Below are 69,365 nucleotides of genomic sequence, written 5' to 3' on the forward strand. Positions count from 1 at the left end.
GACACATGCCGCCATCCTAATGGAAGACGACATGATGGACGCATCCATCTTCCGCCGGGGCTCACTCTGCCGCCACCTACAGCCCAACATCGGCATGACAGCCATCGCAGATGCGCGCATGCTCCGCACATCCGCCAGGTACCTCCTCCGGCAGCACTTCTCCTCGCACCCCAGCTACGCGCAGCTCCTCCACCTGGTGAACGAAATGTCCTTCCACGTCGACATCGGCCAGATCACCGACGTCCACCTCGCCAACACCACCTTCCTGGGCTTCCGCCACTTCGACATGCAGACGTACAACTTCCTCATCCGCCACAAAACCGCCTGGTACAGCTTCTTCCTCCCCGTAGCTCTAGCCGCGCACTACCTCCACCTCCCCGCCACGGCTGATCTCTCACACATCGAGAACATCATGGTCGCCGTGGGTATGTACTTCCAGGCGCAGGACGATTACCTCGACCTCTTTGGTGATCCTGCCGTCACCGGGAAGTACGGAAATGATGTGCATGAGCGGAAGCTCGCCTGGCCGATTGTTGAGGCGTTGCAGAGATGCGGGGAGAGGGATAAGAGCTTGCTGGAAACGGGGTATAGTGATGGGAATGTGGAGCTTGTGAAGGGCGTGTTGGAGGACTTGGGGATGCAGCGGGTGTATGCTGAGTTTGCGGACCGCACGCATAGGGAGATATTGGGGTTAATTGGGGAGGTGGATGAGAAGGGGGGGCTGAAGAGGGAGTTGTTTGAGTTCTATTTAGCGAGGTTGTATAAACGGGATAAATAAGTAGGTTAGTAATGGTGCTGTGCTAGATAGAGCTGGGTTGGATTTGGGCGCCGGATAACATCTTTTCCCTTCGTTTAATCTATGTTGTTGTATGTCTGTTTTCTTTTCGTGGTAGCTGCGCTTGCTGCTTGGTAGTTGAACGTGTTCCGGTAGAGAAGCCATGAATGCTATTTGATTGTTCTGTCCAGCTGGGTATTGGTTGTTCTTGGTGACTATTCCTGGTGGTTGTGGTAAGGATGTTCAGCGCGGGGAGTTTATATTGTCCGCCATCGCATTGCCCCGGCAGAGCATTTCTCATCAGAGCGCTGTCTTGGGGATGGATTGGTTAGGTTTTCCATTGGATTAGAGTGGATATGGCTAACTGAAGGTAAAACAGACAAATTTTGTTGGCCAGGAAAGTAGACAAGTTGTGTTGATGGAGAGAGAGAGAGATAGAGAGACGGAAGAGGGAAGAAAGTGGAGCTCAGGGTCCGGGCGGTCGCCGCAAGGTCGAGACCGATGCATCCTCAGGCTCACGCTCCCACGAACTGCCCCTTTCCCCTCATCATTCTCTTCTTTCTCCCCCCCCCCTCCATACTCGCTCCTCCCCCCCCCCAACAATGCTCTCCGGCATCCTCATCTTCAACCAGAAGGGCGAGAACCTCATTTTCCGCGCCTTCCGCAGCGACTGCCGCCCGCGCCTGGCCGACATCTTCCGCATCCAGGTCATCTCCAACCCGCAGGTCCGCTCCCCGATCCTGACCCTGGGCTCCACCACCTTCAGCCATGTCAAGCACGAGAACATCTACCTGGTCGCCGTGACCAAGAGCAACGCCAATGCCGCGCTGGTCTTTGAGTTTCTGTACCGCCTGGTGGTGCTGGGGAAGAGCTACTTCGGGAAGCTGGATGAGGAGGCCGTGAAGAATAACTTTGTCCTGATTTATGAATTGCTTGATGGTATGTCCCCCTACGCATTCAACTCAGCCAAACCTCAATGCAATGAACGCGCAATCCTAACCTTCCTCTCCCCTTCTCCCAGAAATCCTCGACTACGGCTACCCGCAAAACACCGAAACCGACACACTGAAAATGTACATCACAACGGAAGGCGTGAAATCCGCGATCGCCAACTCAGCCACCGACTCCAGCCGAATCACCATGCAAGCGACAGGCGCGCTCTCCTGGCGGCGCGCCGACGTCAAATACCGCAAGAACGAAGCCTTTGTGGACGTGATCGAGGACGTGAACCTACTCATGTCCGCGACCGGAACGGTGCTGCGCGCCGACGTCAACGGCCAGATCATCATGCGGGCGTACCTGTCCGGCACCCCAGAGTGCAAATTCGGGCTGAACGACCGTCTGCTCCTCGACAGCGGGGACTCGAGCACCTCCTCCAGCACACCCGGAAACCGCGACGGCACGATGAAGGCAACGCGGGCGGCCGCGGGATCAGTCACACTGGAAGACTGCCAGTTCCACCAGTGCGTGAAATTGGGACGGTTCGACGCGGACCGCATCATCTCGTTCGTGCCCCCCGACGGCGAATTCGAACTCATGCGCTACCGCGCGACCGAGAACGTCAACCTCCCCTTCAAAGTCCACCCGATCGTGCGCGAAGTCGGCACCACGAAAGTCGAATACAGCGTCGCCATCAAGGCAAACTACAGCTCGAAACTCTTCGCGACCAACGTCGTCATCCGCATCCCCACCCCGCTTAATACCGCCAAGACGACCGAGCGCACCAGCCAGGGCCGCGCCAAGTACGAGCCCGAGCATAATAATATCGTGTGGAAGATCGCGCGGTTCTCGGGCGGCAGCGAGTTCGTGCTTACGGCAGAGGCGACGCTGACCAGCATGACGCACCAGAAGGCGTGGAGTCGGCCGCCGCTGAGTCTCTCGTTTAGTTTGCTCATGTTTACGAGCTCGGGGTTATTGGTTCGGTATCTCAAGGTCTTTGAGAAGAGTAATTATAGCAGTGTCAAGTGGGTGAGGTACATGACTCGCGCGGGGAGTTATGAGATTCGGTATGTTTCCCCCCCCTTTCTTCCTGCTTTCCTTTTCACCCTTATGCTGTTCGTTCTGCTTCTGCTTGGCTTGTGGGTGGTGTGAGCAAGAGTGAGGATATGCTAACTGTATACGAAACAGATTCTAGTATCTGTCCCTGCAGGCAGGACAGCGTTTCCAATACCATATCATATCCATCATCTATTCATCCTCATCCCCATCCACATCATCCACATCCTCATCCACATCCACACCCACACCCACATCCACATCCACATCCTCATCCTTCCGTCGAACGTACAATACGATTCGATTGTTCATTACCAGCATCAAGCTCGGGGTCTGGCGTTGATTGGTTCATTCATTCTTACATCCGTGCTTCTATGCCGTGGTTGTCTTCGAGTTGTATATGTACTAGTAGTTACTACATGGCATGCATGCATGCATGCATGGCATCGATTAGTTTTGATTTCGATCATGTGATAATTTTCTTGGTCATGGTTAATTAATTGATTGATTCATCGATCACACGATCGATCAATGATAAAAAAGTAAGCCAGTCAGTGAATATTCAGTAGCTAGCTATATACGCTTTTAGCTAGTCTAGATATTGATACCATCCAGCTATCAACTCCGTAACTAGATAGATAGCTGGAATTTATTCCGTCTCTACGGAGCTCTCTACATGCCTTCGTAAGATATAATATAACATGATATAACCTAAGGCACTAAGGCAGGCAGACAGACAGGCAGACAGGCAGACAGGCAGACAGGCAGACAGGTAGTATGTATCAATGAGAATAGAAAGAGTAAGGGACCTGTGGTACTAGCCAGAAGGTAAGTAATTGGGTCTCAAAGCGACCCAAGTTTCCAACAATCACCGCCCACGAGGTGAGGCAGGCACACATCCCACGTTCGCGGAAGAGGAAATCCGAACCAGTCGCGCCCCAGAAACGAAGGCACAAAGAGTACTTACACATGTAAACATCTGGTGGTACGGAGTACTTACCTTGGTTGGGTTTCTAGGTAGCATATGTAAATAGATAGATAGGTAGGTAGGTAGATGGATGGATGGATGGATGGATGGATGGATGGTAGATAGATAAATAACCAGCCAGCTAGATAAATATAATAATAATAATAATAATAATAATATACACCCCATTCCCGAATTTTTCCGTCTGACCCAAGGTAAAAAAGAAATTAGTCAATACACAAGCCGAAGATGGAAAAATGGAATAGGTATCCTGAACACCAAATAAGACTTAAACCCAAACATAACAATAACATGTCCATCCATATCCAAAACCCAGTCCCATGCCCATATCATACATAAATAAACCCATGGACAAAACCCAAAACTCAAAACCCAAAAAAACCCAAACAGAGCAAACAGATGAACAGATAAACAGATAAAAAGATAATAGATAATACAAACATAGCGGCTTCCATCAAGGAAGGATCGCTCGGGTCGGTACACATGACATGAGGGAACATAAATGGCGTTCGTGAAGGAGAGCGCGAAATGAATAGAGGAATGATGTGATGTGATGCCTGCTAAACAACGGAGACGGAGACGGAGACGGAGACGGAGACGGAGACAGGCCTGCTAAGACAGATACAGAGAGCAGAGAGTAGAGAGCAGATAGACACGAAGGCAGGAAAAGATAGAATTATCTCATCTCATCTCAAGCCTCCCTCCCTATCCGCCCCGTATCCGTCCGTAAGCCGACATTTCCCTCTCTCAGGAGCGTCTCCCACCTCCGTCCGACGGAAGCATGGTCATCCTGTCCTAATAACCGGGCGCAGTCCGCCCAGTCCTGTGACGAGAGTTGGATTTTCTGGAGGACGATGTTGATGAGACGGTTGTCTGTGGAGGGGGTCCAGGCGGATTGCTGTTGTTGATTATCGTCCTCTTGAGAGGGCTTAGAGTCCTCGATGGACGGGATCGCCGAGTCGGGGTTATACGATGTATGTACTTCCTCTTCCTCTGATGAGGACAGTCGTCGCGGCGACGGAGGAGACTGTGTGACTGGGGGCGAGCGAAGCGAGTGGAAGTCTGAGGATGAGAGGCCTAGCGGCAAGTCGCAGGGGAGTTGTCTTTGGCGTTTGGGTGTGGAGAAGCGGGGACGCGGTAGGTCTGCTTCAGAGTCCGAGTCGGATTCGTAGGCGTCGCGACGACGTTTGTTTGCGCCGCGCGGGGGCCGCGACGGAGAGAGACTGGTGGTTGTGGTGGTGGTTGTGGAGGACTCGTACTCGATCTCGTTCTTCCGCGACCGGGCGGAAGGTGGCGAGCGGAGCTGGAGGGGACTTTGCAGGCGCTTGGAGGATGCGCGGGGCGCGGGAGACACGCTGAGGAGGGATTGCAGGGCGCGACAGGTGCCGAGGAGGCCGTTGCCCGAAGGCGGGATGAAGTCGTCGTCTGAGGGAGGTGGTGTGGTGAAGAAGTGGCTGGCGGCGAGGCGCGGTTGTCGCATGGTGTCGTCGCGGGGAAGTGCGGACGGGAGAAGCATGTTGAGTGGGGTGTGTGAGATGAAGGCAGCTAGGTGCGCGGAGGGATTGAAGACGGTAGATGATGGAACGAGCGATTGATAGTTGGGATGGTGGTGGTGGTGGTCTGTGCCTGGCGTTTGTGCGCAGCGCGAAAGGGGTGTTTGTTTGCGCCGGAGGGAGTCTTGAGGAGAAACGGGCGAGATGGGACAGAAAAAAGATCGAGATGGGAATGGGGAGGACAAGCGCTTTCAGCTGCGGTAGTTCCGGGCGATGCGACGATGTCAGAAGAGCAAGAGGGGGATGGAGTTGAAAATGATGTTGGGATGATGTGACGCGCAGCGGCGAAAAGGAGCGAGTGCCTGGGGAGTGCCTGGGGCTGCCGGGTTTTCAGTGTTCGGCTCGAGTGCCGCAACCGTCATCCAATGACGAGGGGCCCGTCCCAATCCGGTCTGCAGAATGCTCTTGAAACGCACTAGCACAAGCCTGCGATGGGAATGTGATATCACAAAATGAATGAATGGATGGATGAATAATAGCAACAGCAAAAACAGCAGCAGCAGATGAATGATTGTGTGAAAGTGTGAAAGTATGAAAGAGTGAAAGAGTGACTTCAGCCCTGGTGCTTCATTCCTTCTCCTGCGCCCTCGATTTCTCTTCCTTTGCTCCTCTCTCGAGCCAGGGAAGGCCCTATTTTTAACGGTTGACTCCCTCTGCCTGCCTGCCTGCCTGCCCCTCCACTAAGTCCGCCGACTGAGACAAGGAGTCGAGGAGTCAAGGAGTCGAGGAGCCGGAGCGATGCGGGCTGCAAGGCATTGAGACCTGTCCGACAGCCCGACTCCACCGGACGTCAGCTGGCGCATCACCAGCTGGGCCGTGCCGTAGTGGGACGCTGCATTGCAGTTGCAGCCGCGCTGATGAGGTTGTCATGTGTACGGAGTTGTTATTCTACTGCCTGTTGGTCGACTGCCTACTGAAGACGCGCTGCGCTGCTCTGCTCTGCTCTGCTTTGTCTCAACGGCAGATACAGCCGCCCTCTTTGAATCCTTCTTTGAATCCTTGGAGACGCCCCAGGGTGGTCTGTCTTGAACTATATCTCGACAGGTGGTTGGGATGATAACCTGGATTCCCTATCCCATCTCCCTCCAGACCCTGGAACTGAACCAGTCCCTCTTTTGGACCGATCATAAAAGCGACGACTTCCCCGTAGAACTCGAATGAACCCGACCATCTGCCTGCCTCGTCCTTCAAGAAGGACGACGACGATGCCGTGGCCAGTCGTGTAATTTTCGCCAGACGCAATACGGCGCCTTCCCGAAACGGCAAAAATGGGTATTGAACGCGCTCGCGTCCGTGTCGCGTTCGCGCGCGTGTGCCTGGTGCGCGCCCGCCAATCAGGGCCGGGCCCGTGCCCGGTGGGTGCCTCAGGTGACACGACGAGGACGTCGTTGCTTCAGTCAATGATATCAATGATCCTTCAATGATTCATTCGCGTCCATAACCAGCCACCCCTTGGCGGGACTCGGCAAAGCACAGAAATCCCCGAGGAGGTGACAAGAAATCCAGGAGGTTAGATGCTTTTCCTCCTATCGCTGCATCTTATCGCCCTCTCCCCGCCTCCTTGCTTGCCCCTCGGACAGACACTTCACGTTCAAGCGTCAAAGACTGATATCCACATTCTTCCTCAGGGCAGGGCAAGGAGCCGCCCCGTGGTGGCTACCATTGCGCCCTGTGGCTGGACGCGGTTCCTCCCTCGTGTCTCTGGATCGTGGAACCTACTGACTGATGACTGCGCTGCGCGTTAGACCGTCCTCGTTCCTTTCTTTTGTCCGACTCCTGTCGTCGTCCTTACTTCGCTGCGCTGCACTCCGTACGTACCCTGGGCTGCGTCGGAAAAATCACACGGGCTGCTGCATCGCATTATCTCGCAGCGTTGCGCGCAAGCACGGACGGGTATATTCTACGGGACTGCAGCAGCAGCAGCAGCACACAGACCGACAGACAGATCGACAGAGGGACATGAGTATTGCAATGCGAGGAGCATAGACAACACCAGCACGCCCACCACCGCAGACAAAGAACACCACAACACAACACAACATCTCACCCGCAAGCCGGAATCAGCATCCAGACCCAACCCAAACAAGGAGAAACAACCACAACCACCACCCCTGTACCACCATTGCCATACCCTCCCTCCCTACCACCAGAACCTCAACTGACAATCCAAACCATGAGCCAAAACCGACCCAATCCCAAGCACACTTCCTACGTGTCTACGACTCAGCCCCTCTCCCAGCCTCCGCGCAAAATCTCCCGTGCATGCAAGGGATATCGGACAATTCGCGCCAGGACCACCGCCACCCCCGGGTATGCGAATCACGGCACCTGCAGCTAGCTGCAGGGCGAGACATTGACACATGCGGCGCGTTCGTGCTGCTGCCCTAGCTGGCTGTGCTTCTGGGTCTTGCTTTCGGGTGCCCTGAGTGGTGTAACTGTAACTGTAACTGTAACTGTAACTGTAAATGTAACCTCACGCTTAGATTGGTAGTTAGTTGGCTCGAGACGCATAAGCGTGTCTTGGATGGATGATCGGTCGCTCTTCCTGTCTGGCTGTACGTACGTCTACGTGTACGTGTACTTGGACTTGGACTTTTGTGAGTTGATCAGAGTATCCCTAGCGTAGAGCCAGCCCCTCGTAAACTAAAATAGCATACTACGTCTACCCATAATATGTACTACTACTACTACTTCTACTGCTGGATGATGTGATAGCCTTACTTCATCCTTTGTCCTATCCAAACTTCTCCATACCTAGTGGAGTATCCGTACCATCCATCGGAAATTATCCACCATTGTACAGTAATCCAATCCATTCCAATCAATCCAGCCATATCCTCCACACATACTATAGTTAATCCACCCACGCCCTTAGGGTCTTAAGTAGGTACCCAAAAACACCCCACAGAAACCCCCTGTACTGCTTACTACTCTCAAACCCCCTACCCCTACAGTCAATCCACCCACATGACCCAACCCAAACCATAGAAAGACACAGTGCCAAGCACCAGCAGACCACAGCAAACCAGACAAGAGTAGACTAGACCAGACCATACTAAAGAAAACTAAAGAAAACTAAAGCAAACTAAAGCAAACTAAAGCAGAACATAATCCTACCTAGAGTCCCCTACCGCCCAACAGACCGTCGCCCCTCTCAGGCATCATCTGAAAACTTCAAAATCGCGTATATTTATAAAATTATGATTTTATTATATTTTTTTGTTATTTTTTAATAAAATAATAAAAAATTCAGTTGGATTAATCTGTTTAATAATTATATATAATTAATAAAATAAAATAAATATAAATATTCTAATAATACTGCAAGTCAGGATTCTTAATAGTATTTTATAAGAGATTATTAATTCGCGGTAATTCTGAAGATAGAAATATAGCTTTATATTATTTAATTAAATTATTAAACTATAAAGCACTTGCTATAAAGATTAAAGACTTATAAATATTCTGACTTAATAATAAAAAGAGACTATATAATCTCTTAACAGTCTTATTCTTTTATTATATTATATTAGCTATAGCTTATTAAAACAGCCGCTGCGCAGGCATTGCAGGCGGTTAAAACAGTATTATTATTATAAATATTATAGATATTACAAATATTACAGATATTGCAGATATTATAGATATTACAGGCATTGCAGGTATTACTGTGATAGAATAACCCAGCTATCGGGATAAAGGTCATCGGGATGATGTATTATAGTGATTGTGAGAGTTATGTTATCAGGATGATGTGTTATAGTGATTATAAGAGTTATAAGATTATTAATAATGATTCTATATCTCTCTAATATCTATAAGATATTAATCTCTCTATAAGAAGCTATTAATTCTTCAAGAATTAGTCTATCTTATAAATATAGACTATCTTTGTTATTATTAAATAAATATACAGTATTTTATAATTAATTTCTTATTTAGTTAACAGGCTTTTTATTCTAATAAGTAGATTTTATTATATTCTAATTCTTCTTTTTTTAACTATCTAAGAAAGATACTATTTATTAAAGATAATAAAGAAATAAAAATACTTAGTAATTAAATTAATTTAGAACTTTTACTAAATATTATTTTTATTATTAAAGAGATTTAACAGCTAGAAGATTATATTTATTAATTAGAATAAGCTATTAACTTATAGTAAAGAATAGCTTATTTCTAAAAAAATAGCTCTTTGAGTAAAATCTTTTTAAAATATTATTAATTCTTCTCTGAATTAAAAAAGAATAAGAGAGAGATTAAATTTAAAGATATTTCTTACTTTACTCTGAACTTTAATTTTTAAAAATATTAAAAATAAATTATTAATTTAAAATATATATTCAGAGATATATCTAAGAAATATTTATTAAAAAAATATAAGATTCTTATTATTATTAACTATATAAATCCAGTATATAGACAGAGATAATATTATTTTATAAATAATAAAAGTCTGAAAGAGAGATAATTTCTTGAGAAATTATAATCTTAATTTAAAGATTAGACTTTTATACTAATTTAGAATATTATTACTTTTTAATTAAATACTATAGTCTAATTTAAACAGACTTATCAGTAATATAGCCAGAATCCGCGAGAGTTTTATACTTATCTTAATATCTTAGAGCAATACTTTTCTTATTAAGCAGAAAAGAAAAAAATCTTATTCTACTTTACTAAGCTACTATCAGATCTAAATTATTATATTTAAGAAGGAAAATGCAAGCGAAATAATAATTAATTCAGTGATTATAAGCCACGCAAGCGCTTTCAAGAAATTACTAGTAAAATTATTAAGAAAGATATTCTGAATTATAGAGAAAACTCTATCAGAAAGAATAGTAATTAATTATAATATTTTATATATAAAAATATTTAATATCTTGTAAATTAATATTCTATTAAAAATAAAAAAATTTAATCTATTAGAATTTATCAATTCTTATTAGATTTAGAGAGAAAAGTAAAGAAATTAAGATAGATTTTATAATTTTAATTTCTTTATCTATAATAAAGATTATATATTATTTTTATATTTCTATTTATATCTAAAATAGTTTTAAAATCTTTGCAGATCTGAATAGCTGCGCCGAAATAGATATTATTAATTATTAGTTTATTAAAGTTTATAATCTTTAATATACTCTGATTACTGTGTTAAAGATTAAAGCTATTAATCAAATTATTATTTCTATTTATAATATATAGAAAGTCTCTATTATTGCTATTAATTTACAAGAAGATATCTATATTTTTAAATAATATTATATAGAAATTAATTAAGATTTTTAACTAAAAGATAGTTTTATATTATTTTTAATAACTATACTTTATAATCTATATATTATCTTATTAATATAAAACTATTAATAATAATTTAGTATACTATTTATTTTACTGCTTTCTATTATTTAATTTACTAAAATAATTTAAAACTTAGCAAGAGTATATATTATTATTAAGCTCTTCGAAGATATCTGGTTATTAGAAGAAGAATTTTATAATTTATTATTAAACTCTAAGATAATTTTTGTTAAACTTAAGCAGTTTTAAGATATATTTTTTATAAATTTTTTTTAATAGCTATCTTCTTATAGTCCTGCGGATTATATTATTAATATTAAATTTAATAAAATATTCTCTTATAATTTAATATATCTCTTATCTGAAGCTGAACTTAAGATTTTATAAGAATATATTAAAAAGAATCTAAAACTAGACTAAATTTAATCTTTAAAAAGCCCTGCTGAAGTCTCTATTCTTTTTATATTTAAAAAAAATAATAGCTTATATCTTTATATAGATTATAAAGATTTTAATAAGATTTTTATTGTGATAGAATAACCCAGCTATCGGGATAAAGATTATCAGGATAATATACTAGTGGTTGTGAGAGTTATAAGATTATCAATAATGATTCTATATCTCTCTGATATCTATAAGATATTAATCTCTTTATAAGAAGCTACTAATTCTTCAAGAATTAGTCTATCTTATAAATATAGACTATCTTTGTTATTATTAAATAAATATATAGTATTTTATAATTAATTTCTTATCTAGTTAACAGGCTTTCTATTCTGACAAGTAGATTCTATTATATTCTGATTCTTCTCTTTTCGACTATCTAAGAAAGATATTACTTATTAAAGATAGTAAAGAAATAGAAGTACTTAGTAATTAAATTAATCCAGAACTCTTACTGAATACTGTTTTTATTATTAAAGAGATTTAATAATTAAAAGATTATATTTATTAATTAGAACAAGCTATTAACTTATAATAAAAAATAGCTTATCTTTAAAGAAATAGCTCCCCGAGCGAAATCTTCTTAAGATACTATTAATTCTCTTCCGAGTTAGAAAAGAATAAGAGAGAGATTAAGTTTAAAAATATTTCTTGCTTTGCTCTGAACTTTAATCTCTAAAAATATTAAAAATAGATTACTGATTTAAAATATATATTCAGAGATATATTTAAGAAATATTTATTAGAGAAATATAAGATTCTTACTGCTATTAGCTATATAGATTTAGTATATAGATAGAGATAATATTATTTTATAAATAATAAGAGTCCGAAAGAGAGATGATTTCTTAAGAAATTATAGTCTTAATTTAAAGATTAAACTCTTATACTGATTCGGAACACTGCTATTCTTTAATTAGATATTATAGTCTAATTTAAACAGACTTATTAATAATACAGCCAGGATCCGCAAGAGTTTTATACTTATCTTAATATTTTAAAATAATACTTTCCTTATCAAGCAGAAAAAAAAAGAGTCTTATTCTATTTTATTAAGTTATTATCAGATTTAAACTATTATATTTAAGAGTATATTTCTTATTTATTAGAGAAGCAGGACGAAATGATGGCTATTACTATTTATTATTATAAACTATAGGAAAATAAAGAAAAACGCAAGTAAAATAATAACTAATTTAGTAATTATAAGCCATGCAAGTGCTTTTAAGAAATTACTAGTAAAATTATTAAGAAAGATATCTTAAATCACAGGAAAAATCTTATTAGAAAGAATAGTAATTAATTATAATATTTTATATATAAAAGTATCTAATATCTTGCGAATTAATATTTTATTAAAGACAAAAGAGTTTAATCTACTAGAATTTATTAATTCTTATTGAATTTAGAGAAAAAAGTAGAGAAGTTAAGATAGGCTTTATAATTTTAATTTTTTTATCTATAGTAAAGACTATATATTATTTTTATATTTTTATTTATATCTAAAACAGTCTCAAAATCTTTGCAGATCTGGATAGCTGTGCCAAAGTAAATATTATTAGTTATTAGTTTATTAAAGTCTATAATTTTTAATATATCTGGATTACTGCGCCAAAGATTAAAGCTATTAATCAAATTATTATTTTTATTTATAATATATAGAAAGTCTTTATTATTACTATTAATTCGCGAGGAGGCATCTGTACTTTTGAATAGTATTATATAGAGATTAATCAGGATTTCTGACTAGAAGACAGTCTTATACTACTTTTAATAACTATACTTTATAATCTATATATTATTTTATTAGTATGGAATTGCTAGTAGTGATTTAATATATTATCTATTTTACTGCTTTCTGTTATTTAATTTATTAAAGTAACTTAAAACTTAGTAAGAGTATATACTATTATTAAGCTTCCCGAAGATATCTGACTATCAGAAAAAAAATCTTGTAATTTATTATTAAATCCTAAGATAATTTTTGTTAAACTCAAGCAGTTCTAAGATATATTTTTTATAGATTTCTTCTAACAGCTATCTTCTTATGGCTCTGCAGATTATATTATTAATATTAAATCTAATAAAATATTTTTTTATAGTTTAATATATTTTTTATTTAAAGCTGAACTTAAGATTCTATAAGAATATATTAAAAAGAATCTGAAACTAGATTAAATTTAATCTTTAAAGAGCTCTGCTGGAGCCTCTATTCTCTTTATATTTAAGAAAGATAATAGCTTATGTCTTTGTGTAGACTACAGAGATCTTAATAAGATTTCTATTAAGAATTACTATTTCTTATCTCTTATTTCAAAGATTCTTGACAGGGTTTCGGGAAGTATCTACTTTTCAAAGATTGATATTAAGAATATATACTATTAAATCTATATTAAAAAAGATAATAAATAGAAGACAGTGTTTTGTACTTAATATAGTCACTTTAAATATATAATTATATTATTTAAATTGACTAATATTTCAGCAACTTTTCAAAATTATATATATACTACACTTTAAGGATTTCTTAATAATTTTTATATAGTATATCTGGATAATATTCTTATCTTTTTATTAGATAAGAAATCTTATACAAAATATATTTATTAAGTTTTAAAGAGATTTCAAGAAGCTCAGCTCTATGCAAAATTATTAAAATATTTATTCTATTAATCTTAAGTTAAATTTTTAAAGTATATTATTGACTCTGACAGAGTATCTATAGATTCTTGATAGATAAATAATATTATTTTATGACTGATTTCTAAAAGTTATTATAATATCCAGATCTTTCTTAGATTCTATAATTTTTATTAATAATTTATTTAAGACTACTCTTATATTATCTTATCTCTTATTTCTTTACTTTATAAAATAATCAACAGGCGGAAGCCAGAAAAAATTTATTTAATTTTAATTAAACAGACTGCTTTCCGCTGTCTTATTACTGTCTTTTAATAAATATTTTTACTAATATATTTTAATTCTACAAAACCCCGCTGTTTAGAAACTAATATATTAAAAAAAAAGATAAGTAATATTTTATTCTAATCTAATACTAAGAATATATTTTATCTAGTTGTATTCTGGTCCTGTAAGTTCTTTAATATTAAGTTAAATTATAATATTTCAGATCAAGAATTATTCGCTATTATTTACTTTTTTAAATAATAATAATAATATTTAGAAGATGCTTTCTAAATAATCAAGATCCTATCAGACTATTTAAACTTATAATCTTTTATATATTAAATCTAAATTAATAGAAGACAAGCTCGATGGCTTATAAGTCTAATTTCTTATAATTTTATTATTAAATATAGAACAAAGAAATCAAATTTAGCAGATAAATTCTTCAGAATATCTTCTAAATCTTAAGTAAAATCTGTTTTTTAAAAGAAACTATTAATCCTAATTTAAGCACGATTTATAAATATATTATCTCTGATAATAAGAGATCTTATTAAAAAAAAAACTCAGTTTAAATCTTAAGATATACAGAATTATCCTGGGTTTAATATTTGTATTATATTAAGTTTAAAGAATCTTAATAATTAAACTGATATAGAGACAGCTGACTGAACTGCTTAAAAAAACTTATCTTAAGAGAGATTTATTTCTTAATTTATAGTATCACAAGTGTATACCGCGGAAGTTTTATACTTGAATATATATAATTCTAAACTTCAAGAAATAATCTTATATTTATAGAATAATAATCCAGAGATATAATAATAAAAAACTGCTGTTTAATAAAAGTAATCAGACTAAAAATATTAGATTATTAAAATAATTAATTATATCTATTTTAAAGATTAATATTATATTCTCTTTTCTGAGATACTATATCAGATACTTATTAAGCTATATTATAATAATCTATTAGTAGAATACTTCGAAAAGATCTGAATAGAAGCACTGCTACGCAGAAAGTTTTACTGAAATAGATTATAATATAATATAGTCAAATATATCCGAACTTATTTAATATATCAAGAAATCACTGCTTTAAAGTATTAATTATATAATAGTCTTGAATTATTATTAATTCTATTATATTTCTTTACTAAATTAATAATAAATTTTATTACAGGGCTGCCTTCTATTATCTAATATAAAAAGACTGTTGATATTATTCTAGTTATTATTAATTAATTCTTAAAATACTGTCTTTTCTTTGCTATTTTATCTATAATAACTGTCCTAGATCTTGCTGAATTATTTTATAAATAAATTAAATTAATCTTCAGATCTCTAAATAGAATTATATCTAATTAAGAATTAATTTTTATTAGTAAATTCTAATTAAATTTAGTCTATAATAGCTATATAATCTTAAAGCTTTCAACTATATTTTATTCTTAAATTAATAATTAAATAAAACAGATAAATTAAATACTTGAATACTATCTTCGATACTACTCCAGTCAGTATAATATTAACTAATTATTAATTCTTTCAAGTACTTAATTTATCTGTAATAATACAGATAATATAATTATAGGCTAATTATCTTATAATATTCTTTATAGCTTTTCGCTGGACTTTTATATTAGAATTAAGATTAATTCTCAGCAGTAAGAAGTCCCAGCAATATAAAATAGAATTAAGAAACTTAAAGAAATAAGAGAATAGCTATAAAAAATATAATAAATAATTATAAAAAAGCAAAAGAAATATTATAATAAATATAGAAAGCTATTCTATTTCAAAGAAAAAGATCTAGTTAAGCTATTAACTCAGAACTTATAATTTAAAGAATTAAGAAAGCTGGCTCCGAAGTTTATAGAATTTTTTTGAATTCTTAAATATATTAGATCTTAGGCGTATCAGTTATATTTATCTGAGAAATATAGATAAATCTATAATATATTTTATATCTTCTTGTTAAAATCGTGGAACACTGGAAGAGATTATAAAAAACTGCTCCTGATATCTGAGCTAGATAATAAAAAAGAGAATGACAGTAATATAGTATAGATAAAAATAACAAAGATCACACGAAATAATAAAGAAATATAAAGAAAATAATTATAAATTACTAAAAAAATAATGATCACAAAGTAGAAGAGAAGAAGAAAAAGAAGTAATATAAGAGATTCTTTTGTTTATATTTCTTTGCAGGGGATCTATCTATATAAATATAATATAAGAGATTCTTTTATTTATACTTCTTCGCAGGGGATTTATCTATATAAATATAACTAAATATTTATAAAGCTATATAGAAACAGCATGTGATCCTGTTTATATTATATATCTCGCGAGTTTTCTATCTTTCGCTATTGGATTCTTACTATTCTGAATTGAGAATATATAAGACTATTCTTAACACCCGAGCCAGGTGGCTTGTCCCAGTGGAGAAAAATACTATTTATAATAGAATAATCCAGCTATCGGGATAAAGATTATCGGGATGATATACTAGTGGTTGTGAGAGTTATAAGATTATTGATAATGATTCTATATCTTTCCGGTATCTATAAGATATTAATCTCTTTATAAGAAGCTACTGATTCTTCAAGAATCAGTCTATCTTATAAATATAGACTATCTTTGTTATTATTAAACAAATATATGGTGTTTTATGGTTGATTCCTTACCTAGTCGACAGGCTTTCTATCCTGACAAGTAGATCCTATCACATTTATTAAGAATTACTATCTCTTATTTTTTATTTTAAAGATTCTTAACAGGATTTCGGGAAATATCTACTTTTCAAAGATTAATATTAAGAATATATACTATTAAATTTATATTAAAAAAAATAATAAATAAAAAATAATATTTTATATCTGATATAGCTATTTTAAATATATAATTATATTATTTAAATTAACTAATACTTCAGCAACTTTTTAAAACTATATATATATTATATTTTAAAAATTCTTTAATAATTTTTATATAATATATCTGGATAATATTCTTATTTTTTTATTAGATAAGAAATCTTATATAAAATATATTTATTAAGTTTTAGAAAGACTTCAAGAAGCTTAGCTTTATATAAAATTATTAAAATATTTATTTTATTAATTCTAAGTTAAATTTCTAAAATATATTATTGACTCTGATAAAGTATCTATAAATTTTTAATAAATAAATAATATTATTTTATAATTAATTCCCGAAAATTATTATAATATCCAGATCTTTTTTAGATTTTATAACTTTTACTAATAATTTATTTAAAACTATTCTTATATTATCTTATTTTTTATTTTTTTACTTTATAAAATAATTAACAGGCGGAAGTCAGAGAAAATCTATCTAATTTTAATTAAATAAACTACTTTTTATTATCTTATTACTGTTTTTTAATAAATATTTTTATTAATATATTTTAATTCTACAAAATCCTGCTGTTTAGAAACTAATATATTAAAAAAAAAGATAAGTAATATTTTATTCTAATCTAATATTAAGAATATATTTTATTTAATTATATTCTGATTCTATAAATTCTCTAATATTAAGTTAAATTATAATACTTTAGATTAAGAGCTATTTATTATTATTTATTTTTTTAAATAATAGTAATAATATTTAGAAGATACTTTTTAAATAATTAAGATTTTATCAGATTATTTAAACTTATAATTTTTTATATATTAAATCTGAATTAATAAAAAATAAGCTTAATAGCTTATAAGTCTAATCTTCTATAATTTTATTATTAAATATAGAACAAAAAAATCAAATTTAGTAAATAAATTCTTTAGAATATCTTCTAAATCTTAAGTAAAATCTATTTTTTAAAAAAAACTGTTAATTCTAATTCAAGCGCGATTTATAAATATATTATCTCTGATAATAAGAGATCTTGTTAAAGAAAAAATTTAGTTTAAATCTTAAGATATATAGAATTATTCTGAATTTGATATTTATATTATATTAAACTTAAAAAATCTTAATAATTAAGCTAATATAGAGACAGCTGACTGGACTGCTTAAAAAAATTTATTTTAAAAAAGATTTATTTTTTAATTTATAGTATTATAAGTATATACCGCAGAAGTTTTATACTCAGATATATATAATTCTAAATCTTAAGAAATAATCTTATATTTACAGAATAATAATCCAGAGATATAATAATAAAAAATTACTATTTAATAAAAATAATTAGACTAAAAATATTAAATTATTAAAATAATTAATTATATTTATTTTAAAGACTAATATTATATCTTCTCTTCTAAAATATTATATCAGATATTTATTAAGCTATATTATAATAATCTATTAGCAGAATACTTTAAAAAAATCTGAATAGAAGTACTGCTATATAGAAAATTTTACTAAAACAGATTATAATATAATATAGCTAAATATATTTAAATTTATTTAATATATTAAGAAACTACTGCTTTAAAGTATTAATTATATAGTAATCTTAAATTATTATTAATTCTATTATATCTTTTTATTAAATTAATAATAGATTTTATTACAGAACTGCTCTCTATTATTTAATATAAAAAGATTATTAATACTATTTTAATTATTATTAATTAATTCTTAAAATATTATTTTTTTTTTACTATTCTATTTATAATAACTATCTCAGATCTTGCTGAATTATTCTATAAATAGATTAAATTAATCTTTGAATTCTCAGATAAAATTATATTTAATTAAGAATTAATCTTTATTAGTAAATTCTAATTAAATTTAGTTTATAATAGCTATATAATCTTGAAGCTTTTGACTGTATTTTATTCTTAAATTAATAACTAAATAAAATAGATAAATTAAATATTTAAATATTATTTTTAATATTATTCTAGTTAGTATAATATTAACTGGCTATTAATTCTTTTAAATACTTAATTTATCTATAATAATACAGATAATATAATCACAGACTAATTATCTTATAATATTTTTTATAGCTTTTTACTAAACTTTTATATTAGAATTAAGACTAATTCTCAGCAGTGAGAAGTTTTAGTAATATAAAATAAAATTAAGAAACTTAGAGAAATAAAAGAATAGCTATAAAAGATATAATAAATAGCTATAAAAAAATAAAAAAAATATTATAATAAATATAGAAAGCTATTTTATTTTAAAAAAAAAGATCTAGTTAAGTTATTAACTCAGAACTTATAACTTAAAGAATTAAGAAAGCTGGCTCCGAAGTTTATAAAACTTTTTTAAATTCTTAAATATATTAAATCTTAGATATATTAATTATATTTATCTGAGAAATATAAACAAATCTATAATATATTTTATATCTTTTTATTAAAATTATAGAATACTGAAAAAGATTATAAAAAATTACTTTTAATATCTAAGCTAGATAATAAAGATAAATAAAAAGTTAAAAAAGTCAAAGATTATTAATATTATAACAGTCAGGATTACTATCTAATTAAGTAAAAAGAATAATTAAATAAGTATAATTAATAAATTTCTAATAAAAATATAGAGAATATATTCGAAGCTATAAAATAATACTAGAAATATTATAAGAAATATTATATATTAAAAAGACAGAAGATAATTACTAGTAAATTACTCTATATTTTTAAAAAATAAGTTATAGAAATATTAATCTCTTAATATTTTTTATTAATTATATTATCGCGGATTAAATATATTAATAAATATAAAATTATTCTGCTATAAGATAGCAGAAAATACTTAAATATATTTAGTTATATTTACTATCTATTTATAAAATAAATAATAATAATAATCAGATTTTTTTATTATAGCTTAGAAATATTTATAAAAAAAATAAACTTCAGAAAAAAAATATAGAGATCTATAATTAATTTAATAATATTATTTTTATTATTTAAAGTTAATTTATTATTATTAATATCTGGATATTAAATATATATTATAGCTTTTATTAAATTAAGAAAATTTTACAGAGCAGAAATCTAGTCTATATATCTTAAATTACTAGATAATAAATATAATAATATTTTTATTTTATAAATATAATAATTCTTTAGTAAGATACAAAGATTAGAATAGAGAACTGACTATACTAAAAAAATATAATAGATCTTAATAAACTTAATATACTCGATAATAAATTTCTAACAAAATATTAATAATAAAATCATAAAGATCTTATTTCTTTATTATAATAAGAACTTATATACTTAACAGTCTTGATATTTTTTAATAAGAATTTATAAATATAAGCACTCTTTATACTATCAAATATTTTTATAAGAATATAAATTTCTTTACGGATAGTTTGCTTAATATTATTATTTTAATATTTTTTCTTTAGAATCAGAGTAGCTTATTTAATAATCTTTATAAAATTATAAATATTTTCTAGCAGATTAATTACAGACTTGAGAGATATTAATAAATTATATATATATAATATAGAGTATATAAAATTTATAGAATTATAAATATTTTTTCTCGCAGAATAAAAATAATATAGAATAGATATTTTTATATTTAATAAATAATTAATATTATACAGAGCACTCTTCTTAGAATTAAAATTATTATTTATATATCTTAGACAGTATATACAGAAGTTATAGCAGATTTTGATAGAAATATTTTATTTAAAATATACTATTCTCTTTGCTATTATAAAGTAATTAAAAATAAGATTAATATCTAACAAAAAAGAGAATAACAGTAATATAATATAGATAAAAATAACAAAGATTATATAAAATAACAAAGAAATATAAAGAAAATAATTATAAATTACTAAAAAAATAATAATCACAAAGTAGAAGAGAAGAAAAAAGAGAAATAATATAAAAGATTCTTTTATTTATATTTCTTCGCAGGAGATTTATCTATATAAATATAATATAAAAGATTCTTTTATTTATACTTCTTCGCAGGAGATTTATCTATATAAATATAATTAAATATTTATAAAGCTATATAGAAATAGTATATAATTCTATTTATACTATATATTCTGCAAGTTTTTTATCTTTTATTATTAAATTTTTACTATTCTAAATTAGAAATATATAAGACTATCTTTAACACTTGAGTTAGATAACTTATTCCAGTAAAGAAGAGTATTATTTATAATAAAATAATCTAGCTATTAAAATAAAGATTATTGAGATAATATATTATAGTAATTATAAGAGTTATATTATCAAGATAATATATTATAGTAATTATAAAAATTATAAAATTATTAATAATAATTCTATATCTCTCTAATATTTATAAGATACTAATCTCTTTATAAGAAGCTACTAATTCTTCAAGAATCAGTCTATCTTATAAATATAGATTATCTTTGTTATTATTAAATAAATACACGGTGTTTCATAGTTGATTCCTTACCTAGTTGACAGGCTTTCTACCCTGACAAGTAGATCCTATCACAATTACAGATATTATAGGCGGTTAAAACAGTGTTATTATTATAGATATTGCAGATATTATAGATATTATAGATATTGCAGATATTACAGGCGTTGCAGGCATTGCAGATAATTAAAACAGTGTTATTATCTGTATAGATATAGATATATATAAATTAAAATATAATATAGAAGACAGAGATATTAAAGTAGTTAAAAAAAAATTTTTAATTTTAAATTAAAATATTTAAGCTACTATTTTATCTCTAGATATCTAAATTTTAAAAAAAGATTTTAACTATAATTTCTAATTCTTCTTATTTTTTTATTTTTTTTTATATATAATATCTTAATTTTTATATAATCTTTTTTTAATAATCTTCTCTGTTTAGTATTGCTCTGTAAGTCTCTGTATAATATATATTTTTATAATATTATATATATAGTTCAGCGAGAATTTAAAGATATTATATAAAATAATTTAAGAGATAACTTAATAAGATACTTAAATTATTATATTTAAATATATAAAAGATCTTAGTAAGTCAAGCAGGATTAGATATTACAGATTAATAAATATTAAAAATAAAAAAAATAATAATAAGATATATAATAATCTTTTATTAAATTCAGGCTCTGATTTATTATTTAAGATCTTGATATTTTTTATTTAGATATTTAGAATATATTATTTAAATATACTAGTTATAAAATATAATATATCTAATCTCTGATTAGCTATTTTAAGATTAAAAATATATTAAATTAATTAAAAATAATATTTCTTAAAATATTCCGTGAAACGCGTAAAAATAGCAGTTTTGTTATGGTGCCCGAGGGGGGCGACAGTCCGTTGGGCGGTAGGGGACTCTACTATACCCTACCACTACCCTAGCCAAACCAAACCAAACCAAACCAAACCAGCAAGCACCCCTCCAGTCGGTCCCCTGCTGCCCTCCCCTGCCCTCCCCTGCCCTCCCCTGCCCTCCCCTGCCCTCCCCTCCCCTCCCCTCCACCACCGCATCTCATCCACCAAAGAGAGTCTGGGATCTCTACCCATCTAAACACCAACTTAAGTACCAAATCTATCCAAACAGCTATTTATACCATCTAAATCAAGATCATACATTCTATAAAAAATAGTTAATTCGTCAACGCCCCGATCCCATTCCTGAATCCAATCGAATACGAAAATGAATGAACAAACAAATAACTAAATAAACAAACGAACGAACAAAGAAAAATATTTCCGGCCGGGTTAAATAGAATAGTAACCAGAGAGAGATACCGGACTACTTACAGAGCACGAACACGTTTGATGAAGATCTGGGCGTAGCTGAGCGGGAAGCAGGCAGGCAGGCAGGCAGGCAGGCAGGCAGGTACTTAGAAGGAGGATGTCACTACTGAGGTATATGATATAAGTATAGATGATGGGATCTGTAGTATCTACTTCGGAGAATGGGTCGGGGCTGGTTGATATATATATTTTCTTTGCTGTGGGTATGGCAGACATAAGTGAGCTTGAATTTCATGTACCCAGCTTTTACTTAATGCGATGGTATGGCTTCAGTTGATGTATCTGAAATAGGCTAGAAAGATCACCGGTCAAGTTCCACACCATTATCTACCCTGAACAAAACGCATCCCCCTTCAGAACCTCAGAGATGAAAATCCTCCTCATCGGAGATATCCCCCAACTCCACAGAGGGAAGCCGTTCCATGGGCAACGTCCTCGTCCGCCGCTGGCCCTTGCCCTTTTGCTGGCCCTTGCCCTTTTCAGTCTCCGTCTCCGTCTCCTGGTCAGATAAAGTCTCCAGAGAGGCGGTCGAACTAGAAAGGTCCACAATGAGCGGCTCATCGGGGTAACATGGACTCCAGTCACGGATAGATCGTCTGTACAGGTTATCGAACTCCTCCTGGTGGACGGGGTTAGTGAACCAGCAATGCGAGAGAGCCTGTTCGACGGTCATGCGCCCCCTATCGTCGTAGACGAGAAGACGGTGCACGAAGCTTCTGGCGCGTCGGTTCGCGTTATGCTGTTGCAGGCTTCTCTCGAGCTTGTCGTGGCCTTGGTCTTGGGCCATTTCCATGGCGTACGTGCGGGATGAGTCCTCGCACGAGGTTCGTCCGGTGAGGAGGACGGCGGTCACGCATCCGAGAGACCATAGGTCTACGGATTTGGTGTAGCCTCGGTTTGTAGTGGAGGTGAGGACTTCTCTGGGACAGGGTTAGTGGGGTGATGGTATGGAGGGGGGAGGGGGTGTACTGACGGTGCGCTGTATTCGAAGGTGCCGACCATGGTCGACATGCGTCCAGTGGTGCGGATGGCACAGCCGAAGTCACTGAGCACGACACGACACCCGTCTGCTAGGGATGTCATGAGGATGTTATCCGGTTTCAGGTCCCGGTGGACGATGTTCCGTCGATGCAAGTATTTGAGGGCCATGAGAATCTGGCGAACAATTACCGCAGCCTCGATATTGCTCAGTTTTCCGCCCTTGTACTGGATATACGAGAATAGATCCCCCCCCGGGACCAGTTCTTGTACGAGATATCTGTGACAGTTAGAAAGAAACACACCTGTATATGGGGCCACACTCACATATTAAAAGAAGTCTGAATCACCTTCTCCAGACTGATAATATTCGGCTACCCACACCCCAACCCACATCACATCTATCAGCACTTATCCAACTACCCCAAACCCAACCCCAAGATTAAACAACAAGAAATAAAGACCAACTTACATGACAAAGATCCTTCAACAGGAGCACCTCGCGCTTAATAACCCTCAACTTCTCCTCCAGCTTCCTCCAGAACCCCTCATACCGTTTCCCCGTCACGAGCGCTGACCCCGCGTACGCGTTCACGTTGCCCAAATTCTCTCGAATCGCCGCATCCCTCAACGGCCGAACATCGATAATCTTGCACGCGAGCTGCTTCCCCGTCGCATTTTCATACGCCATGTATACCTGTCCGTAGGCCCCGGCGCCAAGCTTCCGGTGCGTGAGGGAGTATTTCCCGCCGAGGCGCTGCACGTTATCCAGATCCGTCAGTTAGATACACATCCAACCCCTCCACCCCAAACACCCCAAACCCCCCACAACAGCCAAAGCACATACACATGCACATACACAACAATAAAATCCAGCGAGCAAGCGAGCAAGTGAGCGAGCGAATGAATGAAGAACATACATTAACATCCACCCTCGTAATCCTCCCCAACCCATCCCACTCGCCCCCAATAGCGCAGGCACTCAACAAGCGAAACCTGAGATAAACCTGACCGGCAAGCCTGAGGACATCGCCATCACTCAGCAAGAAGCCGCCTTTGCCGGCCATGGGATAGCCGTTCCAGTATGTGCCCGTGGAGGAGATGTCCTCGGCATAGACCAGCGGGGGGGTTTCTTCGGGGTTGTCCGGGTCGACCGTTACCGTGTAGATGTGTAGGTGCTTGCGCGAGATGGTGTGGTTGGGGAGGGTATATTGGCTACACTGGGTTAGCGAAGTGGTGGTATAGGGGAGAGGGGAGGCCGAGAGAAGTGGGGGATGGGCAATGAGCAGAGGGTGGAAGGGGACAGGGAGGGGGGGGAAAGTACCAGTCTGTGCTGGAGCGGCCGACGTAGAGGGGTTTGTCGGTGTAGATGGGGAAGATGTCTTTGCGCTTTTCGAGGAGGGGGTCCCATTGTGAGAGGATGGCGGCGCAGTAGCGGGGGTTGGGGGGAGAGGAAGTCATGGTTTGTGGTTGTATTCCCGGGGAGGGGGGGGGTAGGGATAAAGATAGTAGATACTGTAGGTTCGATGATTGACGCGTGGCTATGGAGGTATGGACAGGATATAGGATTGTGTATGAGTATAGGAGAGTAAGAGAAAGACTGGGTGTGGGATAGGGGTGAGGGGTGAGGCGGAGGGAAGTGGTTGAGTCGGAGGACTGACTGATATTGTTCGTCAGGCTCCTTCCTGCCTGGGTATACCTGAGGAAACTGGCCCCGACTTTGCTGCTGCATATCGACCTGGTTTACCAGTTACCAACAATGAACTGCACTCTCCTCATCGAACTACAGCAACACACTATATCCATTAACGTATAAATCATCAAAACCTAACACTCCGATCCTATCCTATCCTCTATCCTATCACGGGTATCTATCCTATATCCTATCACATCCTGTACTTTATGAAGAAGAAAAGAAAAAGAAAGACAGAAAGCAAAATACCACACAAACTTCATCCGAAATTTGGGATGTATGTACCTATATGATTTGTATGCTCGAAAAAGGCGCCCCACACCCAAAGGACAACTACCACAATCGCATACCAAGCTCGTCAGAAATAAAAAAAAATAATCATCAAGGCAAATAATCTCGAGTCTCAAACGCCCTTGCTGGATGCAGTGATGTAACCGAGTACCAAGTGGGGACCATAACCTTATAAAACAAAATCGCCGAAGTACACAGGTGTGTGTACATGTAGATCTAAAATGCGAGCTCTCCCGACCAGTTGTTCAGCGTGACTTGCGTTTCTTGTCGGAAGTAAAATCCAGGGGTTTGTAGGCTAGCCCCTTGGCTCCTGTCATCCGGATGCGTTGCTCGGTTCGGGACAAGGTACGACCGAGCCCAAGATCTGAATCCGGGGCAAGAGAGACTTCATAGCCATTCACGTAGGACGAGTAAGGCGACTGGCTGCGGGAAAATGAAAAATGAGATGATGCACTGCCTCCGGGGCTGAAGGAGGAGCTCTGAGGCTCGTACGGTGTGGGCCAGCTATCGAGGAGTCTGGGTCCGCTGCGGAGCGACTCGGCGGCAATTCGAGCAGCGGATAAAAGAAGCTCGTCTTCATCAACTTGAACCGACTTTGACGCCTCGGATTTTGGTTCCACGGGCTTCCTGGCCGTCATCGATTCGATCTGTTCTAGAATAGGAAGCTTTGGCAGAGGTTTTGTGGAAGCCTGCGCCAGAGATTTCTTATATGGTGTGGCCGCCGGCTTGGGCACTTTAGCTGCTTTGGGGGCGCCTTCAGTGGGGACGGGTTCTGGCTCCTCCAAACCCCGTTTCCGACTGGCGAGTGTGTTCTCTCGCCGCTTGATGGCCGCGTCTCTCAGAGTAGACAGCCACGCAGTGCGCCGTGAATCTGCATCGGATGCTGAAGGAATTGTTAGCGATCAATACACAGGAAAGAAAGCATTAGGGATGCTTACTAGAAGTTGGCTTTTCATCAACAGACGGAGCCTCCGTTTCAAAGTCACTCAGTTGAAGCGGCGTCTCGGTATCATCCAAAGGCTCATTTAAAACTGCATCTTGGAGAGGGATGTGCGGTCGCTCAAAAGCGCTTGTCTTTTTGAGGCACGATTTGAGAGGAACCTTTTCGGTAGGCGGGGCTTTCTTTTCTACACGTGTTGATGGGTCTTCGGATTTTGTAACGCCGTCTTGACCTTGGGATAAGTTGCCAGACTGTCCAAAGGGCGAAAGACTGGAGAATATAGGGACTTTTTCTAAAACGACGTTAGGGCCTATGCAGACAAGGACGTTTCAGGAGACCATACCATTTTCCTTCGGAGTGGGTTCCGGCGAAAAGAACGATGCCGGTTGCAATGAAGCTGCGTTTCCAGAGGCAGTGCTCTGCTGAGAAAAGCCAAACATAGAGTTTGAGGTTTCGGGCAAAAACGGCAGTTTGCCATTATCTAAAATGCTAGGTTCTGACTCGCTAGCAGTCAACGCCTTGATTTGCTCGGGCTCTGAATCGAAAGAGTAGAAGGCGGCAGTGGCCGGAGATGGGGGGCTTGCTGGAAGCCTGAAAGGCGCAGGTGTGAAAAGAGGGGCTTTTCCTCCAGGTTTAGAGGGCGTATGGTTCGGCGGAGGGGCGAAGATAGAAGGGGGTTGTTGCGTAGCTGGAACGGAAGCGGGAGGGGGAGGGGTGCTGCTTTCTTGTCCTTCGGGGCTCTTTGACAAGCCGAAGGGGGGTGTAACATTTGCGAAGGGGTTTGCAGGCGCAGTAACAGGGGCTGTTGGAGTGCTAGCTGGGGCTTTCGACGGGAAGGAAGATGAGAAAGGACTGCTCGTCGTGGCAGGGGCTGCCGGAGTGCTAGCCGAGCCACTCGACGAGAAAATAGACGGGAATGGACTGCTCGTTGCAGGCGGCTGTGAAGAAGCAGGAGTGGTTGCAGGAGCTGCAGGAGTGCTTGTTTGGCCATTCGACGTGAAGATAGACGAGAAGGGGTTGCTCGCCGCTGCAGGCGGGTGGGAAGAAGCAGACGCCGTTGCAGGGGTTGCCGGGGTGCTAGCTGGACCATTCGACGAGAAAATGGACGGGAAAGGACTGCTCGTCGTCATAGAAGCTGTTGGACTGCCAGCCGAGCTATTCGACGAGAAAACAGACGCGAAAGGATTGCTCGCCGCTGCTGGCGGCTGCGCAGGAGCTGCAGGTTGAGAAAAGAACGTGGGTGGTGGGTTCGAAGTGGCCGTAGCAGGCTGAGAGAACTGCGCGAAAGGGTTGGGAAGGCTAGTCGAAGGGTTGGGTGGGCTTTCCTCCTGCAAAGGCGTTTCGGTCATTTGAACGTTGGAAGCGACGTTATCGTCATCGGTGACAAAAAGAGAGTCATCGTTTGAGAAAGATCCCAGACCTGGAGCAGGCAGTGCAGGAAGGCGCTCGGGCAGAAGGGAGCTGTCGACCATGCCCAGGTTTGCAGCTTCTTTGATATTAAGCCCGAGGATGACTGCGGCCAACGTTCTGCCAGCGCGCTTCGATTCGACGTGGTTTTCCGAAAATGAGTGATCCGATGATGGCTGGAAGGCTGTATAAAGGGTCAGTCGGGAACATGTTAATTTGCGACGGAAATGACCAGGAGATAGATAGGTCTTTCATCCGCGGCTTGAGCGAATGTGACGCTAACTGACGAAAGGTGCGAGGCGAGATCGTTGGCGAGGGTGTAACGTACCAACTGAGTCGACGGGACGGCTGCCCCAGTTGAGATAAAGGTCGCCATTCGCATTTTCTGCAAACGCCAGGTCCTGTTCTTCGCAGAACTTCATGGTCTGTTCGTAATTATCGAAGCAAAGAACTTGGGTCAACTCGTCGACCGTCCACTCCTCATTCTTGTGCTGTTGCGAGGAAGGATAGCGGCAGTATCCCTTCCAGATGGAACGGATGGCGGTCTGGCGCATATGATTGAAGTAGATCTCAGCAACACAGGCCATGAGATACGAGACCCCGGGGGAATCGATCATCCTGAAGAACCGCGTGTAGAACCCTTGCGCGATCGCGTTTGGTCGTTTCGCATCGAGCGTACCCTGGTATTCCCACGTGTTACTAGCCGCAGCGAACAATTCCAATGCGATCTGGACTCGAGGCGAGTTTCGTAGTTCGGCAGGCCATTTTTGGACACGGGCTTCTAGATCAGGTCGTTGGTCGTGGATCGAAAAGATGATGTAGTACGCGCGGAGTTCGTCTTCGTTCGGGAAGGAGATGCGGCCTCTGTTATCGTCGTAGTAGTACATCAGCGACAGCATGGTGTTGTTCAGCTGTTCTCGCTCTTGGTGTCGATCAAAGGGCTCCTCATTCGCCGGGCTAGAGAGTAAATGCAGTGAAACGATGTGAAATCGAGCAATTCGCTCAAGGCACGTTACGGCGATTTTCACATGATCCTCCTGCGTCACTTGCTGCACAGAGAAGTCGTTACGGATCGAACGAGTTCGATCCCACACAAACTTGTGGATGAGACCAAGCGGTTCGGGGCCGTTAATGACGTGCCGGATCAGGTAGTTCATGGTCTGGAGGAGTGTTTTCGGTGTTCGAATATCGGACGGAAGCTGCTCATCGTAGCCAGCTGCGGATCGTCTAAACCGTTTAAGCATCTTCATTTCCATGTTCTGAAGAGAATTCGACGTCGGATGTAGAAACTGATCGAACAATATCAGCATCAAGAAGTTCCACTTCAGCCCACACATGCAAATACCTTTTCGCTTTTGTCCACCATCTTCTGAACGATACGTTCGACTCTTTCGAATTCCGGACACATGCTCGTACAAGTGCCGACAGGCGTGATAGCTTGGTTCAAGGAAGTCGGCATGTTTGGATCGGCCATCTGACCCTCCCTTATAGCCTTCTCACGTTGCTTGGTTCTATCAATCTTGAGTTGCTCATAGCGCTCCGTATAACTGCCCAGGAGGGAAGCATCCTCAACCGGGATGGCAGGTGCGATCGCTCCATTGGCCGACTTCGGCTGTTGTTGTTGCCGTTTGAACGCCGTGTTATTGCCAACGCCATTACCACCCCCGACCGAAGGAGCCCCAAACGGCGTAGAAGCCTTTCCGAAGCCGGCAAAAGGCGATTGTTGCTGCGGGGGCGCTCCGAAGGGGGAAGGTGAGGAGGACGGGGAAGGAGCGGCCGCGGCCTGCTTCAAAGGCGCAAAAGGAGAGGCAGCCGCACCGACCGAACCTGCCTGCGATTCCGAATTCTTATTCCGCCATGTGTTGCTCCCCGGGCCAGCACCTCTTCCCATTCCCCCTCTTCCCTGTCCACGACCGGACCTGGTTGCCGGCGCCCCTCGTCCGCGGCCGCGCAGTCGCGGATCACTTCCGCGGGTCGCATTTGCGTTTTTAGATTGATTGGGGGCGGTCGACAGCCCGGGGAATCCACCGCGTCCACGTCCTGCTGAACCAGCCGACCCATTCTGCTGGCCGAAGCCGAGAAAGGGGCTTGCTGCGCCGGCCATTCTGCCGCGAACAGCGGAAGCGTGGACGGAGCCGATTTCCTCCCAAACGTTTATGATCCGGAAGCTGGCTGTTCAATCGCGTACGGAGTTCCGGTCGAGTGATGGGGGATGCGGTCAACGGGCGTCTGGAGATAACCGCGGAGGGTTGAAAGATGGAGGAACCTAGGTGCGCTATCCTTTCCCAACCATTGGCAGGAGGGTAACGGAGGAGTCAGCTTATATAACGAAATCGGCGAGATATCCCGACGACGCGATGCGATGACGGCAGGGAAAGCACGGGCGCGGAGGGAAACGAGGGAAACGAGGGAAACGTCATCGAAAGTCAGGGCGCGCGGGTCGGAGAAGACGATTGGCGCAGTACCTTTGAGAGCCGGGTAAGAGTTCGAGAGTTATCTTTAGGATGGCGAGACGATAAAATGGCGCAGAGCACGGCTGGGTGGCCTTGGATGTTGCGAAGAAATGCTAACGACCGAAGGATTGTAGGAGTGCTCCGATTCTTGACACCACGGCGAGGGGAGATGCCGATGTCGACTCGGCGGGCGCGTTAAAGGATAAGGGTTGCGAGTGGTGTCAGAAGGCGCAGTTGTCGGTCTTCTGCAGGTCGGATTGCCGTTCAGGATGAAATGAATGGGGTCAAAGGGCGTCTGGTCGTTGACAAGGATGGGATGGGGGGATGAGATGTCTTTGTCTGCGCCTCGAAGCTCCGGGACGACGGCGGGCGGGCGTCAATGCGCGCCAAGCCCCGCCAGGCGCAAGCGCGCGCCTATTCTATTGGTCAATTGCACGGCAGCAACACTACAAAAAAATACTTGCTAACTACAACATGCTACTACCTTGCTTCGGAAATTCGGTTCAAATTTGAGTCTTGAAATACCCAAGTATGCAATTCTGCTTTTTGAGGCCGCCTCATTACTCCACACACAAACGCTAGAACGCTGCTGTCAAATGCACCCGCCCAAAGTCAACAACGCAGCTGGCTGTCTCTAGATCCTTCAACAGCCACCAGCATTTCACCACAAGCGCCCTTGCCCCAAATGTCTATAAACCAGAAACATAAAAACACACAGAATCCAAAAGACCAGAATCAAACACTCACGGACAACAATTGCCGATGAAGTAGAACACAACAAGAACAAATACAAAAAAAACCCATATGTACCCTAAGCCAGACATTATCGTAGGCAGGAAGTAAAGTTGCGTTGCCGAGCGGAGAGCGCTTATCCAGAGACATGTCTCTCTGTCGCGTCACGCATAAACAAACAAACACACAGACAAACAAGAAAGAGAACGGGACAAGAGAAAAGAAAAAAAAATGGGAAAGAAAGAAGTTCATGATATTCGTGCGGATCGTGAAGGTCCAGACAGACAGACAGACAGACAGACAGACAGACAGACAGACAGTACTCTCTCCATCTCTATCTGGACCAAGGGGAAATAATACGCAACTCGGCGGCTCATATCATATCCTATCATACCTGGTCGACCGCATGAGCATAGTGCGGGTGACTCAGGGAGCCGGTGCGGAAGGGATGCCCGCGGGCGCCGGACGGGTCCATGAAGATGGGGCGTTCATGCGAGAGATCAGGCAGGCCATTGATCTCCTGGACATCGGAGGTCGCGCTGATGGGCATCTGGTAGTGGATGGGCTCGGTGGCGGGGGCAGGGTAGTCGAGGGCGCCGAACATGTTGGGTCTGTATGACGGGGTCCAGGAGTCGTAGTGGCTCATCGCGTGCTGCATGGGGAGGGCTGTCGGGCGATGATGATCGGCCGTAGCGGGGTTCGAGAAGGGCGCATGCGTGAGATAGTCGTACGAAGATGCGTGCTGCTCCGTGGGGGTGGTCAATTCGGGAGTGCTCGGGGGCTTGATGGGATGCGAGTAGTCCGTGGAGTAGTCGGGCAGGGAGGTGTAGTATTGGCGGTCGTTTCTGGATGGCTCCCCGAAGCTCAGCGTTTCCGGCATGGGGTAAAGCTGGGTTCTGTCGTCGGCAAGGGGCATGGGACGGGGCGCGGGCATGGTCATGGCGTCCAGGTTGGTGAACGGGGCGGAAATCTCCTCGACTGATGATGTCGGCGTCACGACGTCTTCCTCGGCCTCAATGGGCTCTTCTGCCTCGGGCTCGGCCTTTGCCTCGGCCTCCGTGACTGACTCGGCGTCCCGGTCTCCCTTCGGGTGCGCCTCGCGGTCGACAACGTACATGATGGTGGATGCGTCTGGCGATGGGTTAGGGATAAATGCCAGCAGGCTGGGTTTAGGGGGTATGCTCACCGACTTCACCCCGTTCGAAGCGCTCCTCCATCCCCCGCACCCTGAAGAGTTCTTCGAGGATGGTGAATTTCTCCTGTTCTTTCAGTTGGCGTCTGCAGTCATAGGCAATCTCGCAAAGCTTGGCGGCGGTGATGCCAATCTTGCTAAGCCGGCGAACGATGTGGACGAGAAGCTCGACGCGCTCTGTTATCATTGATGAGTATTCATGCTTCGCAGAGGCCACGGTGCGGCGACTTACCCTCCTTCTTCAGGTGATCCGGCTCGCGGTGCACCACGCTAGCAGGCCACCATTCGGGCTTGGTCTTCTCCGGGTCTCCCTTTGTACCGGGGGGCGCCCCGGGCTTGGGTCTGCCGCCGTTATAGGGGTGGCGCACTTGCTTGCGCGGCTCGATGACCTTGATGAAGGCCTTGCAGACCACTCGGCAGTTGACCTGCTGGAAGTGCCTGAACGAGATCGTGTAGTATTGTTCCATCTTCTCGGAGTCGCCAACCGTGAGCGGCATCTTGTTGTTAACTGATGGGCAAGACGGCTCTTCTGGAATCTCAGCCCTGGAGTTCTGCATAGCGGATGGCGAGTGGTGAGCGTGGATTCTGCGCCTCTTCTCCTGACGGTGGTAGGACATGTCGTCCAAGTGGTCGTAGCTGAGAGCGGCTGGGTTGACGCCTGAATTCCCTGGGTGTTAATGAGCATCATCCTGCTGATTCCTCCTCACGGGGCACGTACTGTGGATGAGGGGCTTCTGGTATCCGATCTTCGCGCCCAGGATCTCCAGGAAGTGGTCGCGCACTTCGGGAGTGAAAACAGTGCCTTGCTGTTCGCGGATCGACTGAGACTCGGACACCCGGAGCTTGCCCATGTTGTCGAGGTAGATCAAAGCGTAGTGAGCATAGGGCAGGTTGACGGTGGCGCGCGAAGGCATCATGGACTTTATTGTATGGTCAGCCTGAGCAGAGTCGCCGAGTAAGTTCCATTACTCACTGGTGCTGTCTCCCATCCAGAGACCTCACTCTTCACGGCAGAGTGGGGTCTCTTGACCGAGCCGGTCCTCGCAAGAGGAGTGTTGAAGACCATGACGAATTTGCGACGGATTTCTCAGAAAGATCCGCGTGGAAAAGGCGTGGTGGTTGTTTGATGAAATAGCGGGTTTTACAAAGTCCAAGTCAAGACCGAGGTGGGTGGAAGCATAAATCTTCTGTCAGGAACTGAGTGAAACGGCACCTGAGACAATCGCGGGGGTGACGTTGATTTGTAGGCGAGTTGAAGGAGGAACTCTCTTTTGCGACGGGGAAGTGACTCAATAGTGCGTTTCTGCAACCCTACTGATCTGGAAATGATGGCGCACTGCGAACGGCCGTGGGTTAGCTCTAGATGTCATGGTTGGGATAGCACCTTTCTTGTTCATGGGGGTTGGAGGAGAGTCAAACATGACTATCCAACCCCGCCCTCCATACCAACGCGGTATGAGACGCCCACCATATGTAGACGCCAGGTTCTATCACACCAACATTGGGTTGGGGCTGCAGAGAGGCTGCGACTCACCTGGTAGCAAGAGCAAACACCACGGAGGGATTGGCCGTCAGGAAGTGGCGGACGGACTGATTGGTATCGAAGGCTTGCAGAGACGCTGCTGGCAACCGAGGCGGGTACACCGGGGAGTCGATGATGTCGTATAGGCAGGGCGTGGGTGATGGTCGTACCAGAGGACGGTTCTGGTTGCACTGGAATGGGGTAACGGCGATGGTGACACAGAGATAGGTGGATATATGTATGTCAGGTAGTACGAGATGATGTCAAGAGGGTCGACGAGGTTATAGTGGAACGGGGGGAAGATAAGATGGGAGTCAAGGAGGACGGGTGTAGTATAGATGGGGATGGTATAGTATAGGATGGTATACTCGGTGTTGGATTGTATACGGTCCACGAGTATCACGCACTTGTGGGAGAGAGATGGATGAGTGAAGAAAAGTGAAGTGAAGTAGAAAAAGGTGCCCAAGGATCTGGATCATCCAGACCCTTATAAGGCAGAGGAGGCAGAGGGAGCGAAAAGGACTGGGACTTTTTCGAGGGAGGACGTCTCAGGTCTCTACAGTTAGTCTCGACTGCGATCGAGATTACATCTGAACAAAAGAACCCAGAACCCATCGCCCACTAACTAACTAACTCCACCCACGGCAGGTCGGTGCATCGGCTGTTCCCTCCCCCCCTCTATCATCAAATCAATCCCAATTTGGCATCGACCGGGGGGGGGGGGAGGAAGAGGTGGTCTCCAGCAGCATGGATGATCCTTGAGCGTATCAAGCCGAAACACTAAGTAACGGACAGCTGCTAAAAAAGCATTGATCCAAACCATCTGCCGCTGCGTGTTTTGGTAAGGCCTTGCAGTAGTAGGGCCATGCTACTTTTCTTTTTTATTTTTCCCTGGACACACTGGGACTCATTTTATTTAATTTCTTAGGAATTTAATTATTTAATGTTATTTCCGTCTCCGCAGTTCTTTTTTCGGCGGAGTTGGTTTTTTTCCCCCCCCCTCTTAATTTTTAATTACATCTTCTTCAGTGTTATTTGGATTTAAATTTGTCTTGAGGGGGGGGGGCGGGGGAACGAACAGTCAGTCCTTTTTCCTTTCCTTTTTTTTTGCTAGTTTGTTTTATTAAAATTCCCCAAAATGTTTTTTTTGTCTCTCCCTTTTCTATCCCCTACTGCCACTGGGCGTACCTACTCAGATTCCGATGCCATAAGTATCTACTGTCAGTGTCAGTGTCAGTGTCAGTGTATAAATCTGTCAATCTGTCCACAATATTGGAGGAATAATAATTACAAGAATAAGAAAGATAATAATAATAATAATAATAATAATAATAATACCACCGGTAATACCCACCCCAATCATAATACGGGAGGTCCTCAGAAGTAGCCCGAATACTATTGGTAGATCGGCCAAACCCAGTGGCTGTGGCAGCTGCTGCCCCAGGGCTTTGTTCGGAGCGGGCCACTCAAAAGCACCCCGGTGGTGGCGCATCGATAATTGATTGGACTCCACAGCCCAGGGAACTGGAAGCTGAAGATGCGACGGTGGTTTCCTCGGAGTTCGTGCGATGGCCATAGTGCTCCCGACTATGTCTGTCTCCTTGTGTCAGGACTCAGGGTGGACTGTGGACATTATTGGGAACATGGGAGTCTGGGATTGCTAACTCCGTACGGAGTACTTAGTACGAGGTTACTGCGGGGAGGTTAGTAAAGTAGGTCGAGTAGTTAGGGGGTTACGACTACGTATCTAATACTATGTATGTACTTTACCCGGTGGTATCGATGGTACCTGATAGATAGTAGGTAGGTAATTTACTATAGGTTAGTGTCCATGTGTACGGACTATCTTACTATTTAGAGGGCCATAAACTGTCATATCTAGTGCACACACACACACAGAGAGAGAGAGAGAGAGAAAGAGAGAGATACATACCACCTCCCCGAAATGGAAAGGGAAAGGCCTCATAATTATCTCCAGTCAGTCACTAGTAGCACCTACTAGATACCACATAGTATCTAACCGCCACCCAAGAAGTCCAGGGATGGCCTTTCCGGGTCACCAATTCCAGCGCCCCGGGACTTTTTGCACGCCAACGGGGCCTCCTGATTGGCAGATCACTCGCCCGCCAAACTAGAACCGGTTTGTTTCTGTTTCCCAATGACACGCGCTCCCCGTCATCGCAACAGACAGGTATCAGGTACTACTTTAGTAGTATCCTCTGAGGATAGGAGGATAGGAGGATAGGACAGGATGGATTCTTGGGCGCTGCGACAACGGCAACGGCAACGACAACGGTCCTTCGTCTCGTCACCCCATTCCGACGTTGGGTCCAGTGACAGACAGTCAGTCGCCAGTCATCAGGAGATCATATCGCATGGCAGGGCAGGCATCGCAGTAAACAGTATCGATAGTATGTGCTCCGTAAAGAGCATACTACTGACCACGATTCTTCGTCCTCCAGCTCACGCCACGACCAAATCCCTTAATTAGCCTACCTCGGATGGCTTGCAGGCTTGTACAACCCAACGCCAACCCAGCCAGACTCCAAAAAAAAAGAAACGTACCTACGGAGCACCCGAAACAAGCGACGTTCGGGGCAGAAGAAGAAGAACCAGTTACCAAACAAGAGATTCCCCGGCTACGCACAGGCCGCGCGCATATCGTCAGGGCGCGCCGCGTCCCACACAGCCTGCGCTTGGGCCAGGAAATGGAAAATCCCCTGGAGAAGTTCTCTACCCTACCTAGGTAAGTAGGTATCTACTCCGTATCGAGTTTGAAGTCCATCTGGCCGATGCGGCGCTGGAAGTGGTCGGAATGTTCCAGTACATGATACCGATCGATGGGTAACTACGCTCTCTCGTCCACACGGCGGATATGGATCCTAAATCCGCAGGCTATTTGTCCCGAAGGTTCGATCTGTGGTGGAGGTAGATAGCCGTAAGTAAGTGAGTGAGTGAGTGAGTACCGCGGAGGTCGTTTCGTCGTTTGGTGGCTATGCGGATATACGCACTGTGGTACTCTCTTCAGGGTTTCTCCAGGTCGGGCTCGCCGAATGAATCGCCACCACCACCACCACCACCAACCACATGGTCAGCTGATACTCTCCTATACGGGCAGACGTAGGGTCCCCGGTATACTGAGATAATAAATGGGCGATCGATGATAAGAAGGTTGGGAGGCTGAGGGAGCTTGCAGCCATGGTTTCAGGTCGGGTACCGGTTTCCGTACATAAACAAAGAACTGGCCTCCACTAGATATCTAGGTACCCTGGGTAGTAGATTAGGTGGTATGCTGCATGCTTCCATACAGGCTTCAAGAAGCGCAAGTCCCTTCAGCCTGCGGAGTCTGGAGTATACGTACGTACCTAGGATCTGGTTACTCCGTCGCATCGTCTTCCAGATGGGTTGCGTAACAAACCGGGAGGGGAGAGTGGTGCCAAGCTTCCCATCCCCAAAGTACCAACAGCATGGCAGGGCCAGGAAGAAGGAGGGCCGAACGGATCTTCGGGCCCTCAATCAAAGGACGGATCTAGGACGATGTGCCCCGAGCTAGTGCCTGGGGGGCGCGGGGCCAATGGGCGGGCGGCGATGCTACCGACGCGAGCAACGATCTGCCAACCGTAGGAACGACGGACGGAATACTGGGCGTGTGCATGGCTGGTGGCCCAGGGGCCTGGGATCAAGGATGATGGGAAATGCCATGGCGTCGACTAAACTCGTTGGGGTAGTACGGTAGAGCTTTCTCGGCCCGTCTCGACGTAAAACACCTGGGAGGCCGTCGTGAGCCACCGCCGTCGTACGTAGTCCCTACCTAAGTGGGGAGGAGCATCTGTAGAGCTACAAAAGGGGAGACGGCCAATTTAACTATGACGCCTAGCGCCAGCCCCTCTAGTGTGAATAATGTTCCGACTGTGGAGGTAGTCTATGGATCGGAAACACTGAAGAATTTGGAATTTGGAATTCGGACGTCGCGTGGCATATCAGATGGGATGCGGTATGCGACAGACGGACCGAGGTCGTTTCTCTCTGTCTATTTACCTCCCTGCCTACGACTCCGTAGATAGCTGGGGCTTCAATCTCCAATTCTTTCTTATTGTCCCGAGGCTGACAGGAGACCACTACTTTAGCGACGCGCCACTGATTTCCCAGACAAAGAAAAGCAATCCGACCAAAAGGCAACAACCCAACCGCCAGACAGTCAGAGGACAGACAGACATTAAGCGAAGGTTTGAGCATCCCGGGTTGTACCAACCCTGAGCTCGGCCCCCCAGGTACCTGAACCGTGGAATTGGAGACGATAAAAGGATCCGACATGGTGGCTTCAGGGAAGATCCGAGACCCAGCAACCAAAATACGCCCGACACTTTAATCTCAGTAGTCGTACTTTGCGCCGAGGTTAAAAGGCGTGGGTAGGTTGCTTAGGCTGCTTCGGGCCTGCTTAGGTCAGTCTGTGCACTTGCTATTCTGGGATTGAACAAATGCTAATTCTTGTCTCATCCCCGGGCTGACACTCCTGCCCCGAGTACCCCCGTCCAGTTGGTGGTGATTCAGGAGACGGACTGCAATCAAACGCCTCGTGTGCGATCTTTCTTTCATCCATTCATTCATTCATTCATTCATTCTCATTCATCCCTTCACTGGGTTCCCGAAAGTACCCCCTGCCCCCCGTGGTCGCCGATGCTTTGTTTGTCTTTCACCCTGTTTCTCGCTTCGGAGGACGACCCCAGCGAATGGCATGGGATGGAATGGCCATTGAAGCATAGGTAGTATTGAACCGCCCAAAGTACGGGACTAGGGATTGATACGCGCAAAAGAAAATATGCCAGGTACAAGCAAACAGCTGCAGGCTATATCTTATCTCCGCCGGGGGAGCAAACAGTGGGCAATCAGCGATGGAGCAATAAGAGTGAGCAAGTCGGAGTGTAATACCCCTCCTTCGTGGAGAAGGATCTTCGCGGATTGGCTCGATTATGAAGCTTCGGCCAATTTCAATAATCACGTCGGGTGTGGCAGGCGACGAGTCGGCTGTCACTCAACACTACACGCAAATGAAACCTGATGGCATCATGTTTGACAGACGTCAGACAGTGCGGGAGCTTGTCAGAAGTACTTCCGCGCCCATGGTCGGGTCTGCCACACCACACGGTACCACCTGCCCGTCCGGTCTGTGATGCAGAGACAGAGGCAGAGACAGAGGCAGATACACACGATGTGAACGCTAATCAAGAGCCAACATCCAAGACATCATGATGTCCAGTGCTGACCATCCCTGCGCGGTGGTCTCTCGGAAAAATGGCCGCCAAGCGGGCAGATGACCCCTTTCATTCCTCCTGGCCCGGCTGACCCGAGTCTAGACCGTTGGACGCCCTCTCCAGCAGTCCAGCTTCAGTCATCGTGTTTGCTGCCTGGCCGATGCGTGCAGCAGCGATGCCATGATAATCCACTGCATTAGATATCAACGTCCACGTCCGCAACGTGGCAGGGGCAATCGCACACGAGCCACGGAGCCTTGCATTGAACGGTGTGCGTGTGCGACGGAGGACACGGGCGATGGTATGGTTACAGGCAGAACCATCTCTCACCGCCACGATATCGACAACAACAGGGTCAGACAGGCTGCATATGTACTTACTCAGGTGCTACACCTTCCCAGGGTGCTGTGTGGTATTTTGTGTTTTCTCGTTCGTTTGTTTCCCAACGCGACCCCTCCATCATTTTCCCCTTTAGTCGGAGAGTCGGGTTACATTATTACATAATTCCCTCACCCCTCACCCCTCACCCCTCACTCCTCCCCAGCCGCCGCTTTACCAGCCAGCCGTATTACGGAGTTCGATACCCATCTATCTATCTATCTACGGAGTAGTTATCACCCCCACTAAATCTCTGTCCTTCTGCACCAAACAGAAAACGGAAGTGCCTAAGGTAGGTACTAAATAGTTACCATCCAGACGGAGTAGATCCTCCAGTCCCGATCTCGAGTAAGCCCCCCCCCCCTAAATAATCCAGCAGAGGCTGATCATGATCATGATCCTGATGGAGGGCAATGTGACGACAATAGTGGGGAGGGGGTGACGGGGGGAAGGAGATTAAGCGTGCGATCAACAGTCCTGATTGGACAGAGCGTGACCTGTCAGACCTCGGAAAAGCCTTGCGCTTTTTCCCCTATGGACGAGTGGCTGGAGCCTTGAGCACACCATGGTCCCCATCTGGCCGCATCGGTCGCTGGGCGGGGACCATCTATCTATCTAGGTAAGGTAAGTAAGCAGTCCTAATCTGGCTAGAGTAATCAGCCCAGGAACCGGCTAGCGAGAGTGAGGCTAGACTAATCACTACTACTGCGTGTGTCTGAATATTGAAGTGCCTCTATTATTGGGATATACTTACTATACTTATTTACCTAGGTAGATATCTAGGTAGCTAAGTAAGTAGGTAGTTAAGTGTCTACGGCTCGGAGATTTTCCAAATCGCTGCCCACACACGCCCACCCACTCACCCACTCACCCATCATAGCAATCCATCCTCCTGAATCGATCACTGTCAGAAGTCCGTTCCATTATTATTCATTTCATTTCCTCAGGCTACCTACCTACCTACCTACGTAGGTACTAGTAAGGTAAGTCTGTAATGTATGTATGTATGTATGTATGTATGTATGTATGTAAGCAAATAAGCGAGCTCGCGCATCGCGGTCCACCACGAGACGAGACGAGCCCTACCGCTTCCTCAGTCCCAGTCCCAGTCCAGTCAGGCATGTCTCCAGATCATATCATATCATATCATATCATATCATATCAAATCATATCGACATGATATGCGGCGAGTGATTTCCGGCAGCATAATTAAGGGCCTTTTGACGGACCGTGTGGTGGGTCAGGATAATACCCTCACAGTACTTATTATTTACAATCTAAGTACACGAAGTCATACTCATGCTCATACTCATGCTCATGCTCATGCTCATGCTCATACCCAGTCAATATACAACCCACACTCACTTTACCTTCTAACTTGCTGGTTCTGGTTCTGGTTCTGTTTGCATATTGTGATATGATATGACATGATACCCGACGGGTGCGGTGCGATGCAGGGCGGTCTCATGACAACATCCATCCATCCATCCGCTCCGCTGCAATGCACCTAAGGACGATACTTGCATTTTCGATGCTCTCGCAGCCGTAGAGCGAAGCGAACGTTCCAAGGCCGACAGACAGTTGCTACGTCATGAATGGGGCAGATGAGGTATGCTGTATGCTGTATGCCGAACTTGACAGAAAACAAAACACCTGGCACCTTACCTACTCCGTACCTTATTCCTTGATAATTGATACTCCCTATCTTGGTTCTTGGTAGGTAACTAGGTAGGTAATATCATCCAGGAACGCCAAATCAACAGGTTACAAGGGCCCCCGGCCAGGGCCAGTCACCACGGGAACATCAAGCAACAAGATACCTAGATAGATAATAACAATTTCGCAATGAATAAAGAAAGAATGTGTGTGTGTGTGTGTGTGTGCCACGCTTGGGAAAAAAAAAACTCCCCACTTGGTGCCTTGGACTAGAACCCATCATTGAGGTTTGGGATCGAGCCAAGCCGACCTAGGCGCGTTAGGTTGTTGTATCATCCCGCCCGAAGCCCGTAAAGTAGGTCAAGGTAAGGTACTTTTGGTTGGTTGTCTAGCTGAGGATGAGATGGGGGTCGTGTCATCACCTTAAACACGAAAATTTCCGAGATACGGAGTATGGGAGAGAAGAGAGACAGGCAGGCAGGCAGACAGACAGTCTAGGCTGTGCTTGGCTGAGCTGAGCTGAGCAAGGAAAGGAATGGATGGGATGGATACTTAGTTTTCGTCCCTGAACGGACAGTACCTTTCCGTGGTACAGTATAGCGAGCGACCCGCGAAGGAGGGTCAACTCAGGAGCGGCCCGAAAGGACGTACTAGCGACTGTCAAAAGGACCCCCCCGAGGAGCGACGCAGCCAGTCATCGGGCTGGAAAGCTAGCGGGGCGGGGGGCGCGGCCCGGGGAAGAGTGGACCGAACGTCCCAACGCTTGTCATGAAAAAAGATCGCCCTGTAAGTATCTATCTAACCGCAGTAACAGTCTGGTACCGCCCGTACGACCAGAAAATAAAATAAAAATAAAAAAATAGAAAAAAAGCACACGTCCATTCTGACATCCAGTCTCACATTCTCACCCCCCCCCTCCCCCAAGTCAGCCCAAGTTCCAGACTCCACTTCGACTTCCCCCCGATCGCGCCCCGCCTCGCGACAGCCATCATCCTGCCCACCCCTGCTCTGGAGATCGTGCTCGATCATTGGCGGTTCATGTACGATCGTTCTTGATCCCCCCGCGAACCGATCGGTTTCCTGGGTCGGATGCGTCTGACGGTTTATATATATACCACCTACGTACTTACATAGGCTGGCTGGCTGACTTACCTTACTTTCGTGTTTAAGCGACTCTAATAAAGTACGAGGCGCGCGCTGGCTATGATAGATTGTATCAAGGATTAGAAGGTCCCGAAGTACCTTCTTTATGAGTGTGTGTGTGTGTGTATGACCCAAGAGCGGTTTAGCTGGGATTTAGGTCATTTCCCGCCCCGTCTTGATGCGATGCCGAGGTCCTGCATTGAGCTTCTTTTGTACGGAGCTCAGGAACAGAGAGATGGATAGATAGAATGTCACGGCCTGAGCGTCTCGTCTTCGTCTTCGTCTTCGTCCGTGACCACTCTACGGAGTACGGAGTACGGAGTACTCTACTCAGTTCCATCCGACTTTACCTGCCACCATTTCGTACCATGTCTACTCTGTACTTCGTACCACTTCACCCATACCTAGGCGAATGAGTACATCGATAGCCAAAGCCAAAGTCAAAGACTGGCCTGGCCTGGCCAGACCAGACCAGATCTATTCCCCGGAGAAACATCTGACGTAGTCCATCTCCAGCACCACCAACCCACCCACGCAGCAGGATCAGATGTTTCAAATCCCAACTTTATCAAATGAATTCGTTCGCGGCGCACAGAGGCTGTTGGATATCGGGATGCTACGTAGATACCTACTAAGCGAGTGAGGGAGTGAGTGTGATACATGGGTTGAACTAGACACATGGAATGGATGGGATGACCGAGTTACTCCGAACTCCAGAACTAGTCAAGTTGCACGGGAGGTAGAATGATATCCGTTCGCGCCTATTCGTTGACATTTAATTCTGTGGTGTGTAGGTGTGTACTTTTTTTTTCTACTGTGTGTTCAAGGTAGGGAGTAGTCTCGCTACTGATTTCCAATCCTCGATTAAGCGCATTCTTCAGTAGGTAGGTATGTCCGTTTGCTGCGCAACGTTGACGTTGAATGTGCTACTGTACTGTACATACATACTTCATTCTCTGCCTACGTAGCCAATCTCCTTCCATACTTTTGCTAGTACTTAGGATGTAGTATGTATTCAGGGCGGCGGTGCCACACCCCATTGGCGTACAGCTACTAGCTACACAGAACACAAACAAACAAACAAACAGGCAGACAGCAGACAACAGACAAACACAAGTAAACCAATAAGCAAGCGACCAAGCATGTAGCAAGCAGCATCAGTAGCAGGATACTCAGCTGACGAAACCTCTCGCATCGCACTCCGTACATACTTCAGGAAATAGTAATGTAATGATGCAATCGCCACGGTCGGCACCCACTCGCCCACTCTCTTACCTCCTCCTCCTCCTCCAATTGATGCCTCATAGATCGTCGACTCGACTCCAGACCCTACCTTTCTCCCGACCGGCCGGGCCGAGCCTCTGCAGAAGCACTGCATGTCATGTCATGGGATGAGTGAAGAAAGAGAGGGATTTGTAGTTGTTGTTTGCTTGATACTTATATGTACTTCTACACGTATATATATATATATCTATAATGGTAGTTCACTACCACCGACACAGTATACAAAACAAACCAGATTAAATATACATACATATATCATCATGTGCCGTCTACAATCCTGTAACTGGTATCAAACAAACTATTCTAAATTACGCATTATTAGTTAATTTATTCCCCGACACGCTGTCCCTCACAAAGGCCGGGGGATGTGCGACTGGGTCTACCTACCTCCGTGACCATCTACCGAGGTATTACCGTAATAGAAGTGGCTACTGAGTGATCTACCTACTACCTACAAGGCAGTGTATCAAAAGAGGGCGTTGCCCTGGAATTAGCCCGCTAACCCCCATACCATACCTGCTTAGGCATGTAGCAACACCTTAATCCGGACATCAAATCATATGAGGCTGTGGGGTACGTTCCGTCAGCAGGGCATCATCATCATCATCCATCTATCAGGAACATGATCCTGCATGCAGGCAGGCGAGTTTCATATACCAGTAGCAGTAGCAGTAGCAGCAGGTATCAGGTAGCAGGTATCAGGTAGCAGGTGGCAGGTAGCAGTACTCCGGATTTGCGCCGCAGGCAAGAATCGCCCAACCAAGTGAACCAATGGAGCCAGACGAAACCAAACTAGATGGAAATGCTGCAGAAACAAGTATTCCGTAGGTATCTCATATTCCACACAGGTGAGAGATTTAGGATTTAGGTTAGTTAGTAAGTGGATGGGTAGGTAGGTAGGTAGGTAGGTAGGTAGGTAGTACTGTAAACAGCAAAGACCCGACCCAGCCAGCAATCTATCTACGGAGTACTCCGTAGGTACTTACCTCACAGCGAACTCGACCTCGAACTCGATCTCGAACTCGATCTGGAAGAAATCGAAGCCAAAGTCCACGAAGCGAAGGGAAGTCGAACTCGATGTATCCTACCCCAGTGCATCACCTGCCTACCTCGGCCTAGTCGGCGCTTGGACAACTCATCGCGGGTAAAAGCCGGAAGACCCTTCTGAACCATGGAACCGAGGGAGATAGTCGCTCGAACTATGCGGATATGACATACGTAGTGTGCGCGTGGATCGGATCGTCATCTGCGGCTCCATATATTTTAGTTGGTAGAGTATTTAAAATTAAAAACGGAAAAAGAAAAAAAAAAAAGTGCAGAGGGGTGGAGGGGGGAGAGGAGAGGAGAGGGAGAGGGCGAGAGGAAGAGAAGGAGGGGGCATGCCCAGAAAGGAACAGGTGCAGCATGAAACATTCATCCATGATCCTCGTCGTTCTCCACAGAACAACAGAACAATATGGAGTCATGGGTTTCTGCGATCGAAGGTCATGGATTGTGGATGTGTCTTTTTTTTTTTTTCTGTTTACTTAGTACTACCGAGTAGTTAGTGGATTCAGTTCGGATAGGATAGGATTATTCAGAATAGAAGTGGGATGTGGAATTCCGTCAGCCACACAGATTCATGACTGTTTTAACTGTTTACTGTCCCTACTGTTACTGTTACACCCCAGATCCGATTGCATGTCCTGATTGGGAGAAACTCCCCGATTGGGTTGATCGAGGGAGAAAGACTCCCGTTGACGGATCTGATCCCCTCCCCTCCTCCCTCTTCTCCTCCCCTCCGCCTGCAATGAAATCTGTAATCTGTATCCATCGGTTTTCGGTTTTCTGTTCTCGGGTTTCGGTCGCCGGTCGGTCGGACGGTCGGTCTCCATTCACCTCCTGTCTGTCAGCGGTCCTGTTCTGTCCGTATGTATAATACTACTCTATTATTCCCACGGACACAGGACGGAGTACCGTAAATAGCAATAGTGCTCCATGAGGCGCGCGCCAAACCATGTGTCCGGACGGATAGAAACAAAAATTGACTTTAGGCACTTCGGGTCGTTCTTCGTGTTTCAGAAAGACCCTACCTAGTGAGTACCCTTAGTACTAAGGTACAAAGTAGTTAACTAGATAGTAGTAAGTACTCTTAGTAACCAGACGATCATTGGCAGGAGTCCTCCAACCAGTGCACTGTGCAGAGCAGCGCAAAGCAGAGTAACGCAAGCAATCATGTAAATGAACCGGGAAGATTCTCTCCGCCCCAATGACTCGCGTGGACGGAGTGCCCACTGCCCCCCTCCTCCCCAGCTGCATGGCGCTCATTAGCCTCGAACCTACCTTACTCGGGGGATCCCTGTCCCGAGCTGGTGAGTGGCTGCCACGCCGACATGGCGTCCCGGGTTGTGGAGAATGCAGCAGCCCAGCCAGCCAGCACTCAGGGCTGCAAGTACTAACACTTGCGTACGGAATTACCCACCGCTGCACTGGATGCGATGACTGGTGGGGGAATTGCAAACCAGAACTGAAAAAAAATACTACTATCTGAATGGGGAGGGGAGGGCTTTTCCTGGCGCTTCAGGGCCAATCGTTCGGGTCCGCTGCCTGGGCCTGTGTAGGGATGACCCAGGTAACTGGATGCATGGTGGATGTTGCGGATCGTTGATATCATTATCTATCCATCTACTATCTAGGTATCTACTGTTGTTGTGTTTGATTTTTTTTTTTTTTTACTTTACCTACTACCGGGGTTGCGATTGCGGTTGCGTTTCAAACTGTAAGCTGTAAGCCGCCAGAAATGGACGTTATTCACTCGCGCGCGTCCGGTGCCACACCATACAATAACTATTATTCATGGTCCTGGTCCTTGGTCTCGGTCTGTCTGTCGTAAGCGGCGCATTGCAATCCCGCCAGGGCTTAAGTTGTTCAACGTCAATCCCCCACAATAATAACCGCCCCCGGCCATGTCCTGACAATCAAATCCAGCAGGGATATCCGACGGAAGGAGCCGACTTGGTCTGGACTCTGGAATGAATGGCTATTATTGTCATCTTCATCATTATCATCATGGTTACATAAGTACCGTGCTTTCAAGTAATTATGCATTGTTGTAGTGGTAGCTGCAACACGGCACTCCCACCACCCAACTCCCGAAGGTAAGTACTATAAGTATTCCATATCCATATCCATATCCATATCCATATCCAAACAAACCCCCCACACGGAGCCAAGCCCCACGTAACCACCATGTCCTAGGTACTCCTCCAGCAAAGCAGAAAAATAGACGATAAAACGATACATCCCAGTCCCCAAACTCCTAGGCAAGCACGTAACTATGTACTATATGTATGTAAGTACGTAAGCACACCCCCAACCAATCCCCTCTTGCAAAAAAGCCTCTCCCCATCCATCCATCCATCCATCGCCGGCCCGGACTCGGGCACGCCCGATCTCTGTAAATCCGCGACAACACTAACCACTAACCAGGGCAGGGCGCCCACCAATCTGCGCAGGGATTATGTTCTAGTGCGCGCACTCGCAGCAACGTACTATCTTCGGGTGCTGCTGCTCGTTGGCTCGCTCTTGTTCGGAGCTAAGTACGCGAGGTAAGGTACGGACTATCTACTATCTAGCTAACTACGGATCACCACTGGATCCATCGCGGTTTATCCTATCTGCCTAGGGCCCTAGTAGTGCTCTACCTAGACCTGGGTAGGGGGATTATTGCCTAGCTATCGCCGACGGCCGAAGATGACTACCTAGATACTCGTACCGTAAGCTACCTACCTACCTACCTACCTAACTACCTTAGTTGAGTATTGACACCTGGCCGGTCGACTATTTTACTGAATATTGACTATCTATCTATTCTAGTCAGTGGGAGACTGGGAGTCTCGGTCGGTTGTCTGCGGAGATTGTATCCGCAGCGAAGTGAGTTGTCCCCGCTTGTCTGCGCGATAGCAGGGAAGAGGGCAGGGAGGAAAAGGAAATAGTACTACTACTACTACTACTCCTACTACTACTGTAAGCAAGAAGTTGGATCCTTGATCCTTTGGGGTTGGATAAGACAGGTGGTTGTGTTGTGGTAAGAGTACGCTTAGAACCTTGGAATGAGGGATAGACAGATGATGTCGTGTGGTTGCTGTCGGTGTCGGTCGGTTTGCTTCCTTACAGGAACTACTGGTAGTGTTTCTTGCACGTTTGCACATTTGCACACAAACACAGCAGGCAGGCACGATGGCAAACAAACAAATATTCCCACCAACCAACTGACTGCAAGCCACCCAGTGTAGTGTGTGTGTGTGTGTACATAATAGAACTGCATGGCATAGCATGACAGACACTCCCTGAAGATGGACGGCTCGCTCCCGCGTACCCGTACCCGTACCCGTACCCGAAGTCCCTCCCTTCCTCAGGCTCCAACCGGGGACCGTTTCAAGTTTCTTCTCTGACAGACTTAACATGGCCATTATTGATGATCAGACAGGCCAGGCAGATCAGGTTCAGATTCAGGCAGGTTCAGGTTCCAGGGCCTGAGACGACGACGGGGGGGGGGATGGGTGGGTGGTTCAGGCTGGTTGATCCACCGCATTTCCTGGGACAGAAAGTCCTGTGCAGGAGAATTACACTGGGGACCCTGGCAAGAAGCAGGTTGACAGGCTGTCAAAGCATTGTGACTACTAAGTAAGTACTACTACTAACTATTCTTGCCGGTTCTGGGGCGGCATGTTCTGGACACTTCCATTCTTCTGGTCGGTGAGGCCCTGTCCAAGCCACTGGATTTGAATTTGCGATCCCGGTCTCTGGAGTTAGGTATCTACATGGTCATAGTGGTTCATGTTACGGAGTATGGTGGTGAGCTAATGGTGTTGGCGCGGAGGTGTTGCTCAACTGGGTAATGGGCGGCCGGTCGGGGGAGTCGGGGGATCTGCAGTGATATTGCACTGTGGGACGGGTTTAATTGAGGTTCAGCTCAGAGTGGGGAGGTTGCAAGGTTGGTCTCCAGCCTTGCTTTGGAGGGGTAATCCCGAGCATTATTATTGAGGGCGGCAGTGTCATTGCGATTGACATTTGACAGGCTGACACTGACACTGACACTGACACTGACCCTGACAATCTGACAGGCGCATTGACGGGCTGAGTCTTATAGCGATCATCGCGTTGCCCGTACTTTGTCTTGTAGCTTTATTTTCTGTCTCTGACTTCTTGCTTAGTACCTAGTATTCTGCATTCACTCTCTGTGTAGCCCTAAGCGACGAAGCGAGTTCAAGCCCTAAGGGCAGCGGCCACCGCCGGCGCGGCTGGACAGCCGACAAATGGCGCTTGGCCAGCTGTCCGGTGGAGGCGCGCTGGTAGGGATATCCCTGACAATGACTTTGTCACGGCCGCTCCATACTGGCCAGTCCCTGCAGACTCGCCCTTGGCGATTCCTTCAACCATGGTTGAGGGTTCGGGGAAGGAGGGAGGAGCGTTTCTGTCGGTGTTTGTCTGCCGGACGGAGCAAGCCTCTCCGGCCTTTCAATCTGCCACCTATTCTATATTTACATCCCAGCAACAACAACAACAACGAACAACAACACCACCACCACTGCCATCACCTGGAATATCCAGGATTACGGAACACCCATATTATCACTCCTAATATAATAATAATACTAACCACTATCATAACTTAAATCCATCCATCCATCCATCCATCTATCTATCCTACCGAGTTCCAAGTTCCAGATTCCAGATTCCATCTCTCTAGCTCATACCGGGTCCGGTATAGACAGCCCCATCCATCCATCCCCAACCCCCCCTCTTTCCAACTCAAGAATCCATCCATTCCCAAACCCACTCACCACTCATCTCATCAAAATACGACCTCTCACCCCGCCAGTCGCAGTCGCCACCCTCAAACCCCGGAACGGCGGAACCAGCCTCAAACTCCCCCCCTCCCCAAAATCAAGGAAGCGGACACCCAATTCTTGGGGACTGGGACTGGGACAGGGACAGGGACAAAGCGAAGGGCCGTGACCTTGAAGTCATTCGAACCCAACCAGCGCCCTTTCTTTCTGCACGCCGCTCAAAACGGGTCGTCCCAGTGGATCATCGCGAATCCGACCCCGACCCGAAGACCAGGTCCGCACAGCCCTGGATCCATGCACAACATCGACTACTGTATCTATCGCATCTGAGATCGGATGAGGTGGTGGGTGTGGGTGTGAACCTTGAACTTTGAACCTGGGGCCTTGAACCTTCGCGGTTTGGTTGGATACGGAAGCTTTTGGCGATGGCGATGACGCTGGCGAGGACGATGAAGGTGAGGATGGATGCGGATGAGATCCCGGGGGCAAATGCCGTGCCGTTCGTTATCCACTCTCGCCTTCAGGATGATGTGTTTGTCTGGGATCGAAGATCGGGGTTTGGGTTTGGGTTTGGGTTTGCGGCCGGAAAGGTAAGGTTTCGATGAGATAGGCTTTCGGGGGTCTATCTAGGGGGGGTATGCTGGTGGGTAAGTATCTAGGTAGATAATATAGGTATAGTATATCGTAGCTGGATCTACACTACACAGTCAGTGAAGCCGCCGAGACTCGGCCGGACGACGCCATTGTTGAGTGCGGCGACGATGGTGACGCCGCGTGATGCAAGGAGACCAACTCTATTCTATTCCTCCTGTCTGGTCGGCTGACAGACACAGACCACCTTTTAACTACTACTTATTCCTATCTATCTCGATTACTGACTTACTTACTATACTTCAACTCGGCTATCTTCCGTAACGATTCCCGGTCCCGGAGATGAGTCGTTTGGAGCCAGTTTAAATCCGGCCAGCCGCGGGGTAATTCAGTCAGTCAGTCAGACAGTCAGTCAGTCAGTCAGTAAGGTGTAATCTTGTATTCCGGACCTGACTGACTGAACCTCCACCTCCTCCTTCCCCCTCCATCCATATCCCTCCCTAAGCTAACCTAAGCGCCCACCACAATCCAGAACACTTTCGCAACTCCGACACGCCATCCACATCCACTGGCAGCCATTCATTCAGGCTAAAAGAAAAAAAAAAAGAAAAAAAGAAAAATCTTTCATTTCCAATGAACCACCAGCCCGACCGACCTCGAGCCCCTCCCTTCTCCCCCTCCTCCATCGCATCGCCTCGTGCTTGATTGCCGATACTCCGAGGTACCTAAGTATATCTACCTCGCCCGACTAACAAAATGTCTGGGGATCGGGGTACCCTGTCCAGGGATCTTCTCACCGCCAGTTCGACGACGACGACAACAACAACCCCTCATGTCCGGGCTGGGCTGCGACGTTATCATTGTCGGATGATCTTTTTCTCGTTCTCACCGTTTGAGCGGATGGCCCGGATGAGGCATGCTGTTGTGCATGATGCTACCGTGCGGGCCTGTTTCTGTCTGACGTTTGGGTGGAGTCTGCTGGTGGTAATAATGATGATGATGACTTGCTTGGGTGGGTAGGGGTTGGATTGAACGGTATCTAGTTAGTTAGTTAGCTAGCTGGGTTTGTATAGTATTCTTCTGTTGTAATTGACTGACTTAATTAAACAATGAACTGACTCGCCTGTATGGTTCTTGAGAGTAAGTATGTACCTGAAGTAAGGTATACCATGCTGTTTACGTTTACACACGAGGGGATGGATATACTTAGGGACATAACTAGGTCGTTCTCCTACCCACACTTATCCATCTAGATCCCCCCTTCCTGTCAATACACTTAAGATATACTGAATATACTATAACTACTTAACATACCGTCCAAGTTATCTGCACGTTCCAATGTATAATATCCACCCGTATACTCAATCACCACGAGCCCACCCACACACACCATCAACAAACTGACTTTCTTCTCCCACCGACTTTATCTCCCAAAACTCAATTACTCTCATTCCCACCAGACAGACACAGACACACGTAGATACAGACACACCGTATCTCTGAACTATGTAGATGTAGAGGGATAGAGTGTAGGGAGGTAGGTAGGTAGGTAGGTAGAAGCAGTGACAACTAATGCGCGCATTATTCTCTCTCTCTCTCTCTCTCTCTCTCTCTATCTCTTTGTACTAGGTAGAACTCTGAGCTCTGAACTCTGACATTCCGCTTTCTGGGAAGGATATATATTCACCATCACCATCACCACCACCACTGTCCCTGTCTTTATCTCTTTCAACCACAACTCTTCGTGTCTAAAGTGCAGTCCAAATCCCAAGTCCAGTTCAGAACAAAGTACCCTTCATCAGAACGGCGTACTTTATCCTTGCTAAAAGTCCCTTTGCCATACTTACTATACATACTTACACCCATACATAAGTACTACCACATACCTATGTATATGATATATACTGACCGACTGACTATATAACCCTCAACATCTTACAGCTAAAATTCCCCAGTAAATTAACCACCAACGCCCAACCAGGACCAAATAACCAAACAACAATATTATCATCTATTCTCTACTTTCCTTGCCACATTAGATATCATTGTATCGTTACAAGATAAGTACTGACTAGTACCTAGATACCTGGTAGCATGCAGCGAGCTAATTAATATATACAACTAATCAACTAACCAACCAACCCCAGAAACCACAACATCTGGCATTTCATTTCATTATCAACTAGTATCATCATCCATCACCCATCTGATCAAAATAATAAAAAAAAAATAATAATAAATAATAATAATATCGACAGGCAAAAACTCCATCTCAGAACTCGAAAGCAAACAGACATCCAGAAAGACAAGGCAAGTAATGCCGCACCAGCATCAGTGTCACCGTCATGCACCAACCCATGTAACCCGCATTGCAGCCAGCCTGCAGGAAAAAAAAAACTAACCAACCAACTCACCAACCAACCACCATCCCCCAACGCCAACCACATTATTATTTTTAATGAGATCCCTGGTTGCAGTTTCTACACCGCTACTGTTGACGGTCCTCTTGTCTGGCCATGCCATGCCATGCCATGCCATGCCTTGCCATTCCATTCCATGCCTTGCCTTGCCCTGGGCTGGGCTGGGCTGGGCTGGCTGGCTTTTCGCCTTTGGGGGGGGGGAGGGGGGGTTGGTCGTTCGCTCACGCACTTGTTTTGCTTTTTTTTTTTTTTTTCTTCGGTCTGCGGTGCAGATGAGGGGGCGGGTTGTAGTGGCGATGACAATGGTAATGGTAATCAGGATCATGGGATGGATAATCAGTACGTCTAACATCTGGGATGGAGGGGGAGATGAAACACGAATATCAATCAGTACGGGGTAATCAGGATTCAGTATTCAATTAGCCGGTCAGTCAGTCAGTCAGTCAGTCAGTCTTGATTATGTATATGCGCGCGTGATAAATATGACAGTATGACAGAGTATGATGTAGGTAGGTAGGTAGGCACCGAGGTAAGTAGGTATGATTGATATACAAACGCAACTAGTAAAATGAAACAAAATGAAAAAGAAAGAAAAATAAAATAAAATTAAAAATAAGAACACCAATATATATTCATCCCAGTTTGATCAGACTTTTTTTTTATCGCGCAGCGCAGGCAGAGAGGGGAAGGGGGAAGGGGAAGGAAAACCTCATCATCCATCCATCCATCCATACAACTCCGAGTATTCCGGGGGTTATTTTTCTAAATCACACATTTTTCCATCCTCGGATGATTTTGGTTGAATCGATCCCCTGACGTTCATGACATGACAACAATGACATGACAGCAACCCCTTTTCTTTTCCCCTTCGCCTTCGGCATACATCCCCCCTCCTCCCCGCCCCTTTTTTCGCTCCCAATTGTATTGCGCACAGACTGGCCATGGACCCCCATGCAGCTCAGCTCACAAACAATAGCTCTGTCTATGTACAGACTATGCTTAGTCGGGGTGCGCATTTCCACCCGAGTCTAATGACTCACGGCGGATGCGAGAGAGAGAGATCGGCCTGAAACCACAACCCCCATCCACCCACGAAGCGCCATGTTCGTCATAAGCGGCGCTAGGACGCTTGCGTCAGTCCAGGCCCGTCGCTGCTGTCCAGGAGTCCGGACTCCTTGACCAGCTCATAGAATTTGCCCTGGCTCTTGATCAGCTCCGCGGGCGTGTCGAACTCGGCCACCCGGCCCTTGTCCAGCACCACGATGCGATCCGAGTCGATGATCGTGTTAATGCGGTGCGCGATGGTGATGATCGTCCGGTCTTGGAAGATGCTGCTGCGCAACGTGCGTTGCAGCAATGCGTCCGTTTCCACATCCACCGCCGCCTAAATTGCCAACTGTAAGTTTGGGGGGGAAATCAAAGGGGATAGAGATGAGAAAAAAAAATGCATGAACTGCAGTCTGATTGGCCACGTACCGTTGCCTCGTCAAGCACCAAGATATTACTAGGCGTCAACAGCGCTCGCGCAAGAGAAACCAGCTGGCGCTGCCCTTGGCTGAGATTGGATCCTGCCACTCTAGGTTAACTCCCGACTCTCGATGATGTAGGAAAACGCGCATCAAATGCACGCGCCATTGGCTCCTGCCAGCCGCATGCTTACCTCCTTCCATAATTTGGGCATCCAACTGTCCGTCCATTTGCGAGATGTGCTCTTTAAGTCGCGCGTGTTCTGCAGCATAACAGGTCAGCCTTCGCACTCACACTTCGTATGCAATGTAGCCCAACGTACCAAGGACGCTCCAGAGTTCGGTGTCGTCGTGCACATGCCGGGGGTCCAGATTATCCCGGACGGTACCCTCGAACATCGCCGGATCCTGAGGAATGATGGCCAGCCGGCCCCGCAGATCAAACAGGCCAATCTTCGAAACGTTCAACCCGTCGATGCTACATCCGACGTCAGCAGTAGGTAAGACGCCTTGGGCAGCAGCCCTTACCTGATATTGCCGCCATCCGGTTCGATAATGCGGAAGAGCGCTAGAGTCAGCGAGCTCTTGCCTGCACCTGTCCGCCCAACCACGCCAATCTTCTCGTGGGGCTTAATATCAAGATTGATATCCTTGAGCACCAGATCAAGGCCAGCGCGGTACCGTGTGCTGTAGTTCTCGAAAGATACCGCGCCTTGCGCCGGCCAGCCAATCGCAGGCCGTTGCTTGAAAATCACCTCCGGCGCCTCGCTGGGCAGGTTTGCGTACTCTAGCACCCGCTCCACGGACACAATGTTGGTCTCAACCTCGACCGTCTGTCTCACGATCCAGTTCAGAGATTGGGTGATCTGAAGAGCGTACGACATGGCCAGACCGACCATGCCAGCAGACAGTCCGCTGCCGGTCGCTACGGACGCGATAGAAAGTACGGCCGAGGCCAGGATGATGATGGAGCCAATGAACTCGAGGCGCACTGCGAGCCACCGGTTGGCACTGATGGACGGGAAGTAGGCACGGATGTTCGCATCCATGCGCCACTCGTTCTCCATAGTAAACCGATCCTCTTGCTTGTACGCGCGAATAGTAGAGATACCGCCCAGAGACTCTTGGAAGTGCGCGAAGATGGGACTCCGGGTAACACTGTCCAGGCGCTTCAGCTCACGCGAGGTGCGGAGATAGTACTTCTGGTAGCTGAAGTAGACATAGCTCAGTGGAATCACCAGAATCAGGAAAGCCGGAGTCGAGGAGGCGATAACAATCATCGTGAACATGGCCTTGGCCGAGTTGCCGAACAGCTATCACAGACGTCAGAAACATTATTCTATGGATCGGGGTTCCAAGCTCACCATGTTGAACGTCCGTGCAAGCACTTCATCAATACGGTAGATATCACTAAAGAATGTAAGCTTTTGGTAACCAGCAAGTTTCGGTGGTAGCAGTACCTTGAGAACCGGTTAAGAATCCGACCAGACGGTGTAGTCTCGAAGAAACTCATAGGAGAGCGGAAAATTGCAAAGGCCATGCGTTCATGGAGTTTGCGGGAGGCCTGGTACTGTTAATATGGTCCTTGAGAATGCACATATCATCAATCTTACCTCGATAGAGCAGAAAATCCAGAGGATAAGGTTCTGGACAATAACCAACAGCGACGACCCCAGGCCAAAAGCCAAGTAGACACCGATGTATTTACCAACACCAAGATTGGGCTGCTTCTCACTGACCTCAGACCAATGCTTAAGCCAGAAACTACCAGCGACCTGCGCGGTCTGAGCTCCCAGGAGGGCAGCAAGGTAGAAGCAAACAGCGATGATGTTGCTGTTCTTAGCGTACTCGCCGTACACGCTCCATTTGACTTTTCCTTGCTCGGACGTCTCCTGTGTTTGCTTGCTTTTCAGCACATTCTCCTCGTCCCCTAGCTTGCGCCTGGGGCCCTTCCAAGTGGCAGTGCTGGCACGTCGTAGAGTAACCGTGCTCTTTCTTCTCTCTCCAGAGGCCCTGATCGGAGCAAGCGCGCCGATTTCATTCTCCGCATCTTCCGGGTCTGAGGCGTCAGAAGCGTTGTCGATCACCGTGGCAGATTCCGAGCTCTCGGGACTGGCCAAATCGCGGCTTTCACTGCCAGAGTCGTCGTCATCTGAGTCGTTCAGGTTGGTCCGAATGAGATTGGCAACCTCGCCCTTCATGGCCAGCAACTGTTCGTAGGTTCCCTTCTCGATGATAGTCTTGTTGCGCAGAAGACCGATGAAATCCGCCTCCTTCAGGACAGGAATGGCGTTCGTCGCAAGAATTCTGGTCTTGCTACCGAGAATACCATTCGGTCCAAGGACTCGGTTGATAAGGTGCCGTCCCACATGCTGATCAACGGCGGAGAGAACATCATCGAGCAGGTAAATATCGGCACGGGCGTAAACAGCTCTGGCGAGGGTCAAGCGAGCCTTTTGTCCTCCAGACAGGGAGATACCTCTTTCACCAACCTCGGTTTGATCACCATCGGGGAGGTTCTTGAAGTCATCAATCAAGGCGCACGCTTCCACCGTGAGGTCGTAGAACTGGGGATCCCACCGGTGGCCAAAGACAATGTTCTCACGGACACTCGCGTTCATAACCCAGGGGGCTTGAGCAACATAGGCAATGCGGCCTCGAACGACCACGTCACCCTGAGTTCTCCAGAGATCACCCAGCAAGGCCTGGAGCAAGGAAGACTTTCCAGCTCCGACTCTACCCAAGATACAGCTGAGCTCCCCCTTGCGGGCACTGAAGTTGATATCCTCAATGACGTGCGTTCCGTTGTACCGATTCCAGGTGAACGAAGCATCCCGAATGCAAACAGACTCATCGCCAACATGGGCCACGGTTTCCTCAAACTTGACGGCATCGGTCTGTAACTCCTCGGCAGTGAAGTATTCCGTCAGACGCCTGACAGCAACCGAAGCCTCGATCACAGCTGTGATGACCATGGGGAGGATGGAAAGTGGGAAGGTTAGAAGGTTGAAGAGGGTCAGGGCTGGGAACACGATGTCGGTGGTCAACGGCTTGTCCTGCGTCAGGGCGTACACGGTAAATGTGGAGCACGAGACCAGGAACGGGGTGGACTGCCAGGTGAAGTTGGCAACCGACTGTGTCGCGCCAATCTTGCGGAGGGTATTCAACTCCAGGTCGTTACGAATGTGGCTGAGCTTGTTCATGAAAGCGGTGTTCCATGCGTAAAGCTTGATGCTCTTGATGTTGTTGAGAATCTCCGTCATCAGTCTCGATCTCGAATCCTTGTTCTTCATCTGAATCAGTTGGAGCTTCTTCATCATGCGGGCAATCACGCCGTTCAGGGGAATCATGAGAATCATGACACCGATACCCGCGAACATGCTGTATCCGACGAGCTGGTAGAGCGACAGCATGCAGAGGGTGATCTGGAACGGCGCGGACCAGAGCTGGATACCGAACTGGGTCAGATCGGACAAGCGCTGCTGATCAACGGCCATGTGGTTGACAATATCGCCAGTCGTTTTGGCGGCGCGACCCTCACTCGAGAGCTTGAGGGACTTGGCGTAGATCATGCCCGTCAACGCAGACTTGACGCGCATGCCGGTATCGAAGGCTCTCTGGAAGTACTGATGGAGACACATGGTCTGCGAGATGGACACCAGGAACATGCCCAGAGCAATGGCCACACCCCTGATGATCGGCTGAGGCTCGTCACTGGCCTGCGAATTGATGAAGGTAATCAGAAGACGCAAGAGCTGCGGCTGCACGAAGGCCAGACTGTCGCTCCCGCACTTGATGATACCGCCTCGCAAGAAGGAACCACCAAATGACTTGATAAGCGCCCACGACAGCGAAGGTTTCTTCTTCTGCAACTCCTTCTCCCAATGGCCCCTCAACGTATTGCCGGTGACGGCAGTCGAATCGCGATGGCGCAGGTTCCACAGGTCATCTTGGGTCAAGTAGTTGCTGTAGCCAAATTTCATCATCGGGGTCATCCAGCTGAACGTCAGGACCGAGAAGATATCCGCGTATTCATAGGGGCATTCATCCTCGTCGCCCAACGCATCATAGTCGCTCTGCTTCTTGGGAACGAAGTACTCCAGCACAAACTCCAACAGCGCCAGCCCCAGGCTCACGTTGAAGCAGACAAAGTATGGGAGCTGGTCCTCCCATGCGTGCTGCGCCACGAGCGACCGGAGTTTGACACCGTAGGCAATGGCGAAGAAGACCCAGTAGAAGAGAACGACCCCATTGGGCTGCCTGCTGCGCCAGTGTTCATAGTACTGCACCGCGGATATCACGCAGAGAGAAGCGAGCACCAGGACCGAGCTCCAGAACCGGAAATCACCAAAGAAGATATGGGGGGATGTTTCGGCCTGGATCGCCGCCTGCAGAGCAGTGGTGAAGATCAAGGCGGCGAGGACAACCTAATCACCGAAGCGAAAGCAACGATCGTCAGTTCCGAGCTTGAGCAGGGAGAGAGGGAGAGCAAGCGACCGAACAAGCTTACCAATTTCGTGTAGAAGTGCCAGTTCTTGGACACCGGCTGGGGGATTCGCTTTTTAAGCAGGTACCAGAGGGCGCCGGCTCCCATGAGGAGACCCCAGGCGGCAACGACAGCGACTCCAGCATCGAGAAAACAGGGGGTCAGGTCGAATCTGATTTTGCTGATGGGGCCCCAGCCCTCGACGTCGCCGCAGAAGGGCTGCAAATTGGGGGAGTGGAATGCTGAGATCGGGTTCGACGATAGCAGGGATCCGGGGTTGGAGCCCCCAAGGACCGTCTGGGCACCGTCGTCCAGCATTTTCCCCGAATCAAGGTATCCGAAGATTCCCAACTCTTTGGATCGCTCGTCCTTTCGGACACGGAACTGGGGGGAAGGGGAAGACAGAAAAGGCCCCGAGGATGCCTTGGACGCAAGGAGAGAAGACGAGGAAGAAGAACGTTTGGGAGGAGGGCGATAACGACGGGGAAGAGAACTATTGATTTGCTAGTGAGCTGCACGCGGCTGACTAACGGGCGGCGGGCCTCCGCGCGGGCGTCCCTTAGAGTAGTTATTCCTTCCTTCGCCTAGTCCGGTCCCCGACGCTGATAAGCAGACTCCTCTTTTATTAATTGCGATTCAGGGGGGGGGGGGAGACCTGTCCCCTGTTTACTGTCCACTGTCCACTGTCCACTGTCCACTGTCCAGAATGTCGGTCAGATTGAGCTGCATCACAGCCTCTCTTCCTATCCGGTGTCGGTGGAAGGCGGCCGAGCCGACGCAATGCTGTTCTCCGAAGCTTATGACATAATTCCAGGCCCTCGTGGTGGAAAGCCGTGCTTGGCAGTGTCTCACTGCCTCCCCGTCCAGTGTCCTACAGAAGTCTTCACTTGTCTACAGTCCACCCGAGCCGTTTCGCACGCCTCCTGGATGGCGTACAGCCCGGAAACAGTCTGCGACGTACCCCAGACTGTGTGATAGGTGGTACTGCGCCAGCCAGGCCAGCTCGGTCGCACGCACGCGGAGCAGCTCTGATGATGTAATTACTGATTGGCTGCCGATCCCTTATCAAGCCGATCGCGGTGGTTTCAATGTCCCCAACGTGCGTGTATCCCAGCACAAGAATGCCAGCCCGAAAACTTCAGCATCCTGGTCCTCACCCTTGCTGTTCCCCCTCGTGAGCCCGGAAATCCAGGATCCAGAGCTTCGGAGGCAATTGGGGGAGAATTCAGCCGGATGTCGTGCTTACTAGCCTGAATTTGCCCACCCCGATTGGATGCCGCGGCGGATTCGGACTCGGAGAACGGGCTTCCCCGCCCGGACATAGCGCTGCCTCGGACTAAACTTCCAGAAACTCGAGCCTCTCCTGGTTGGGCAACGAGCAGCACCCAGCAGCCTAACAGGGCGGCAATCGGCATTGCCTGCTCCACTTCCGGCGATGCTAGAGATGCTAGTCATGATCGAAGCAGAAGCAGATGCTCAAGGCTAGCGAAGCATGTGATGCTTCCGAGGAACAGCTAGAATATCAAGGGTGTTTTAAACCCTCTTCTGTGCTTACAAACGGAAGAAAGATCTTTCACCGCACGGAAAACCCCCCCCCCCCCCCCTAAGGCATCGATGAAGATACCTACGGGGAATTTACCGGTAGACCGCCTTTCTTGCACCTATCATTCCTAGCTGTGCGGAGTAATTAGTTTGACAGAGTGTTGGTGGGAGTTGAGAGAGTATTATAGCTGACGGCCTTCCATGATCCATCAATTGACAATCTCTTCCATAATTCTAGCCAGTTATGCTTTCTGCAAGCGATTATTGCCCTGACATGTTGGCGGACCGCGGAATTCAGCCCCACATCCAAGGCGGAAGGCGGTGGGCTGGAGGGGCCGGCAGCGTCATGGTTCTGTTCTGCTAGCATCTTGGGCGCCGCTGGCAATCTCAGTCCCCTCCCCAACATTCCCCCCACCTTTCCCAAACGCCACGATGGTCGCAGAAACCCCGGCTGAGGAACTCATCAAGAGGCCTCTATATGGTAAGCTAGTGCTGCTGGCGGCCCTTCTACCTTAAGCCCTGTTTTAACTGTCAGAGTTGCAGATTGTTTGCTGACACTGAGCCATCCAAGTGTATGATCTTCCGCAGCAACTCCTCTCGACTCTGTCCACGAAGTCCGGAGACCAACCTATATCCGTGGTAGACAACTCGGATCCTATACCGGAGGATGCCGAGGGTGCAGTGTTGGATCATGCGATTGCTACAGCGACCGGGTGCGCCCTGTGCAGAGTGTTGTTCCTGAACGTGCAGGAGCAGCGGGGTCATGTTCGTTCGGATCAACACAGATACAACCTGAAGGTGCAGCTTAGAGGCGGGCCGACTCTGGACGAGACACAGTTTGCGAAGGCCATTGGGGACCTGGACGCTTCGATATCCGGGTCGGAGTCGTCAGAAGGCGATGATGAGGAACAAGATGTACAGCTTTCGGCCTTGCTGAAAAAGCAGGCCAAGATTACACAAGCGGCTGAAGATGATGAAGACACCCCCTCCCGGATGAAGGGATCCGGAAAGCCTCCACTCTTCTGGCTTTCCAGCTCACTCCTACCTTCCAACACGTCGCTTGGTATTTACCGGGCGTTGTTTTCCGCCATCGAACAAGATGAACCCCGACACCTCGTCGACTCGATACGGAAGAAGCAACTTGCTCCGATCGTCCCTCAAAAACCTGGAAATGGTCAACAAATCCCACCTCCTTCCAGTCCACATGTCTTTATGTGTATGATTGGCGGCGGGCATTTCGCAGCAATGCTCGTTTCGCTAGCCCCCGAAATCCATCGCAGGCAAGGCGGTGTCGAAGACAGACAGGCTCGGGTGATTGCACACAAGTCGTTCCATCGCTATACAACCAGACGGAAGCAGGGTGGCTCGCAGTCGGCCAATGATTCGGCCAAGGGAGCGGCGCACTCGGCGGGTTCTAGCCTGAGACGATACAATGAAGCCATGTTAGAGAAGGAGGTCAGAGAGCTGCTAGTCGACTGGAAGCAGATGATCGATGATGCCGAGCTACTGTTCGTCCGCGCGACAGGCAGTACGAACCGCAAAATTCTGTTCAGCCAGCATGAGGGTCAGGCTCTGAAGCAGAATGACTCGCGTTTGAGGGGATTCCCATTCAGCACCCGTCGGGCCACCCAGGGTGAGCTGATGCGGTGCTTCAAGGAGCTCACACGTGTGAAGATTAGCCAAATCGACGAGGCTGCCCTGGCCGCTGCAGAGGCCAAACAGCGGGAAGAGGCGTCGAAGCCATCCACTCCACGGCCGCAACCACAACCGCAGAAACCCAAGATCTCTAAAGAAGATGAAGCTGCTTTGCTTCACACGACCCAAATACAGGCTCTTATTCGTCGCTCCAAGATTCCCGCGTTGATGTCCTATCTGTCCAAGAATTCGATTCCCGCGTCGTTCACTTTCCGACCCACCGATTCGCAACAAAACTTTCGCTGTCCCACCCCCCTCCATTTCGCCGCCAATATCAACTCTCCTTCCATGGTGTCGGCGCTTCTTACCAAGGCCGAGGCCGATCCGACAACGGCTAATGGTGAAGGAAGAACCCCGTTCGAGCTTGCGGGGGACCGGGCAACCCGCGATGCGTTTCGCGTTGCGCGCCACGAGCTAGGCGAGTCAAAGTGGAACTGGGACGCTACAAACATCCCATCACCTATCTCGAGAGACGATGCGAATAGCCGCGCAGAAAGAGAGCGAAAAACCGCGGAGGAAGAAGAGGCCGGTCGACGCAAGGCCGAGATGGATCGCTTGAAAAAGGAGGATGCTGCCAAAGCCGCCCTACAGAGCTCCAGGAGACCCGGCGGCCGAACGCTGGGCGCTATCGAGAAGACTGCCTCTGAAAAGCGAGAGGAGGAAATGCGCGGCATGACGCCGGAGATGAGAATGCGTCTAGAAAGAGAACGCCGTGCCCGGGCAGCCGAAGAGCGGTTTCGACGGATGCAGGGGAATTAATTAAGCACGATTGGATCTGTCTTGTCATGGATAGCTTTGGGTTACATTGCTTCTGAGCGTACATGATGTCTTGTTATTACGAATAGAGACGTATTTTCATGCGTCACGTTTTGGATCTGATCATCTTTCTATACTCTTTTTACCCCATACTAATGGAAAAAGTCTACTACTTACGCATCCAGGGCGCTAACTACCACGCAGGGCAATTTGAAACAGGAAAGCACTTTTCGACGAGGGTTCCTGCCGTACACGGCTGGGGGAAGGATGGCAGGTGCTGTGGGCATGCGAAGGAGTCCCCCCAATGAGGCCATCTTCTTCGATTCTGCCTGCTACAACACATCAACTTGTTATCGTTAGTTATCATCTTCCTGCTACAACACGCTTACTTGTTATCGTCAGTTATTACAAATTCGTTCACACACATTAGTCAATCTACTATTATTTACCCCAGCCTTGATCAAGGCAATCTCTGCCTATCCAGGGTCAGTTGACTATCATCGGTTGATTCAGCACCTGTCAATCCAGCGTCTGTCGATCCAGCGCTCCTCAATCCAGCATCGTCAATCGTGCGGCAGTCAACCCAGTACCAGTTGTCCCAGCATCAGGGAACCCGGCCTCATCCAGCGAGCAATACCCTACATACACACACCAACACCACGTCCATCATTCCATCGTCTCTCCTATTCCATCACCATGGACGACTTCAACGACCTCCACGAGGTGATGTCAAGAAGCGAATACGACTGCCTAAATTACCACGATGAGGCTGATCTCAGTGACCAAAGGCGGACAGTCATTGCTGACCAGATTAAACATCTGGTCAAGAAACTTCACCAGAGAACCACCTTAAACTACCTTCCGCAAGGCAAGGACCGCTATCTTCGCAATCTCCTGGAAAACTTGGCGGAGGCCTCGTACCCAGGCCTGCCCGACTATGCGGAAGATGTCGATCCATCGGAGTTCTCAGAGGATGCCGCCAGATTCGTCGAGTATTGCCATCCGCTAATGTGCTGCGAAGAAAAGTTCGCCATGGTCCAGGCTGCACTCTGGTTCTATGTCTGGGGCTCCCGGGATAATACAAGACGCTTCTTGTATCCGCTTCTCGAAATACGGCGTCGGGTCCTTGAGAGGTTTGATGAAAAGGATGAGACACTGCTTGCCGAAATCGTTGGCGATACGCCTGAGTCAATGACCACGCCTGAGACCGGTGCGTCTAAGAATACGCCTCAGACCAGTGCGTCCAAGGATACGTCTCAGACTAGTGTGTCCAATGTTGAGTCTAAGATCGATCAGTCTATTGATAAGCTTGAGGTCGTTGCGTCTGAGAGGGCTAGTGAGTCCGAGGATATACCTGAGGCCAGTGCGCCCAAGGTTGAGTCTAAGTTCACTGAGGAAATCGAGCCTGCGAATGAGACTACGGCTGATAAGTCCAAGGATACGCCTGAGACCAGTGCGCCCAAGGTTGAGCCTAAGACCAATGAGCCCATTACGTCGGGAAATGAGGCTAAGGCTATAGCCAAGGGCTCCTTACGCAAATCGTTCAAGAACATAAAGCGTCCGTTCGACAACGTTAAAAGCCTTGTTGTCAAGAGGAAGGATAGTGCTAAGGAGAAGGGCGAGGTGAAGGCCGAAGACAAGACCGAAGACAAGGCCGAAGACAAGGCCGAAGACAAGGCTGAAGACAAGGCCGAAGACAAGGCCGAAGACAAGGCCGAAGACAAGGCCGAAGACAAGGCCGAAGACAAGGCCGAAGACAAGGCCGAAGACAAGGCCGAAGACAAGGCCGAGGAGAAGGGCGAAGACAAGGCCGAGGAGAAGGGCGAGGACAAGGGAAAAGAGGATTTTGCGATTGATTTGCATTCTCCGTGGTTCGGCTTTGTTCAACACACAGCTAATTTCTTCGCCTACAGTAACCCTGAGCGGGGGAGCCGAGTGCGTGAAGGCTGGCTGGAAACTCTTCAGTCCATCCCTGTTGAAGAGATCATCGATGGGTCAGATTTTCTGCCACATGATTCAAACCCCCCGGTTCATATGACGAAGGAGTTGGCCTCGCATCTTTCAACTCTCTTCGCACAGCCGATGCTGCCTGGCGTCTTCGAGCCTCTTGTAAACCGCGCATGTCCCTATCCCAAGTGGATTTTTTACGTTCCCGTGTTCCAAGCATTTGCGTGCACGCTGCATGATCTCCTCTCCTATCCCAGCAACATTCTTGCGAAACAAGGCACTAGTTATGTCATGCTCCTCACGGCAGCACGACGAGGTGCTAACTGCAAATCAACGTTTACAAAAGACGGGCCGTGGAGTTGTCGAGACACCATCTACTGCATGACTCAGCGGGTTGCGCGCTATATATACGCTCTGGATCGGGCCTTTGGCTCCCCTATCGATCATATAGAGGCAAAGCAGAATGCTTCGATTCATCCGATTGCGGGTAGTATTTGGCCTCTCTTCAGAGATGGATTCTTTGCCTGGCATGTCGATACTCCTCGATATTTCCTGGTGGATCATAACGAGGACAGGGAGAGGGTAAAGCCCTCTCACGCTGCCGATGATACTAAAGGCAAGGGAAAGGAAGTGCTCCGTTCCTCTCTCCGTGATCCTAACGCTGAGAAGAAAAAGGAAAACAAAGAAGTATCGTTCTCTTCCACGTCGTCCATTCATGAAATTTAATTCTGCTGGTCCGTTCGCTCCTGGTGATCTGTCCGCGTCTGGTAGTGCAAGACTAGTCTAGTCTTGTCTAGATAGATAGATAGATGGGCTTGTATGCCCCTTTTATTCTATTCTTAACGCTATAGCGCTGGTAATGCAATATTGATGTCGATGTCGTTGTGGCTGTGATTGTTTTTGCATCTTTTTGCTCTTCGCCTTGGTTCTTGGTTCTTGTCTGCTAGTGTGGGCTGAGATCTGAGATGTAGGAAGTATTAGGTAGTGATTTTGGAGTTGTAGAGACTGGTTTCTTGTAGATATGTATATTGAGCTAAGTAAGTGAGTAAGTAAGTAAGTACTATCATAACTACCGTGTGCCTTCCCTTACCTTCCCTTACCTTCCCTACCTACCTACCATATATGCAGGGGATTGAAGTCGACAGCTAGGAGTAGTAGTATTAGTAGTAGTAGTAGTAGTAGTAGTAGTAGTAGTAGTAGTAGTAGTAGTAGTAGTGGTGGTGGTGGTGGTTGTGGTGGTGAGCAATGCAGAATGCCACGCTACGCACGCTATCTTTAAACCCCGATATCTGGGTACAGTAGGTATAGTAGGTAGAGCTTGAGATACACAGATACGCAAACAGACAAAGATCCTGGATCTCGATAGGATGATACGTATGATGGTATGATGGTATGATGATATGATAGTATGATGATATTATGATATTACTACCTACCCTACCTACCCATCGTATCCTACCCAACCTACTCAAGACAAGCCTATCAAATATAACTCTATTCCCATCTAATCCCATCTTCCTCCTCCGTCTCTTAAAACCCATTAACATTCTTATTCGCCTGCGCCTGCATCCGTCTCATTGCCTCGCGATGCAACTCACTCATATTCCCGCGCTGCGTCTCCGTGATACCCGTGGGATTTCCGCCTCCGCCTCCGGAGACATTCCGCAGAGACGGGCTGTAGGGCGGGGGCGGACTTCCCCTGGCAGCGGCGGGCGTTTGATGGGTATGTTGCTTCGGTGAGAGGGGATTCCGCTTGTCCTTCAGGTCTTCGTGGATTGATTCGCGCCAGGCGGCCATGGCGGCGGGGGTGTTGGTGGGGAGGGCCCGGAAGGGGTGCGGCGGGGGTTGCGGTGGGGAGTTGGGGGAGGTGGGCGGGTGGCGGGGTTGGGGCTGGGGATGGGGATGGAGTTTTTGCTGGTAGAGCAGGGCGCGGCGCTGGGAAAGCGGCATGTCGTCTGCTTCGTCGGGGGGGTGAGGGGTCTGGGTTGGTGTTGGGGAGGAGGAGGAGTGGTGGCCTGGGCTGGAGCGGGAGTAAGGGTCCAGGGTGAGGGAGTAGGAGGAGAGTCTGTTCCGGACCATGTCTTCGCGGACGGCGATGAGGGGGGGCGGGCCTCGCCATTGGGGTTTGGGGGGGTCGGACCCGGGGTCCTCGCCGGGGAGGTCGGGGGCGATGGTGAAGGCGGTGCTGAGACGGGGTTGGGCGGTGGGAGGGGGCGAGTTGGAGGATTTCTTCTTTAGTCGGTCGCCGCTGCCGGGGGACTCGCCGCCGCTGGATATCCGGTGGCTGGTGCGTCGGCTTGGGGGGTCTCGCTCACGGGGTTCCACCGCTGGGGGTGGTTGTGCGTTCAGCGGTGTTTGCAGCAGCTCCTCGACGTTGACGGGCACGGCGGCTTCCTCGACCTCCCGGGGGTATTCGGGCTGTTCTTCTTCGATGGGGAGGATGGGTTCCAGTTGAGGAGCCTCTGCGTCGGCGAGATGTTTTGCCCACTCGTTTGTGCGGTATGACTGTACCACTTTCGAGGTCCGTCGGGGAAGGTGTTTCACCGTCTCCTCGTCCAGTTTGGGGGGCTCCTTGGTGGGTTCTTCTTTTGGCGGCTTCGGGTCAAGCTTGTTCTGAGACCTGGAAGGCTTGACCTTTTCGTCTTGAGATAGGGCTTGTGGTGGATTGGCTTCATCGGGGGGTTGATCATCTTGTCCGTCCGAGTTGGATATCTTTCTGTCGGAGTCATCTGATTGGGGTTGATCGTGCTTGCTATCCTTCAACTCGTCTGCTGCAGGCTTCTCCGATGCCTCTGGAGATTGACTTTTCTCGTCGTCCTGTGTAACGGGAATTGTCGCTTTACCTTTATCCATCTTTTGTTCGCCGGCCAGGACAGGATCTTCGCCAGCAGCCGGGGTTGCAGTAATCGACGCTGCTTCCGGGGAGGCGTTATGTGGCTCTGGCTTGACGTCCGCCTTGGCCTCGCTCGTTTCAGGCTCTGCTGGGGCCTGCCCGTCGCCTATCTGAGTGGTTTCTCCCTTCAGCTCATCAGCCGTAGATGCTTGCTTGCCCTGAGATACAGCCGCCGGCTGGAGTTCACCTTCTTTCGGAACCTCATTCGTCCTCTCATGGTTATCACCCTGGACGGTATGGCAATCCGAAGCGAGATCGCGTCCTTCATCCGTGGTACCATCGACAGACGAAGAAGCATCATCCACGGAAACCAAAGCCTCCTGCGACTGAGACAACGGTAAACCGCTGCTCCTCCTCGAGAGCCGCTTCATGAAAGAAGCTCCCGAAAACCTCTTGGAGCGGATTGTAGCAGTCTCCGAGCCAATAACGGCCGTCATATCGGAGGCCTTGTCGTCCTTGATGCGGGTTGCATCTGCGCCATCGAAGACCTTGAGCGGCATGGCACCGCACTCCTCGGGGGTGTGGCCGGTTCTCTCTTTGATGGTGCCATCTTGATCCCGTTCGCAGCCACCTTCAGCACCCCCAGTGGCGTCGGAATCCGCGTCGCCATTCGCTTCTCGTTCCCTACAGTCGGAGCAACGGTAGGAGCCTTCAGAAGAGCTGGCTATGCTTTTCATGTCACAGGCATCGCCCTTCTCCATTGCGTCCATCTCGTCTGCATGACACTTGGCGTCATCTGCGAGCTCCGAAACGTCCGACGGGGGATCCCTGACGCCGTATTTGGCTTCCCATTCCTTGCGCTCTTGCATGTTCTGCTCTGCGATCCTGCGGCCAACCTCGGCCTCGGCTTCCTCTTTCTTCCTTTGCTCTTCTTCGCGCTTCTCTTTCTCCTTGCGTCTACGCTCTCTAACCACCTTCCATAGCCTAAGTTGGGAGACTACACCCATGATCGCGATAATGACCGTGGCGGCAAGCTCCACGCGGATATTGCGTGTGATGGGGTAGTTCTTGGTGCCCAGAGGGAAAATATCGTTGTTGAGTGCTGGCCTGAGTTAGGACGTCGTATCAAAGCGTGTTTGGAAGCAGTCAGCTCACCCCAGATGTAGAGCCAGAATTCTTTCAAACCGGCCCTACTGAAGCAATCTATCCCCAATGCGACAGCCGTACCGCCGGAAATGCCCGTTGAAACGATCAGCCCGTACGGACGAGTGTGGTGACTGAAGGACAGGGCATAAAACACCAGCGAGATCGCGCCGATGAACCCGCTTTTGGAGTCCGTGTCCGTGAGGAGGCCTCCCGGCTTCAGAGACAGCAACCACATGCTCGTACAAAAGCCGCCTAGCAGGCATCCGAGACCCTCGGTCAGCTCCTTGAACACAAGGGCAACTGCACCGAACGTGATTCCACTGAAGAAGACAGCCACAAGATAGGCTCCCTGGACAGCGACCCGGACTGGGGGGCTCATCACATAGACAATGAGAACCTAAAACTGTCAGACGCTGGATTTTGACTCTACCTAGGACATGAAACTTACTATCACTCCGAGACTGGTGAGGAATGCAACGGATAGAAAAACCTGGACCCTAAACTATTGGTCAGTCGAAATCTCCGACATTCTGTCGGGCTTGAAGCCCACCTTAGGTTGCGGATGCCGATTAGCGCAAGAACGAGGCCCGCGACAATGAGAATAAAGCCACCGAAGCCTAGGGCAGGCGTTACGGTGGGCTGGATTGGAAGAGCATCGGGGCGCTTCGGGCCCTTATCATCTTCAGGATGTCAGTAAGTGCAGGTACACCCATGAGCCTCCAGGGGTCAACTTGCCTTGGGAAGCTTGTGACGTGCTCAGAGACGTGGTGGTCGCAGCGGAAGCAGTGGCATTTGCGGTTGTCGTTGCGTTGCCTTTCTCTGTCTCGTATTTCGCTGTCGCATGGCTCGTCACGCTGGCGCCGGTCGTATCCGTAAAGGTCTCTGTGGCCGTCGAGGAAGTCGGAGCGGTCTCTCGCGCTGCCAGGCCCGCTAGCTGATTGCGCTCGGGGTGAGGTATCCCCGCCGAGGAGACAAACAGGCCCGGCGCGAAGCAGCCGGCCAAAGCAAACAAATGGAACAATCGCATGGTGGCAGGTGCGAGGG

The 69,365-nt window shown here is 45.9% G+C and overlaps 11 protein-coding genes across 11 annotated transcripts in view; 5 read left to right on the forward strand and 6 right to left on the reverse strand.

Annotated features, from left to right (window-relative positions):
- Positions 1-1,354: 1,354 nt before the first annotated feature.
- BO70DRAFT_320158 (AP-2 complex subunit mu) lies at positions 1,355-3,218 on the forward strand. The gene is made up of 3 exons (XM_025540467.1): positions 1,355-1,714; positions 1,797-2,781; positions 2,903-3,218. Exons 1-3 carry the CDS (start codon positions 1,378-1,380, stop codon positions 2,907-2,909), a joined length of 1,329 nt encoding a protein of 442 aa, XP_025396543.1. The 5' UTR covers positions 1,355-1,377; the 3' UTR covers positions 2,910-3,218.
- Positions 3,219-4,449: 1,231 nt separating this feature from the next.
- BO70DRAFT_297536 (uncharacterized protein) lies at positions 4,450-5,238 on the reverse strand (the record flags this gene model as incomplete). The annotated part of the gene is made up of 1 exon (XM_025539573.1): positions 4,450-5,238. The coding sequence occupies one exon, from the start codon at positions 5,236-5,238 to the stop codon at positions 4,450-4,452; it is 789 nt and encodes a 262-aa protein (XP_025396544.1).
- Positions 5,239-23,048: 17,810 nt separating this feature from the next.
- Positions 23,049-25,126, reverse strand: BO70DRAFT_413457 (FHA domain-containing serine/threonine-protein kinase; the record flags this gene model as incomplete). Its single annotated transcript, XM_025547325.1, has 6 exons — positions 23,049-23,607; positions 23,661-23,945; positions 23,993-24,039; positions 24,138-24,362; positions 24,586-24,880; positions 24,990-25,126. 6 exons carry the CDS (start codon positions 25,124-25,126, stop codon positions 23,049-23,051), a joined length of 1,548 nt encoding a protein of 515 aa, XP_025396545.1.
- A 478-nt stretch (positions 25,127-25,604) lies between these two features.
- On the reverse strand, positions 25,605-29,201 carry BO70DRAFT_364668 (putative leucine permease transcriptional regulator (SAC3)). Its single transcript, XM_025543866.1, has 4 exons — positions 28,325-29,201; positions 26,933-28,180; positions 26,588-26,881; positions 25,605-26,532 (listed from the first exon to the last, which is right to left on the reverse strand). Exons 1-4 carry the CDS (start codon positions 29,151-29,153, stop codon positions 25,895-25,897), a joined length of 3,009 nt encoding a protein of 1,002 aa, XP_025396546.1. The 5' UTR covers positions 29,154-29,201; the 3' UTR covers positions 25,605-25,894.
- Positions 29,202-31,328: 2,127 nt separating this feature from the next.
- BO70DRAFT_112366 (uncharacterized protein) lies at positions 31,329-33,592 on the reverse strand. Its single transcript, XM_025537886.1, has 5 exons — positions 33,347-33,592; positions 33,092-33,293; positions 32,606-33,040; positions 32,368-32,550; positions 31,329-32,312 (listed from the first exon to the last, which is right to left on the reverse strand). The coding sequence occupies exons 1-5, from the start codon at positions 33,437-33,439 to the stop codon at positions 31,570-31,572; spliced, it is 1,656 nt and encodes a 551-aa protein (XP_025396547.1). The 5' UTR covers positions 33,440-33,592; the 3' UTR covers positions 31,329-31,569.
- A 2,554-nt stretch (positions 33,593-36,146) lies between these two features.
- On the forward strand, positions 36,147-36,952 carry BO70DRAFT_354971 (uncharacterized protein; the record flags this gene model as incomplete). Its single annotated transcript, XM_025541889.1, has 4 exons — positions 36,147-36,306; positions 36,482-36,641; positions 36,790-36,833; positions 36,924-36,952. 4 exons carry the CDS (start codon positions 36,147-36,149, stop codon positions 36,950-36,952), a joined length of 393 nt encoding a protein of 130 aa, XP_025396548.1.
- A 10,759-nt stretch (positions 36,953-47,711) lies between these two features.
- On the forward strand, positions 47,712-47,936 carry BO70DRAFT_364671 (uncharacterized protein). Its single transcript, XM_025543867.1, has one exon. The coding sequence runs from the start codon at positions 47,718-47,720 to the stop codon at positions 47,880-47,882; it is 165 nt and encodes a 54-aa protein (XP_025396549.1). The 5' UTR covers positions 47,712-47,717; the 3' UTR covers positions 47,883-47,936.
- A 5,634-nt stretch (positions 47,937-53,570) lies between these two features.
- Positions 53,571-58,720, reverse strand: BO70DRAFT_297348 (ATP-binding cassette glutathione S-conjugate transporter YCF1; the record flags this gene model as incomplete). The annotated part of the gene is made up of 9 exons (XM_025539563.1): positions 53,571-53,834; positions 53,927-54,018; positions 54,111-54,179; positions 54,240-54,394; positions 54,445-55,229; positions 55,281-55,326; positions 55,377-55,480; positions 55,530-58,343; positions 58,427-58,720. The coding sequence occupies 9 exons, from the start codon at positions 58,718-58,720 to the stop codon at positions 53,571-53,573; spliced, it is 4,623 nt and encodes a 1,540-aa protein (XP_025396550.1).
- A 1,629-nt stretch (positions 58,721-60,349) lies between these two features.
- Positions 60,350-62,608, forward strand: BO70DRAFT_431514 (putative C2H2 finger and ankyrin domain protein). The gene is made up of 2 exons (XM_025548246.1): positions 60,350-60,425; positions 60,516-62,608. The coding sequence occupies exons 1-2, from the start codon at positions 60,377-60,379 to the stop codon at positions 62,396-62,398; spliced, it is 1,932 nt and encodes a 643-aa protein (XP_025396551.1). The 5' UTR covers positions 60,350-60,376; the 3' UTR covers positions 62,399-62,608.
- Positions 62,609-63,091: 483 nt separating this feature from the next.
- BO70DRAFT_431515 (uncharacterized protein) lies at positions 63,092-65,077 on the forward strand (the record flags this gene model as incomplete). Its single annotated transcript, XM_025548247.1, has 1 exon — positions 63,092-65,077. One exon carries the CDS (start codon positions 63,092-63,094, stop codon positions 65,066-65,068), a length of 1,977 nt encoding a protein of 658 aa, XP_025396552.1. The 3' UTR covers positions 65,069-65,077.
- A 697-nt stretch (positions 65,078-65,774) lies between these two features.
- The window catches only part of BO70DRAFT_320171 (uncharacterized protein), a 3,756-nt gene continuing 165 nt past the window's right edge, over positions 65,775-69,365 (reverse strand). Inside the window, exons 1-5 of the mRNA XM_025540468.1 lie at positions 69,175-69,365; positions 68,872-68,984; positions 68,770-68,818; positions 68,331-68,718; positions 65,775-68,277 (exon numbers count right to left, since the gene is read on the reverse strand). The exon at positions 69,175-69,365 is cut by the window's right edge and continues 165 nt beyond it. Of these exons, the coding sequence (XP_025396553.1) occupies positions 65,873-68,277; positions 68,331-68,718; positions 68,770-68,818; positions 68,872-68,984; positions 69,175-69,348 (3,129 nt within the window). The 5' untranslated portion in view covers positions 69,349-69,365 and the 3' untranslated portion in view covers positions 65,775-65,872. The remainder of the gene's footprint in view (positions 68,278-68,330; positions 68,719-68,769; positions 68,819-68,871; positions 68,985-69,174) is intronic.

The sequence above is a fragment of the Aspergillus heteromorphus genome (assembly GCF_003184545.1).
Source record: "Aspergillus heteromorphus CBS 117.55 chromosome Unknown BO70scaffold_25, whole genome shotgun sequence".
Taxonomy (NCBI): Eukaryota; Fungi; Ascomycota; class Eurotiomycetes; order Eurotiales; family Aspergillaceae; genus Aspergillus; species Aspergillus heteromorphus.

Bases quoted from the DNA above. Each gene is read 5' to 3' on its own strand.
- BO70DRAFT_320158 (XM_025540467.1), top strand. From the start codon at position 1,378: ATGCTCTCCGGCATCCTCATCTTCAACCAGAAGGGCGAGAACCTCATT. The intron at 1,715-1,796 runs GTATGTCCCCCT...CCCTTCTCCCAG, and splicing joins GATTTATGAATTGCTTGATG to AAATCCTCGACTACGGCTAC.
- BO70DRAFT_364671 (XM_025543867.1), top strand. From the start codon at position 47,718: ATGTCGTGTGGTTGCTGTCGGTGTCGGTCGGTTTGCTTCCTTACAGGA.
- BO70DRAFT_364668 (XM_025543866.1), bottom strand. From the start codon at position 29,153: ATGAACTACCTGATCCGGCACGTCATTAACGGCCCCGAACCGCTTGGT. The intron at 26,882-26,932 runs GTATGGTCTCCT...ACGTCGTTTTAG, and splicing joins ACCCACTCCGAAGGAAAATG to AAAAAGTCCCTATATTCTCC. The intron at 26,533-26,587 runs GTAAGCATCCCT...CAATTCCTTCAG, and splicing joins TGATGAAAAGCCAACTTCTA to CATCCGATGCAGATTCACGG.
- BO70DRAFT_112366 (XM_025537886.1), bottom strand. From the start codon at position 33,439: ATGGTCTTCAACACTCCTCTTGCGAGGACCGGCTCGGTCAAGAGACCC. The intron at 33,041-33,091 runs GTACGTGCCCCG...ATTAACACCCAG, and splicing joins CCAGAAGCCCCTCATCCACA to GGAATTCAGGCGTCAACCCA. The intron at 32,313-32,367 runs GTGAGCATACCC...ACCCATCGCCAG, and splicing joins CTTCGAACGGGGTGAAGTCG to ACGCATCCACCATCATGTAC.
- BO70DRAFT_431514 (XM_025548246.1), top strand. From the start codon at position 60,377: ATGGTCGCAGAAACCCCGGCTGAGGAACTCATCAAGAGGCCTCTATAT. The intron at 60,426-60,515 runs GTAAGCTAGTGC...GAGCCATCCAAG, and splicing joins CATCAAGAGGCCTCTATATG to TGTATGATCTTCCGCAGCAA.